The following is a 55,322-nucleotide window of genomic DNA, read 5'->3' as shown; positions in this document are numbered from 1 at the left end:
ATATACTACTGGCTCGGGTATTTTGTTCCTGATGTAGAGTTACATTCATATATACTACTGGCTCGGGTATTTTGTTCCTAATGTAGAGTTACATTCATATATACTACTGGCTCGGGTATTTTGTTCCTGATGTAGAGTTACATTCATATATACTACTGGCTCGGGTATTTTGTTCCTAATGTAGAGTTACATTCATATATACTACTGGCTCGGGTATTTTGTTCCTGATATACTTACATATATACTACTGGCTCGGGTATTTTGTTCCTAATGTAGAGTTACATTCATATATACTACTGGCTCGGGTATGTTGTTCCTGATGTAGAGTTACATTCATATATACTACTGGCTCGGGTATTTTGTTCCTAATGTACTTACATATATACTACTGGCTCGGGTATTTTGTTCCTGATGTAGAGTTACATTCATATATACTACTGGCTCGGGTATTTTGTTCCTAATGTAGAGTTACATTCATATATACTACTGGCTCGGGTATTTTGTTCCTGATGTAGAGTTACATTCATATATACTACTGGCTCGGGTATTTTGTTCCTAATGTAGAGTTACATTCATATATACTACTGGCGCGGGTATTTTGTTCCTAATGTAGAGTTACATTCATATATACTACTGGCGCGGGTATTTTGTTCCTGATGTAGAGTTACATTCATATATACTACTGGCTCGGGTATTTTGTTCCTAATGTACTTACATATATACTACTGGCTCGGGTATTTTGTTCCTGATGTATTACATATATATACTACTGGCTTATTTTGTTCATGTAGAGTTATATATATACTACTGGCTCGGGTATTTTACATTCCTATATGTAGAGTTACATTGTACATATATACTACTGGCTCGGGTATTTTGTTCCTGATGTAGAGTTACATTCATATATACTACTGGCTCGGGTATTTTGTTCCTAAAGTAGAGTTACATTCATATATACTACTGGCTCGGGTAGGGTATTTTGTTCCTTATGTACTTACATATATACTACTGGCTCGGGTATTTTGTTCCTGATGTAGAGTTACATTCATATATACTACTGGCTCGGGTATTTTGTTCCTAATGTAGAGTTACATTCATATATACTACTGGCTATGGTATGTTGTTCCTGATGTACTTACATATATACTACTGGCTCGGGTATTTTGTTCCTAATGTAGAGTTACATTCATATATACTACTGGCTCGGGTATTTTGTTCCTGATGTAGAGTTACATTCATATATACTACTGGCTCGGGTATTTTGTTCCTGTTGTTGAGTTACATTCATATATACTACTGGCTCGGGTATTTTGTTCCTGATGTAGAGTTACATTCATATATACTACTGGCTGGATTGGCTCGGGTATTTTATTCCTAATGTACTTACATATATACTACTGGCTCGGGTATTTTGTTCCTGATGTAGAGTTACATTCATATATACTACTGGCTCGGGTATTTTGTTCCTGATGTAGAGTTACATTCATATATACTACTGGCTCGGGTATTTTGTTCCTAATGTAGAGTTACATATATATACTATATATGTAGAGTTACATTCATATATACTACTGGCTCGGGTATTTTGTTCCTGATGTAGAGTTACATTCATATATACTACTGGCTCGGGTATTTTGTTCCTAATGTAGAGTTACATTCATATATACTACTGGCTCGGGTATTTTGTTCCTAATGTAGAGTTACATTCATATATACTACTGGCTCGGGTATTTTGTTCCTAATGTAGAGTAACATTCATATATTCTACTGGCTCTTGTATTTTATTCCTTAGTTACTTACATATATACTACTGGCTCGGGTATTTTGTTCCTGATGTTTCATATATACTACTGGCTCGGGTATTTTGTTCCTATATATATACTACTACTGGCTCGGGTATTTTGTTCCTGATGTAGAGTTACATACATATATACTACTGGCTCGGGTATTTTGTTCCTGATGTAGAGTTACATTCATATATACTACTGGCTCGGGTATTTTGTTCCTAATGTAGAGTTACATTCATATATACTACTGGCTCGGGTATTTTGTTCCTGATGTAGAGTTACATTCATATATACTACTGGCTCGGGTATTTTGTTCCTAATGTAGAGTTACATTCATATATACTACTGGCTCGGGTATTTTGTTCCTAAAGTAGAGTTACATTCATATATACTACTGGCTCGGGTATTTTGTTCCTGATGTAGAGTTACATTCATATATACTACTGGCTCGGGTATTTTGTTCCTAATGTAGAGTTACATTCATATATACTACTGGCTCGGGTATTTTGTTCCTAATGTAGAGTTACATTCATATATACTACTGGCTCGGGTATTTTGTTCCTGATGTAGAGTTACATTCATATATACTACTGGCTCGGGTATTTTGTTCCTAATGTAGAGTTACATTCATATATACTACTGGCTCGGGTATTTTGTTCCTAATGTATGTATTTTGTTCCTGATATACTACTGTTACATTCATATATACTACTGGCTCGGGTATTTTGTTCCTAATGTAGAATTACATTCATATATACTACTGGCGCGGGTATTTTGTTCCTAATGTAGAGTTACATTCATATATACTACTGGCGCGGGTATTTTGTTCCTAATGTAGAGTTACATTCATATATACTACTGGCTCGGGTATTTTGTTCCTAATGTAGAGTTACATTCATATATACTACTGGCTCGGGTATTTTGTTCCTAATGTAGAGTTACATTCATATATACTACTGGCTCGGGTATTTTGTTCGCGGGTATTTTGTTCCTAATGTAGAGTTACATTTATATATACTACTGGCTCGGGTATTTTGTTCCTAATGTAGAGTTACATTCATATATACTACTGGCTCGGGTATTTTGTTCCTGATGTACTTTCATATATACTACTGGCTCGGGTATTTTGTTCCTGATGTAGAGTTACATTCATATATACTACTGGCTCGGGTATTTTATTCCTAATGTACTTACATATATACTACTGGCTCGGGTATTTTGTTCCTGATGTACTTACATATATACTCCTGGCTCGGGTATTTTGTTCCTAATGTAGAGTTACATTCATATATACTACTGGCTCGGGTATTTTGTTCCTGATGTAGAGTTACATTCATATATACTACTGGCTCGGGTATTTTGTTCCTAATGTAGAGTTACATTCATATATACTACTGGCTCGGGTATTTTGTTCCTGATGTACTTACATATATACTACTGGCTCGGGTATTTTGTTCCTAATGTATACTTACAAATATACTACTCGCTCGGGTATTTTGTTCCTGATGTAGAGTTACATTCATATATACTACTGGCTCGGGTATTTTGTTCCTATATACTACTGATGTAGTAGTTACATTCATATATACTACTGGCTCGGGTATTTTGTTCCTAATGTAGAGTTACATTCATATATACTACTGGCTCGGGTATTTTGTTCCTAATGTAGAGTTACATTCATATATACTACTGGCTCGGGTATTTTATTCCTAATGTACTTACATATATACTACTGGCTCGGGTATTTTGTTCCTGATGTAGAGTTACATTTATATATACTACTGGCTCGGGTATTTTGTTCCTGATGTAGAGTTACATTCATATATACTACTGGCTCGGGTATGTTGTTTACATTCATATATACTACTGGCTCGGGTATGTTGTTCCTAATGTACTTACATATATACTACTGGCTCGCGTATTTTGTTCCTGATGTAGAGTTACATTCATATATACTACTGGCTCGGGTATTTTGTTCCTAATGTAGAGTTACATTTATATATACTACTGGCTCGGGTATTTTGTTCCTAATGTAGAGTTACATTCATATATACTACTGGCTCGGGTATTTTGTTCCTGATGTAGAGTTACATTCATATATACTACTGGCTCGGGTATTTTGTTCCTAATGTAGAGTTACATTCATATATACTACTAATGTAGTTACATATATATACTACTGGCTCGGGTATTTTGTTCCTGATGTAGAGTTACATTCATATATACTACTGGCTCGGGTATGTTGTTCCTGATGTACTTACATATATACTACTGGCTCGGGTATTTTGTTCCTAATGTAGAGTTACATTCATATATACTACTGGCTCGGGTATTTTGTTCCTGATGTAGAGTTACATTCATATATACTACTGGCTCGGGTATTTTGTTCCTGATGTAGAGTTACATTCATATATACTACTGGCTCGGGTATTTTGTTCCTGATGTAGAGTTACATTCATATATACTACTGGCTCGGGTATTTTGTTCCTAATGTAGAGTTACAAATATACTACTGGCTCGGGTATTTTGTTCCTGATGTAGAGTTACATTCATATATACTACTGGCTCGGGTATTTTGTTCCTAATGTAGAGTTACATTCATATATACTACTGGCTCGGGTATTTTGTTCCTGATGTAGAGTTACATTCATATATACTACTGGCTCGGGTATTTTGTTCCTAATGTAGAGTTACATTCATATATACTACTGGCTCGGGTATTTTATTCCTAATGTACTTACATATATAATCCTGGCTCGGGTATTTTGTTCCTAATGTAGAGTTACATATATATACTACTGGCTCGGGTATTTTGTTCCTAATGTAGAGTTACATTCATATATACTACTGGCTCGGGTATTTTGTTCCTGATGTAGAGTTACATTCATATATACTACTGGCTCGGGTATTTTGTTCCTAATGTAGAGTTCATATATACTACTGGCTCGGGTATTGTACTTACATATATACTGGCTCTATTTTGTTCCTGCTTACATTCATATATACTACTGGCTATGGTATGTTGTTCCTGATGTACTTACATATATTCTACTGGCTCGGGTATTTTGTTCCTGATGTAGAGTTACATTCATATATACTACTGGCTCGGGTATTTTGTTCCTAATGTAGAGTTACATTCATATATACTACTGGCTCGGGTATTTTGTTCCTGATGTAGAGTTACATTCATATATACTACTGGCTCGGGTATTTTATTCCTAATGTACTTACATATATACTCCTGGCTCGGGTATTTTGTTCCTAATGTAGAGTTACATTCATATATACTACTGGCTATGGTATGTATTATATACGGGTATTTTGTTCCTAATGTAGAGTTACATATATACATATATACTACTTACATATATATACTACTGGGTATTTTGTTCCTTCATATATACTACTGTATTTTGTTCCTAATGTAGAGTTACATTCATATATACTACTGGCTCGGGTATTTTGTTCCTAATGTACTTACATATAAACTAGAGGCTCGGGTATATTGTTCCTGATGTACAGTTACATTCATAAATACTACTGGCTAGGGTTTGTTGTTCCTAATGTACTTACATATATACTACTGGCTCGGGTATTTTGTTCCTAATGTAGAGTTCCATTTATATATACTACTGGCTCGGGTATTTTGTTCCTAATGTAGAGTTACATTCATATATACTACTGGCTCGGGTATTTTGTTCCTGATGTAGAGTTACATTCATATATACTATGTATACGACAACCTGTACAACAATGTATCTGTACAACAATATATATGTACGACAACCTGTACAACAATATATATGTACGACAACCTGTACAACAATATATATGTATGACAACCTGTACAGCAATATACATGTATGACAACCTGTACAACAATATATATATACGACAACCTGTACATCAATATATATGTATGACAATCTGTACAGCAATATATATGTACGACAACCTATACAACAATATATATGTACGACAACCTGTACAACAATATATATGTATGACAACCTGTACAGCAATATATATGTATGACAACCTGTACAGCAATATACATGTACGACAACCTGTACAACAATATATATATACGACAACCTGTACAACAATATATATGTATGACAACCTGTACAGCAATATACATGTATGACAACCTGTACAACAAGATATATATATACGACAACCTGTACAACAATGTATATGTATGACAACCTGTACAACAATATATATGTACGACAACCTGTACAACAATATATATGTACGACAACCTGTACAACAATATATATGTACGACAACCTGTACAACAATATATATGTACGACAACCTGTACAACAATATATATGTACGACAACCTGTACAACAATATATATGTACGTCAACCTGTACAGCAATATATATGTACGACAACCTGTACAACAATATATATGTACGACAACCTGTACAACAATATATATTTACGACAACCTGTACAGCAATATATATGTACGACAACCTGTACAACAATATATATGTACGACAACCTGTACAACAATATATATGTACGACAACCTGTACAACAATATATATGTACGACAACCTGTACAACAATATATATGTACGACAACCTGTACAACAATGTATATGTACGACAACCTGTACAACAATGTATATGTACAACACCAGATCATTGTTCGCATCATCCATTTCCTCGTGATTTTTATTTTACACGATGAGATCATAAGACAAACACATGTAAATATCTTTTGAATAGTGTCTCTATTTGCATTCTGCAAATACATGTACATACCTCGCTTTTCGCAAATAAATATATTTGTGTATGTGCACGGAATGTCATTCCATTGGCCGTCGTCGTACAAATGGCCGCAATCTTCATTTCCACCTACATCATTAGGTTCGCCTGCTTTCCAATTGGAATAAGATACGCGAGAGTTATCCGCAACCCATCTCCAATGGCCTTCATTAGTGCGGTCATTTGCTCCTATCCAACAATTGCCTTACAACATGCAAATAAATACGTCAGACGGTAGTTCATAAATGACATTAAAAAACAATTCTGATTTTGTTAGAAAACATTTTATTCATAACATACTACATCAGTAAATTGATAGCTTTAGATAAAAGACATAAAAATACAATCTGTAGTCATCTTTCTGAACTAAATTGATATGAGCAATATAGATATATGCCCTGCATAAATCTGTAAAAATATTTAGGACGTTCCTGCCGCTTTTGGTAAAGTTCAAAAATGCATTACCAATGTATTCTGATATAGAGCCGATCGATGTATTGAAATAAACGACAGTTTACCTATAACTAAATATAGTGTAGATATGACAGGTAATGGAGAAACCAGTATGAAATGTTATCACATTATACCTGATGTTTTGAATGACAGCCAATTGTTTTCGGCTGAAGAATCAATAGTTACGAGGTTGCCCTCTTGCTTCTGGCATTCATTCTAAAGGGAAAAATGTAATAATATACACTATTGTTAGAATTTTCTCACATTTAAAAATGATATTAAGATATTCTACAACAGGTTGTTCTTTCACTCGTCTATAAAAGAGTGACATGGGAGTTAAGACGAATGACTATTATATATGTAACTTAAGTGGACAAAACACAATATAAAATACTTATCACAATTTAAGGGCCATTCCGTGATAATTTGACAGGATTTGTTTTGTTAACTACATCAGTGCGTGAGTAGGGATATATCTTGTAGTGATACGTGATAAATGGTACAGCTGGTTATGTTACAGGTGTGGTATAACTATCATATTACCTGTGCAGATACCCAGTTGACGACCTCATTCCTGAACCGATAACAGTGATTTCCGTACAGTGTCCAAAGAACTGGACATGTGACACCTGAAACCATGGTTACACGAGCGGTCATGTATATCCAAAAGTATACAAAAATATATAAAACTTCTATTATATAGTTTCCCTAGTTTCCTGGAACGAAATAAAACAAATAAAACAAAAAACAAAACACAACAAAACAAAAATAAAAAGAATAACAGAAATATAAAAAAATTATGAATGAATAATGTATCGATTTTGTGTCAAACTGGGCATCACAGCATCAGGATTATGATCAACAGTAATCCGGGAAATGAAGACTTAGAAGATTGGATACAATAAGAATTTATAATAAGAGAAAGAAAGAATTGATATGTAAAAGATTCATGCCTAAAAAACAGGGATAAATAAAATTTCGATTGTGAATTATCTTTCTAACCTTTTCACATTATTACGGCACAGATCCACCATGATCTCTCTCTGTCTATTTGTAATTTCATGTAATATTTTTGTACTCACCATTTAAAGTCCTTGGCATATACAGTAGTATAAAGCCCACTACATGTAGAATGAACATTGTGAATTCAATATTCACCTGAAAAAGTACATTTTTGTTGTGAAATAGCATAAGGAATTCCCCATAGAAAAACAAACTCTGATATAGACGTATTCTATTTTATCATGTATCCTCGGTATTAAGATATATCTGGTCTACAAAGTCCACAGAACAACCAATGAACTATAATTCTATGGAAACTTAACTGGTGCCATAAAACAATACCGGCGTTGTTTCTTAATTCCACAGTCTCTGCGATTGCATACGAAGGAACACACGCATCCTAATAACATGACGATTGCTCTCGTATACCGTATGATATTCTACATTGGATCATAACCAATGTATGTTTTTATCTAGGTATGTGATATTCTACATTGGATCATAACCAATGTATGTTTTTATCTAGGTATGTGATATTCTACATTGGATCATAACGAATGTTTGTTTTTATCAAGGTATGTGATATTCTACATTGGATCATAACCAATGTATGTTTTTATCTAGGTATGTGATATTCTACATTGGATCATAACGAATGTTTGTTTTTATCAAGGTATGTGATATTCTACATTGGATCATAACCAATGTATGTTTTATCAAGGTATGTGATATTCTACATTGGATCATAACCAATGTATGTTTTTATCTAGGTATGTTTCATAACGAATGTATGTTTTTATCTAGGTATGTGATATTCTACAATGGATCATAACGAATGTATGTTTTTATCTAGGTATGAGATATTCTACATTGGATCATAACCAATGTATGTTTTTATCTAGGTATGTGATATTCTACATTGGATCATAACGAATGTATGTTTTTATCTAGGTATGAGAAAACAAAATAAAATAAAAAAGGCCACTTTATCTTGATGTTTCTTCTATGATTGCTTTGAATATTAAGATCGATGTCAACGGTTTAGAAATCACTCATTGGTCATGATCAACAAAGCTCATCATTGTGACATGAACGCTTCATATTAAACCGTGTTAGTTTAGTTTAAACATATTTTATTGCAGAAAAACAAAAAAAAAAAAAACAAAAACAAAACAAAAAAAAAAAAAAAAAAACAAACAAACAAGACAAATGGATTGGGCACAAGTTATATCAACATTAAACCGTGTTTCAAACAAGTGTCTCCTTGTGTAGATATTTTAGTTTGCTGTCGCACTTACCATACATATGTAGAAGGAGGAAATATTTCAATAGCCGGATTGTAACATCATACTGTTGATTTGTTTATAAAATCGTATATATATATTCAATATGTGACCTGTTTCTAGTTCAAATTACAAATTACAAATGTACTCCAGGGAGTATATGGTTACCAGTAAGTTTTCTAAATCAAACAGACATCATTCGCTGTGTCGTTCCGCACCCCGAGAAAATATTGACGTAAAGACATTGAGGTTGGCATCTCCCTTATCTGATCTCTTGTAATTACAACATTACTGCTTTTCTTTTGTGTTTCGGAACATTGATCTGTTTCATTTAAATGTTTTCATTTCGATATGTTCGGTATATGAAACCACAGGAAAAATACACATTCCTGTCAAGTGTCCCGACTAGTAATCGAACCCTGAACCTTGGACCGAGTTTACCAACTGAGACAAAGAAGCTCCATCAGCTAAGTAACAGAAACCGTATTGAACACTTTTGTACAGCCATCGCTCCTCTTACAGATATTTTGTCGACAATGAAGATCTAAGATTCATACTTAGCAACACAATGAAATATATCATGCTCTTTAAGATTCCAAGTAATGACTTCTGGCTCATAATATAGATGAACTTCCCAGTAGCGGAGACAACGTATAATTGATAATATGTATAGGTAGCAAGGAAACAGTTAATTTGCATTTTTCCTGAAATTATTGGTCTTGTTTGAGATATACAGGTATAGCAGATTGGTTATGAAAAAAAAAATCATTACATGTATATATATTTATAAACTACATAACAATTACATTAATAGTAGAGAGATGAAATTTGTGTAAATAAAAAAAAAATCCTCTGATTTCTGACATTTGATTGTCATGGTTACCTACTGAAAAAATGCTAAAAATGCAAAAATACTGCTAATTCCAACTTAACACTACAACTTTCTAGAAGAAATTTAATTCTAAACACCTGTCTCAAAATCAACAACACTGTCATGGTAACAAAGTACTTACATCTCAGCAAATTCCAACTCGGAAATCCTTCATAATATGACCACACGTAAACACTATGAAAATTTCACTTCCTGTAAAGCTAGTTTCTGGTGCGTAGATACAGGTTCGAGACTGCTCAAATAGTAATCTCCAACATAAAGCTAAAATATTATTCTGAAAAAAATGAAACCAAACATTGTCCACTTTAATATGACAAGACCAATTTTAGCAAGGAATTATTTTTTCAAATTTAATTAAAACCTTTATAATGGGGTAATCTAGGGGTAATGGGAGAAACTGTGTACTGCTACCTTATGTTTATTGTTTTCATAATTAAGATATGAACTAGAAACGACATCAGTAACAACTGTAAGAGTAAACTAATAATTCTGATAGACGTGATATCACCTTAGTATATTGCTAAGGAAAGATTCTCTGTTCACTTACCGTGTCTCACTACGGGTACTTATATCAAAACGTCGTCTGCTTGCTTTGTGAACGCCACTGTTTCTTCCTGTTCTGACACCCTGAATAGAATACCTCGTTTACAAACGGGATCTAAAGAACATGCGGTTATATGACTCTTTAGTGCAGTGCATTGCTTTGTTAAAGACATAGGGAATGCAGGGATTGTACGACAGTATGTATAATAGATCGCCTATTTTTAGGTTTAACAATTAGCTCTTTGTTACAATAAAATCAGTTCAGTCAGAAGTTTTAACTAAAACTTGTTAGAAAATGATTCCCTAGTCTATGGTATATATGTGCCGCAGTTGATTCGATATTTAAGGACCTGCTTCCATTATTACGATTTTCGTGCAAGAATTCGTCAACTGACGGAAAAAGTCATAACACAATTTTTCAAATGATGCAGGTTGATGAAAAAATTGTAGAAGTTTAATGGTCGCCATAATGATCTCATAGAGAAATATTGTACCTTGTTCTCATTTGAGAACATGACATTACTTACTTACATTGACATGGTGGGTGTCGCCAAGGAAGCAAAAGACGCTTACGTTTCAGGAACAATTGGTTTTATGTTATTTTTTCATGAGTTCCCATGTAGATCTTTTGTTCAAATTTTACCTAATTTAAGTTTTATTCTTATTATCTTGGTCAGTAACCAGGGTGACTGAAGATAGGTTCCTTGACCACTGAAGACAAGAGGAATGAGAGAATAACATATGAACCTCACTCCTCCTGCGTCCTGAGGTCAAGGCAACACTGTCAAGAAGATAACAGACTTCAATGTCGCAAGAGGCATAAGCTCGTATTCAAGAACTAAAGCTAGATTCCATTGCTGTCTATCCGTAGACCAGTCCAAACTCAAACCCATTACCGGCAACAGTTGTCGTTTATCTAGAGAAACAATTGGACACCAAGTCTCGTGTCCTTTGTGCCCTTGTAATGATCGTACACTGGGCGTTTGGGGCGCCTGTGGGGACTCTGTCGGTTTGGTGTGTGGAGCGCGCGCTTGAGTCACGTGAATAAAGAGAGTTTTGACGGTCAGCCATTGTTGCGTTTTTGTGGCAGCGGTGCTGCGCAGAAAGAGAACACCATATTTACACGAACTTTCACAGAAATCTTGTGTATTTACCTTGCAGCATATGACAGATACCGCATTCGTGCGATATCACAGCTGATGACGCTTCGCCTAGCCGATCAGGACAATTCGAGTAGAAATCCTCGGCTTTAGTGGAGTATCAACAGATCGGGTGAGACGGTTCCTTATTATTTCAGAAATAACACGGAAATTTGCATTTAGCATTTTACTTTCGTTTTACATAGAAGTTTCATTGTGAACTATAGTCTGTTTCACATCACTATTTGTTTCTTACTAGTCAGTACAAGGCGTGCTCACCGTTAACAAAATTAGTTATAGGCTGTTTCAGAAAAGTTTTTTACAAACAATTTCATACCCAATTGTATTTTACATGATGACACATAGTGACTTGTGTAAGACTATGTAAATATACCGGAAGTCGGGAACTTCGTTATGTAGTATAGTTGAATTGGAGATGTGTGGAACTCGGGTGATTTAGAGTATGGACCGAGTAATTCCGATGGGAAGTTGTTATTGTGTGAGGGGGAATCATTGGATAAGGTTGTTATTGCATTATTATTACTAACCAATAAAAATGCATTACGGCTGTAATGCGACATAGCAAGGAACCCGGGTTAGTTCGGGGCAGTCGCCAGTTAATACTGATAGAGGCAGGGTGGACACGATGAAGGGCTAGAGCGGGGTAGGGAGAGTCCCCGGGGGCGAGTGTTACAATGTTTTCGCAAATTATTAATATGCATATGTACATCATGGTATAGTAAGCTGTCAATGAGTATTTAGCCAGTATTAAGCCAAAGTTACATAAAGCGGTAGCTAGCCGTGATATCATGCCAGGTGTGTAATACAATTAGGCACGAGGTAATTTCGTGTTCATTTCATCTCGGCAATATGAAGCCAGTGTAAATATAATTGTTGTAGATATTTTGTAATACTAACCCGTAATAGGGTAGTCCAGAATAGTGAAACGTATTTTGTCAATTACAGTCCAGTATGGGGGTCGTGGGGATAGGCAGGCGTGCGGGCTGGGCATGACCCATGGATGTAAACAGAGTACACGTGGTGGCTGGCATAGTATTATGGTACAACGTAATTATTGGTACAACTGTATGATTGGTACAACGTTCTTATGGGTACAACCGTATTATTGGTACAACGTTATTATGGTACAACGTAATTATTGGTACAACTGTATGATTGGTACAACGTAATTATGGGTACAACTGTGTTATTGGTACAAAGTTATTGGTACTTGGTACAACGTTATTGGTACAACGACTAATTGTTACAGCTCAGCATGAGTACAAGTGCGTGATACACGGTTACTGGAACAATGCTAAACCACAACTATCAGTGATGATGGCTGCCGTACATCCCTATAGGCGTGTCGTGGCCTTATGATAAATCTCCTTTCCACCTCCGCGACATATTCTGTTCATGGTGAAAGAGACGATGGAATTCTGTGCGCAGCAAAGACCGCTTATTGTTATTTGCGGACAGACATGTCATACTACTGTGTAGTGAGGAACTGTATGTGCTTCATACTCATAATATACAATGGTGTTGTGCTACTGTTAAGTCTATGACTGTAAAGTGTTTCTATAGGGGAATTATTCCATTCAGGGAATTTATTAGCCACTGTAGGTCAGAGTTAGTCTTGGAGCTCCATAGGTGGGGGTTACTTAGAATCTTAACTGTATACTGTTGTTATTGTTGTTATTTTATTAAATGTTAGAAATTACCACCGTCTTTGAGTTGTGAAATTCTTCAAGGTAATTACTTGGCTGACTCGGTCTACGTGACACATGAGTTTAGCGAATTTAAAATCGTATTTGGATGAGAATCCATTGTGTACACCGCAAACTGAATCAGATCGTGTGGCTGGGTTAATAACTGACAGTAAGGGCAGATATTTGGAGAAATGTCGGTCTGATTTTAATATTCTATTGACTATTTTGTCTGGAGCACAAACTTCTGTTGTTGTTGACAATTTTTGAAGGAATATTCAAAATTGTGTAAAGAACACAAAAAACAAATTGTTGATTATGTATGGACGGCTACATGTGATATTACGAAAAAAACGCTCGGGTATTGTAAATTTACGGTACAAAACTGACGGGAAAGCTACAGAACGCATTATTGAACAGTTTGAAAAATTAGTGACAGCTGTGTGTTCTACTGGTGGAATTGCTAAATTTATTTGCTCGCCAGTATATTCCTGTTCCATTTACAACAAAACAAAAAGTCACAAAAACGCGAACGTTGGACATTTTGCAGAAACAGATCCTGTAGTTATTCAGGAGACGGAAAATTTGAACTCTCACATTAGATGTCTTAACGACAGGCTTGGACGTAATACACTACATTTTGATCTGGACATAGTGAAACAGCGTTCTAGGACCCGGAAATCCATCAACTTTCATTTACTGAAGGACGGCACAGTTCTAGCCAAAAAGTGGTTACGCCGACTGGAACTTGATGTCATCAAGGAGTGCTGGATTGTAGATAGGTTTGCCACCCATCCAAGGCCACAAGAGCAACGCTCCAATCCCAATACAATTCAACAAGTTGGACGGTCCACTAAGCAGGACATTCCTAGACAAAAGCTTCCATTATTTGATGGATCTGATGGTAATGCTTGGGATGGATTTATTCTGCAGTTTAATCGAGCAGCTAACCAAAACAACTGGGAGCCATGTCTCAGAGGAAGTGCTGTTAAATTCTTGTCTATGCTACCACAGGAAGAGCAGGACAATTTCGACACCCTAATAAAGCATATAGACAAGAGATTCAATACAAAACATCCGGCTGGAACAGCCCGATAGCAACTTGGGGATCACCGACAGATATCAGAGAAAAATGAGAAATTTGCGGTGGAAGCCAGGCGCCTAGCAGCTCTAGCTTATCCCAAAGTTGGTTTAGACTTACGAGAGAAACTCACAGCTGAAGCATTCCTTAGGGGATTGAAGGACTCTAGAGTAGCATACCAGGCCCTAAACCAAAAACTGAAGCACTAGATTTCGTTACCCAGATTGAACACAATTACAAGACCACAGTAGGGCGTGACTGTTTTTGTTTACCCGACGCGTAACTTGGGAATCCGAATATGAAGATCCCTGTGTTAACTCCTTGGCGAGAGTAAACATAATTCAAGAAGACATCAAAGCTTTGCGTCAAATAATGTAGACAGTGGTCAAACCGAAACTTGCAGCTTCTTCTGCCGGAAGAGAAGGCTGTTATAGATGTGGCGACAAATCACACTTTCCCGCTAAATGCCCCAGAAGGTCACCCAGTCCTCAAAGGCAAAGATCTGTATCTCCCTCGTCTTGCTACACTTGCGGGGATAGCTCTCATCTCTATAAAGATTGTTCTTTTGCCAAAAATACAGAAGGTCCTGTGAAGGGGAATGCCGCGTTGAACAACAATCCGGTATTCGGTATTGGAAAGCCAGGAAAGGGGAAAAGTATTGTCCCACTGAAGATGAATGGTTATCTAACCAAAGGGATCGTGGACACCGGAGCAGATGTCGCTGTGATATCTGATGACTTTGCGAAAAGGATCGGTTTGCAATATGACGCGGCTTGCGATATTCCAGTAAAAGTCGAATTTGGTAAAGCAGCGGTGAGCTGGTCAATATGTATTGCTCCAATCCGAGATGATGTTCTGCTGGAAATGGACCTGCTGGAAAACCTGGATGGTGTTGTGATGGCACGACAGGGTGATATTCTTGTCCGAGGGACACTGGTCCCTGGACAAATCAAACCAGATGCCCCATGTCACGTATCCAGGGTCTACATTGATGTAACCATCACCCTTCCACCAAGAAGTGAAACAGTAATTGCGGCAAGAGTTGATAAGCCCAGTGAAGACCTGATAGGTGTTCTTGATCCGGCATCACTTGATAATGGAGCACAGACAGGTTCGGTCCTGGTGGTTATGAACCATAAAATTCCAGTACGAATTCTTAATCCTACAGATCACGGCATCGCTGTGAAGGAGGAGACTCACCTTGGCAAGTTGGTCGAGGTGGATGAATCTGTTTGTTCTGAACCTGTGGCGGAAACAAGTTATAGTCAGGACACATTAACGTCTAACAACAAACCAGACGTTGCTTCGGAAAATCCGTCACATTTGCGAGGTATGCTTAGTGAGGCCACTGCAAATCTCAACACTGAACAGGCCGAAAAACTTCAATTTAGTGACTACCTTCCAGGATGTGTTTGCTCGCAACGATGATGAGTTGGGATGTTTTACACACATTAAGCATAGGATTCCGACCACCACGTCAAGGGTGATCAAAGAACCATTAAGAAGAACGCCACTTGCGTTCAAAGATGAAGAAAAGAACATCTAGAAAAATTGTTGTGGAGTGGAACAACCATCGAGTCAAAATCATATTATGCTTCACCTGTAGTTCTGGTTAGAAAGAAAGATGGCGGAGTCAGGTAAGGAAAATTAACGAAATCAAAGACTCCTTTCCTATATCAAATGTAGAGGATTTTCTGGATACTCTGGATGATGTGACGATATTGTCAACCCTAGATCTCCAGAGCGGGTACCATCAAACCTTCATAACCAGATTTGGGCTTTAATACCATTAATGCCATTCGGTCTGTCAGGAGCACCAGGAACATTTCAACGAGTCATGGAATTTGTCTTGAAAGGATTGCAGTGGGACATGGTTTTGATTTATCTTGATGACGTCATTATCGCCAGTCATGGATTTGAAGAGCATCTGAGCCATATCGAACAGGTCCTGTCCAGATTTCAGTCATCCAACCTGAAATAAAAATCACAAAAATGCCACCTTCTCCAAGACAGGGTTCTATTTCTGTGACATATTGTGAGCGAGAATGGAGTTGAACCGAATCCTGCCCTTACCTCGTCGATTCAAGAGTGGAAGACTCCTTCAAGCTGTAAGGATGTACAGACATTCTTGGGGTTAACAAACTACTATCGACGATTCATTTCTCGGTATGCCGACATCTCTTGTAAAGAAGGATGTTGCGTTTGTTTGGGACCAAACCCACCAGGAAGTTTTTAAAACACTAAAGAAGTGTCTTCTCCAGTCCTGGCATATCCTCTGGCAAATGAGACTTTCATATTGGATACGGATGCTTCCAACTTCGCTATAGGAGCGGTGCTGTCTCAGCTTCAAGGGGGAGAAGAACGCGTAATTGCGTATGGTAGCAAGCGGTTGGGTCCAATACAAATACGATACTGTGTAACCAGACATGAACTTCTGGCGATTGTCACGTTTTCCAAGAAATTTAATCCTTATCTCCTTGGCAATGAGTTTATACTGCGCACTGACCACGGTTGCTTAACCTGGCTGTTTCGGTTCAAATCTCCCCAAGGACAGCGTGGTTGGAACATCTCAGCCAGTTTAACATGGTACTTCAGCACCGTGCAGGATCCCTTCATGGTAACGCAGACGCCTTGTCCCGCCAGTCAGAATCGGAAACATGCGGCTGTTACAAAGCAAGAACAGATCTAAACAAGCTTCCATGTGGTGGCTGCAAATACTGCGCGATGGTACACGAACAGTGGGCAAGGTTTGAAGCAGATGTAGATGATGTGCTTCCGCTGGCTAAAGATAACAAAGGGAGTATTTGCGTTGTATCTGCTAAACCGCAGCATGACCAAGGAAACAGCTGGCTGGTTGGATATAGCAACCAAGAACTCTGTCAAATGCAAATGATCCGATCCTACGAGCGTTGCACCAATTGTCATCAACGAAACCTCTGGAAAATAGACAAGATGTTTTTCAAGAGGCCCCAGCTCTGCGACAGTACTGGCTATTATGGGAACAGGTGCACAGGGAAGATGGGTTGCTGCATTATGTATGGAAAGTGCCAGAGATTGGGAAGAACAAGAAACTCCTTCTTGTTGCAGATGAGCTTAGAAAGACTGTATTAGATTTGTGTCATGACTCTGTTCTCGCGGGACATCATGGAATGAAGCGGACCTTGGCCACAGCAAAAGAAAGCTTTTACTGGGTAAACATGAAGGATGATGTCGAGAAGTATGTTGCTTGTTGTACTAAATGTTCCACCAGCAAGAAAAGCGCTCGTCCAAAGAGAGCTGGAATGCAGATATACCACGCTGGGGCACCACTGGATAGAATCCAGTTGGATATACTAGGACCTTTTCCAAGATCCAACAGAGGAAACAAGTATATCCTGGTCCTCATCGATCAGTTCAGCAAGTGAACAGAAGCTTATCCTCTGGCAGATCAAACAGCGGAATCTGTAGCTGAAGCCGTAGTCTCGGAGTTTATTTCTCGTTTCGGCACCCCTCTGGAGTTGCACACTGACCAAGGTAGGAACTTTGAGAGTGGATTGATGCAAAGGCTAGGTCAGTTGCTCGGATGGGCCAAAACGCGTACAGCGCCATACCACCCGTCCTCGAACGGCCTCGTAGAACAATTTAACAGAACTCTACTACAAATGGTCCGGTATTTTGTGAAATCTAACCAGTCCAACTTGGATGAGCACCTACCTTTGTTGACAGGAGCATAAAGAGCGACTCCACATACCAGTACAGGACTGACGCCGAATCGGCTGATGTTTGGCCGAGAAATCCGGCTACCACAAGACATCATATTTGGCCAGACTAAAGAGGAACCACCAGAGCTTGAGGATTATGTGCAGAAGCTTGAGAACTCTTTGCAAACTTGCAATCAAACGGCACGTAGAGCTCTTAACGACGAGGCGCGAGTGCAAAAGAAAAATCACGATCTGCGGAAGAACGAAACAGCTTATTCCCCTGGAGATGTTGTTTATCTTCTCAATGATTTCCGAACCGTAGGAAAGAGTCCGAAATTGCAACCTCAATGGTTAGGCCCGTCTCTCATTGTCAAACGCCATGGGATTGTGCTATACGAGCTATACGAAAAGCTCCAACATTGTACACCATGACAGATTGAAGGCCTGCAAGTTGTCCTCAGTTCCACCTTGGATCTCCAAAAAACGCAGGACATTGCCAATACTAGACCAGGAAGAACTGAATCCTGTAACTGAAGACGACGAGCTGATGGGACAACGAGGACACAGAGTCCCGTTGACACAATCCCGTGGCTGACGATAGAAGCCCGGATACGCCGTCAGATGATCCCGTGGATGATGTTGTGGAACTGGCGAGGGCACAGCGCCCAGCCAGAGCCACATCACGCTTCGGAAGGCCTTTAAGGACACCAAAGCGATTTCAGAACTTCAAGTAAAAAGAAGGAGTAGTGAAATGATCGTGGACTGGGCGTTAGGGGCGCCTGTGGGGACTGTGTCGGTTTGGTGTGTGGAGCGCGCGCTTGCGTCACGTGAATAAAGAGAGTTTTGACGGTCAGCCATTGTTGCGTTTTGTCAACGTTACCGTGGTGCCAAAACGGCTCCACATCGTCTTGCCGACAAACTATTGTCAGCGTGAGGCATCACACCATTCCAGTTATCCTTTGTCAAGAGATACAACTGACTATCCGAGTGAATTATCTTTGAGACTGGGTGAATGTTCTTTCGGATTCTTGTCCTTCTCACCTTTCACTTTGTCACCACCTCTAAAGCGACGTTTGTTCTTGGAAGCAACTTTAGGCTTATTCCTCGGAGGAGCAGGACCCCAAGATGAACTGCTATGTTAGGACGAGATATTTTACAGAAGAAGCTACCGAATCTTCTGTGAAATCCTTGTGAAGAAGAGGGTGTATCCCCAGAAATGGTATTCCATCGTAAAAGGCGTTGTCAGCAGTCGAGAAAGGTAGGGAACTTCTACAAGACGTTGCTGCATTGTTCGTACGGGCTTCAATAATTGTGTTTCTCTCAAAAATATTTTTGCTTCCCATTCTTCCTTTCACTTTTCTGCTTTTTACCGATTTACTTGAGTTTTTCTTCCTCGTCATCTGAAATATTTTAACCACATGCCTTAATGATATCTTACTATACATTTACGTTTTCTTATTTGTAATATATTTTAAAAGTATTCATCGATCATCAGATTGTTTTTATACGAACGCGACCTGAGTAACAGGTAAATAGTTACGTTCTTGCGTAAGAATAATTTGTTATGATATCCAATCCTAGCTATGTCAATATCTAAATATACCGACGACATTGATAACTTACAGTTAATAGTTGTTGATGAGGTCGATACAAGGACTTACAAATAGATTTTCCCATGAAACAAAAATCAAAACTTCGAGAGAAGTTTCATAGAAAATTGTATTAAATGTAAACAAATTATAAAGTTGTATTCTGACAGATTTCAAAATTAAAATATCGAATACAAAGTCGAATAATATAGTCATTTTGTTGTGTAATTTTCAATTAATAATGTATTATCATCGTCAATATCATCACGCCACAACTGATGTCTGACTGGCGTAACCAATGAAAGATTTCCAGGGTATATTCACTGCATGAAAAATGACATTTAATTAATGAGTAAAACCCAATTTTCCCCCAAGTAAATGTGAGATATCTTAAGTATACCTAACTTTTAAACTCAAGTAAATGGAATTTAACTGAAATTTACTTTTTTTCTTAATTTCATAAATTTAATAAAATTTAATTTTAGAAGTAAATTCCAGTGAATGTCAAGTCTAAATAACCGAGTAAATCTTGTGTATATTTCAAATATTTATCAAATAAATTTTAGTATATTCTTTGTTAAATTCCAAATTTAATTTAGTTTACTTCTGATGTAAACTTGAAATATCAAAAATTAATTGATCAGTATATTTGAGTAAATGTCAAATTTAATTCAATCAGTAAATCTGAGTATATTTCAGGTAAAATAAAACCTTCAAGAATTAAATTTGAATAAATCTCAAATTTACTTCAAATAAATTTCAATAATATTTTGTTTATTTCCAGATTTATTTCAGTTTATATCCGAATACCTGTCCAATCTCGGATAAGAATCCAGATCCATAATGTTTCTGTCTGGACACAGAAATGAATCGTCGTTGCAATCGATCCTGTTCAGATACACAAAAGAAAAGTATGTCCATCTCACTCTCCGAGATCGCGGCCGGTAAAAATGTTGAAAAACCTGTGGCTGTAACACGTTCTATTTGCAATGTCCCAACCGAATGTCGCCATGTTGTACCGATGCCCTCAGAAAATACACAACGTAACCTCACTGTATCTAACCGTACAGTCGCGTACATCGAAAGTGTGACAACTGTAAGGCGGCATCAGTTCGTCGCAATGGCGTCCACCGGGGAAATTTCGGGAGAAAAAGGTAAGCTCTCTCTTATATCAAAGCTCAGTTTAGCATGTAAAGCTTAGAGTACATTCGTATATTTATACCAGTTAGTATGGCCAAGTGAAGAATTTTATTTCTGTTTCATGTTGTAATAACTTAACAAAAATATTGCCAAAACCATTGCTTTTACTAGAAAAATCGAGCTTACTTAAAATTCAAACGTTTCTTCCTATACATCTTAAACCAACATTAATCATTTGAACAACGTCCGATGTAGGATGAACATTCCTGCATTGGCAGACTGAAGCATTTTCTTCAGGAAGTTGTAAATATTTAGTTTGAGCACTTTTTCTCACGCATGTCAGACGTGAACGACTGTATCGTTCGTTGCTGAATCACTGTACCGTCATTGTTGATAAATGTAGAAACGACTGTACCGTTCGTGTGTAGTACGAGCAATTGGAATGTATACCATTTTATGTTGATAGGGCCTATTGAAAATATCGCAAACCACAATAAGTAACATCATGATAGGAAACGGTTATTGTATTGACGAATTCAAACTATTTGTTTTTTTTTTTTTTTCATTTCAGAAAAATTCAAGTGCACATACTGCGTCTTCTCCAGCTGTGGTTTTTCTGAAATTATAGATCACTATGTGATACGACACCCTTCAAACGAACTAAAAATCAAAAAGCTAACTTTTCTGAGGCAAACAAAGCAAGGGCGTGGCAATCCGAAAATTTCAAAGTAATACCGGAAGATATTCGACGCCAAGACTCATTCATCTATGTTGAAGACAACGATAGAGACACGATAAAAATTTCTAAGCTCAGCATACCAAGTCCGTTGTTCAGTCCCGTTCGTAAGAAGGTAAAGCTTGCAACATCGATACCACTGAAGAAATCTTTGTTCCAAAATGTTTGTAGTGACAATGAAGAACCCCAAAGTTTAGTTGTAAATATTGATGATGACTCTGGTAACAAAAAATCCCATATTGACCATGAAAAAGAACAGGCAGATGACATTGATATATCTATTGGAATGATTAATCCCTCTATCAGTGATACTGAAAAGGACAAAGAAGATACTGAAAAGGACAAAGAAGAAAATGAAGACGGAAATAACACAGAAGAACTCAAAGCACTTTGTAATCTCCTCCCGAAAGTATTAGAGAATCTTAAAAAAGAAGATCAAATGGAAACGTATATAAAATTTAACAGACTGGTTGCAGAGGATTCATTTCCACTTCAAAACATTGCCTACTCACTGTTTCTAGACGTAGTCAATTGGTTTTCAGTCGAAACTACATCACGGATGCGCTATTCCGACGACGTTAAGAAATTCTGGAGAGTAGGTTTGAAACTTATAAACAATATGAACTATTCCATTGCGATGGATTGTGCAAATCAGCAAATGACGATACAGACCATAAAAATATTTTTGCGACGAACGATACAGAATGTTGTTGTGTAGTGCATCTGTTTCATCCTTAATAACTTCGTTATAAGGTCAAACAAATCAGAGTTCTATATATACTAAACAAAAAAAGAAAGGTAACACTACTTTATTCTGTGATTAATTAATTAATCCCTTCATAAATCCTTACCAATCATGTACGAATAAAGTAATTGATAAATTCTGATAAAACTGCAGTCATGGTTCATTATAAAACTTTGCGTTCAGTTGATTTTATTCGACTGTAAAGGACGTTGGGGTCAATTTCAAAGGTAACACCATTAGTTACGGGTATTGCCACCGTTTGCGAAGTAAACAGCATTGCAGCGTCGTCGCATGGAACTCGAAAAACGGCGGATAATTCGAGGAGAGATGTTGTTCCATTCAGCGATCAAGGCTTGGGCCAGCTCCTGCAAGTTTGACGGCTGATTTTGACATTCTCTCACGCGTCGCCCAAGAAAGTCCCAGACATGCTCAATCGGTGACAAATCAGGTGATTTAGATGGCCAATCTAACACCTGTACGTTATTCTGCTGCAAGAAAGTTCTGCTGACGTGACTGGTGTGCGCTGGTGCGTTATCCTGTTGAAAAATGGCGCCAACGCCATGGCGTCTTAAGAATGGCAGAACCACTGGTCTTAAAATTTCGTCCCGATATCGAATGCCGGTTAAATTGCTATTTAACACAACAAGCCTGGTACGAGTCCCCCCACAAATACCACCCCAAACCATTACACTTCCGACGCCAAAGCGGTCCCGTTCTGCGACGCATCAGTTCGCAAAACGCTCCCCTCGTCGCCTCCACACTCTGCGCCTTCCGTCACCGTGTTGCAGACAAAACCTGGACTCATCTGAAAACAGAACATTGTTCCATTGTCGTAAGGCCCAACGACGGTGAACACGGGTCTAGTTTCGCCGATTATTACGGTGACGTCGCGTCGCAACAAATTGGGTCCAGTGTTGGGACGCCGCGCTTTCAATTAGTAGGCCCTCAACCTGTTGCGGACTGTTTGGGGCGACACACGACGCCCAAACAATGTCCTTGTAGTCTCTACTGCGGTAACGAATCGATTGCGCAAGTGTATCAATCGTATACGACTGTCATCCCTGGCGGTCGTTTTACGGGGTCGGCCGCTTCGGGGACAAACGGATGTTGACCCAGTTTGGTTTAAACGACTTACCAACTGGCAAACTGTCTTAACACTGCAACCAAAATGCCGTGCAACTCGACGGCGAGACTCCCCAGCCTGGATCATGCCTACAGCCCCTTCTCTCTGTACTTGTGACAGGCGGGGCATAATGATAAAGTTGATAGATAGCAAGATTCGGTGATTTCTAAATCCTAAGGATCTAAGGAACAGTTGTCAGTTTGAATGTTTAGGAAATTCAAGCGAAGATACAAGTTATTCGCAGAAAACCTCGTGCAGCTCTTCGGTAATACAGACTTTCACGCTTGAATGATTTTGGTAACTGTCGTGTCTTGACCCAAAACGGTTTTTCACAGAACATATCACACATCATGGCGGTACAAACTACTTTTTTAATGATTGCGCTGGGCGGGACTATTTTCAGGAGCCGGACAAGGAAATTCCGGATTCACATGCATGATATAGTAAAATACATCACATCTCTCCCTTACCAATTTTGAAGTGATTTAACCATGTCCATCAAAATCAGTTCTTGCAAAATAAACTAATTAAATTCACCGATATTTTTAGTTTAGATATATGCCAAATTATGGTACAGGTACTTTTGAATTGAAAACTGCGTTTTGTATGAACTTTAACATAATAACAAAACTAGTGTAACATATATAATTCACTAACAGTAGTAGCACCTTGAATACTTAAAAGTTGACTGACAAAGCATCTGCCTGATACTTAATTACAAATAAAACAACTAAGGAACCTAAGTGGTTCCTGTGATACACACGGAGATTATTGTGCCCCTTGCCACGGTGTGCTCACCATTATAACTCAAGATGTCTTAAAAGTCTGCTACTGAACACAGAACCTTAGATCCTAACAAAATCTTGAAGTCTCTTTGGAGGAACGATGTTGCGACGCGGATAACGACGCTCAGGTGATGACACCTTTCCTGACTCAGTGACTTTTGGAGATGATGCACAGACTTCAGTCGATGACTCTTGATGTATAGTCGACGGTACTGAAGACGCATGGCTGCCGACGACTCCTGACGCGTCACTTACAGGTTTTTCCATGACAATTATTGAAGGTTTCGGCTGAATGTCACCCTTCATTGGTAAGTTAACTTCCAATGTATTCTCGTCTACTTCGGTGGAACGAATCTGGTCCAAGTGTCTGCGCCAGAGAACACCAGGAGCAATTTCAACACGATAAGAAACGGGTCCAGTCTTTTCCGCGATTTCACCATACACCCATTTTTGTGTCTCTATAATCACGGACAGCTACCTTTTCTCCCATGGAGAATGACCTGCAGAGAACTCGTCGTTTCGACTCTTGTTTCCATTGTTGTTCATTAACGCGTCGTTGGACATCAGGTTTGATCAAATCCAGCCGTGACGGTAAGTTGCGTCCCATGAAGAGTTTTGCCGGGCTCTCATTTGTAGTCATATGTTTGCTGTTCCTATATGCCAATAGGAAGTTAGCCAAGCGTTTCTGGATCGACCCAGAGTCTTTCTTACTTGCTTTCATTGCGCTTTTGAAAGATTGGACAAAGCGCTCCGCCAGACCGTTCGTACTCGGATGGTACGGGGCGGATGTTGTGTGTTTAATCCCGTTAGACTTCATAAAATTGGCAAAATGTTCAGATTTGAACTGTGGGCCGTTATCACTCACAACCTGAGCTGGAACTCCATTCCTGCAGAATATTTCTCTCAGAACCTCTACAGTTCGCTCTGCTGTTGTCGAAGTCATAGCAACCACTTCCGGCCACTTTGAATGAGCATCTACAGCTACGAAAAACATCCTGTCGAGAAATGGTCCCGCAAAGTCGATGTGAATGCGTTGCCACGGAATGAATGGTCATTCCCAAGGATGGATAGGTGCGGCTGGCGGTGAATTCTTAATGTCTTGGCATCCTACACAAGACTTACAAACATGCTCGATGTCAGCATCGATGCCAGGCCACCAAACGTAGCTTCTGGCGAGGCTCTTCATCTTAACCACGCCCAAATGTCCTTCATGTAGTTCGTCTAACACTCTCCTTTTAGGCGACTCGGGGATAATAACATGTATTCCCCAGAACAAACAATGCTGATGAATGCTTATTTCAGTACGTTTATTGTAGAAAACACCGAGGCATTTGTCTTCACCCTCGGTCTACCCTTGTTGTACGGTGGTGTACACCCTTGATAAGGTTTGGTCCTTCAACGTTGCATGTGCGATTTCCTTACTGGTCACAGGGAGAGTGTTCATGTAAGACACCATAAAGGCATCAACAGTATCTTCTTCCAGTACTGGCCTTATGTCTAGGGGTAGACGCGATAATCCATCGGCGTTTGCATGTTTTGCTGTACTTTTGTACTTGATGTCGTATTGGAAGCCTGCTAAATACAGTGCGTAACGCTGGAGTCTTGCCGCGGTTATCACTGGAATACCTTTCTCTGTGTGAAAGATCGATGTCAGGGGCTGATGATCCTTCAGTAAAATAAATGGCGCCCATATAAATATTGGTAAAATTTCTTCACACCCCAGACAATTGCAAGGGCTTCCTTGTCAATCTGCGCATAGTTGCATTCAGATTTTGAGAGCGAGCGTGACGCGAAGCTATCGGCCTCTCGGATCCGTCTTCCATAACATGCGATAATACCGCGCCTATGCCGTATGGAGATGCGTCTGTTGCCAATTGCACTTTCTTGTCTGGATCAAAATGAGTCAGTACTTGTTCCGATGCCACAGCTTCCTTTACGCGCTGAAATGCAGTATCGCACTCTGCCGACCACTCCCACTTCCGGTTTGCCTCCAGAAGCTGGTTCAATGGGTTTACCATTGATGACAAGTTTTTAATGAACTTAGCATAGTAATTCACTAGTCCCAGAAATGATCTGAGTTGGTTGACGTTTTCTGGGCGCGGAGCATTAACAACAGCTTCCACCTTGCTTGGCATCTTGTGTAGTCCATCTTTGTAAATGGTGTGCCCACAAAATTCGATCGAGTCTTTGAAAATCTCACACTTTACCTTGTTAACGCGCAAGCCGAAACGGTCTAAACGCTCAAGTGCTGTTTCTAGATTTGCCAAATGATCTTTATCGGTCGTGCCCGTAACGATCATATCATCCAGGATACACTGCACGCGTGGAATGCCTTGAAGAACTTGGTCAATGGATCTCTGCCAAATAGCTGGCGCCGACGCAATTCCAAATACCAACCGATTGTACTGAAATAACCCACGATGTGTGTTGATTGTCAGGTAATGTCGGTCCTCTTCGCGTACAGCCGTTTGCAGATAAGCATTCCTGAGATCAATCTTCGTGAAATGTTGGCCTCCAGCAAGTGTCGCGAAAATGTCGTCAATCTTGGGCAGTGGGTACTGGTCTACATTCATTCGTTACAATTCTGGCGTTACCTATACATACTGATGTTTACATGTGTAGTTTTCTCTCTCAGAAAATCGATACGATTTTTTTCTCGTAACACTTCAAAAGCTCCTCGATGAAATTTAACGATTATTCTACAAACCACTGGATGCACCCAGTATAGGGGTTTAGTAGGAGGTTACATAATATATGGAGTGTCACGTGCACCTAGTTCGGAGTAGGAGGATACATGGAGTGACACCCAGTAGTTTAGTTTAAACATATCTTATTCAACAAAGTTGTAAATGGATTGGGCACAAGTTATTTCAACTTATAAAACACCTTCTCCAAAATACAAACAAATAAATACATTGTATATAATACGTATTTCAAATCAACAACAAATGACTATTTCTAGAAATAGGGTGGGGAAGTGAGGGAGAGGGAGAGAGAGAAGGAAAGGGATGGGGAAGTAAGGGAGAGGGAGAGAGAGAAGGAAAGGGATGGGGAAGTAAGGGAGAGGGAGAGAGAGAAGGAAAAGGATGGGGAAGTAAGGGAGAGGGAGAGAGAGAAGGAAAGGGATGGGGAAGAAAGGGAGAGAGAGAAGGAAAGGGAGGGGGAAGTAAGGGAGAGGGAGAAGGAAAGGGATGGGGAAAGGGAGAGGGAGAGAGAGAGAGAAGGAAAGGGATGGGGAAGTGAGGGAGAGAGAGAGAAGGAAAGGGATGGGGAAGTAAGGGAGAGGGAGAGAGAGGAAAGGGAAAGGGAGAGGAGAGAGAGAAAGGGATGGGGAAGTAAGGGAGAGGAGAGGGAGAGAGAGAGAGGAGAAGGGATGGGGAAGTAAGGGAGAGAGAGAGAGAGAGAAAGGGATGGGGAAGAGAGAGAGAGAGAGAGAGAAGAAGAGAGAAGAGAGAGAGAGAGAGAGAGAAGGAAAGGGATGGGAAGTAAGGGAGAGGAGAGAGAGAGAGAGAAAGGGATGGGGAAGTAAGGGAGAGGGAGAGAGAGAGAAGGAAAGGGATGGGGAAGTAGGGAGAGGGAGAGAGGGAGAGGAAGGAAAGGGAGAAGAGAGAGGGAGAGAGAGAGAAAGAAAGGGATGGGGAAGTAAGGGAGAGAGAGAAGGAAAGGGATGGGGAAGTAAGGGAGAGGAAGGGAGAGAAGGAAAGGGATGGGGAAGTAAGGGAGAGGGAGAGAGAGAGAAGGAAAGGGATGGGGAAGTAAGGGAGAGGGAGAGAGAGAGAAGGAAAGGGATGGGGAAGTAAGGGAGAGGGAGGGAGAGAGAAGGAAAGGGATGGGGAAGTAAGGGAGAGGAGAGAGAGAGAGAAAGGGATGGGGAAGGGAGAGAGAGAGAGAGAGAAGGGATGGGGAAGAGAGAGAGAGAGGGAAGAGAGGAGAGGGAGAGAGAGAGAGAAAGTGAGGAGAGAGAGAGGAAGAGGGAGAGAGAGAGAAGAAGGGAGAGGGAGAGAGAGAGAGAGGAAAGGGATGGGGAAGTAAGGAGAGAGAGAGAGAGAGAGAGAGAGAAAGGGATGGGGAAGTAAGGGAGAGAGAGAGAGAGAGAGAAGAGAGAAGGGATGGGGAGAGAGAGAGGGAGAAGTAAGGGAGAGAGAGAGAGAGAAGGAAAGGGATGGGGAAGTAAGGGAGAGGGAGAGAGAGAGAAGGAAAGGGATGGAGAAGTACGGGAGAGGGAGAGAGAGAGAAAGAAAGGGATGGGGAAGTAAGGGAAAGGGAGAAGGAAAGGGATGGGGAAGTAAGGGAGAGGGAGAGAGAAGGGAGAGAGAGAAGGGATGGAAGAGGAGAGAGAGGAAAGGGATGGGGAAGGGAGAGGAGAGAGAGAGAGAGAGAAGAGAGAAGGAAAGGGATGGGGAAGTATGAGAGAGGGAGAAGAAAGGGAGAGGGAAGTAAGGAGAAAGGGAGAGAGAGAAGGAAAGAGAGAAGATGGGGAAGTAAGGGAGAGAGAGAGAGGAGAGAGAGAGAAGGAAAGGAGAAGATGGGGAAGTAAGGGAGAGAGAGAGAGAGGAGGGAGAGAGAGAGAGAAGGAAAGGGATGGGGAAGTAAGGGAGAGGGAGAAGGAAAGGGATGGGGAAGTAAGGGAGAGGGAGAGAGAGAAGGAAAGGGATGGGGAAGTAAGGGAGAGGGAGAGAGAGAAGGAAAGGGATGGGGAAGTAAGGGAGAGGGAGAGAGAGAAGGAAAGGGATGGGGAAGTAAGGGAGAAGGAGAGAGAGAAAGAAAGGGATGGTGAAGTAAGGGAGAGGGGGGAAGTAAGGGAGAGGGAGAGAGAGAAGGAAAGGGATGGGGAAGTACGGGAGAGGGAGAGAGAGAAGGAAAGGGATGGGGAAGTAAGAGAGAGAGAGAAGGAAAGGGATGGGGAGAGGAAAGGGAAGGGAGAGGGAGAGAAGGAAAGGAGAGAGAAGGAGAGAGGGATGGGGAAGTAAGGGAGAGGGAGGAGAGAGGAAAAGGAAGGAAAGGAGAGAGAGGAAAGGGATGAAGTAAGAGGAGAGAGAAGAAAGGGAGAGAGAGAGGAAGAGAGGATGGGATGGGGAAGTAAGGGAGAGGGAGGGAGAGAGAAGGAAAGGGATGTGGAAGTAAGGGAGAGGGAGGGAGAGAAGGAAAGGGATGGGGAAGAAAGGGAGAGAGAGAGAGAAGAAAAGGGATAGGGAAGAAGAGAGAGAGCGGAAGAGAGAGATAAATCAGTTACATCGGATTTAAATATTGAAAATGACATGAAAAGTTATACTCAAAACCTGCAACTAGACTTTAAAAAATGCTGAACACATAAGAAAAGTTCACAATTTGTATCATGCGACAATTCTTGGTTACGAAATAAAAGCAAATCTAAATCACGAGGAACCTGCAAATCTAAGTCGTTCAGATTCTGAAAGAGAATATTTCTTTGATTACTAGGTTTAAGTGAACTTTTCAAAATACTTAAAGAAACCGATGATCTTACAGAGTTTTCAAGAGAATTTCAAGACAGGAGTAATAAGTGCATTTGCCATTTTGTTAATAAACACAGGGTTTTGAATTGAAGCTAAGAAGTTTTCTGTTACTGCGAGAAGGGCCGTATTTTCAAGTGAGTTTTCCATAAGCTTTTCAAAATGGGTCTCTGAGTCCATAGTAACCTAGTCTACGCCGACATGGCTGACTGGATATTCTTCATATTTTCGCATGATCTGACCACAACGGCGGCTCCTTACAAACTGACGCAAGTGACCAAACAAAGACAAACGACTAACCGTCAAACCCAAACGAGACAACATTGACCATTACCATATACATGTATGGCACATTACGAAACGACTGTACACCACATTTACATAATACACACGACGTAAGACGTACGTATACAGACAAACAAATGGACGTTTACATGTCCACGCGCAAAATAACACGTACCAATTGACGCAACAGTTCTTAAATAATTAACATATTTTATTAAAATCAATAATTAACTAACTTTATTAAAATGACTTATTTTACACATTGTTACATTCTCCCCTTGCTTGAAATATGACGTCCTCGTGTTCAGTATCAAATACATAACTACAATAATCCCTATACTATAATTGTGTATGACTTTATCGGTTTTTAGATCGTTACACTTCGCATTTTCATTGTGATATACACACTGGTAATATCTGTGTATGGGAATTGAAATCACAGCCTTGTCTGTTCCTGTTTGTACCGTTCTGGGTTGAGCTGTAATTATAGTACCTATTTTTCGAGTATCGACTTCCGGTATAAAGGAAATGATGTGGAATCTGGTAAGATGCGTTTATGATGAAAGATGTACATGACATTTTGTCTCTTTATTGTCGCTTGCATCAGCACGGATGATCATAATTTAAATCTTAAACAGTGTGTAATGTCAGCTATCCGGTTTGCTATGAAATGAGTTTTGCTTCCTGCTTAATTTCACTACTCGACCAATCAGCTGTCGGTGCTCGAACACAAAACATATATTTTTTCTGCTTTAATCGGAATACCGGTCATTTGTTTAGAAGGGGGCATGTTGTCACCGTACCAGGTCGTTTCAGTACTTTTTAAAATGTTTTAAAATTATGCATTTAATTCTGTTTTTAAAGTGCTTCGTCATCGATAAATATTGCTCATTTCGTTACTGAAAAAGTGCTCACTCAAAATGCCACCCTAGCTATGTAAACCATTTTACAAGTATCAAACCGACTTCTGTAGGTACCGAAAAATGTAGTAAAATTACACCCAGAGTCTGTTATCTTCTCGTATTAGTACCTTGGCGTATTAGTTTCGGACCCCTTAAGAATCACATGTCGGTAGCAATGCTACGACGATGAGTTGCAAACAAATATATAAATTATTGTAATGTGTTCGTACTATGAAATTTGTTCAATAAAGTGATTAGTGAAACACTAGTTTTTTCTACAATTATGACCTCAAATTCACTCGCCTGAAATGACAGATATGTGTATGGGAAATGTGTCAACATTTTCGGATATGTTTCTGTTAAAATCGCTGAATCACAGGGATGCTTGAGTTAGCCTGACAGTGACCCCAGAAGTGCACACATCTTACATAAAATGGTCATTTAAATTGGAAATGACAATACGACGAAAAAAAATGTCAAGAAAATGGTGAATGTGTGTGCCTATGTATGCACCATTTCTACATCGAAAATTTTATCAAATGAACTACATATCTTACTTAACTTTTTTGATCACACCGCAGACTTTTCAAATAACGTTATTTTCTCATGTGCTGGTCTGCAACACTTATCCATTCAAGTCGGAAAGCAGTCATCAAAAGTGATAATTCTAAAAGCATCATTTTTCCAATATAAGATGTGTATATTTGGACTTCTGTTGCTAAAAAATGGAAGGAGGGGTAGGTTTTTATTCCTGGACAGTTTTTATTTACTTGTTAGACAACAACAAAATGCTGGCATCTGAGGATGGACTGATGGCCTAGTTCATGGTATTTGGGAGGATGTTTGAATTGTGAAAATGAGTATTATGGAAAAGGTATCCAAATTTACCAATCAAACGAATGCTTGTAATGAACTGATTTAATCACAGTGTCTGTTTCTTTCGAAAAGTCACATGTTACAGTAACCAAATTCAATAGGGATATAGGTCATACAGGTTAATAGTTCACACAGCATATTCAAACAAAATGATAAGTGAAACATTACTGGTGTAATAATGGATAATGACAGAAGTTGGAACCAATGCTGGAAAATATTAAATATTTATATTTGCTGTTTGGTGTCCTTACATACAGCGATATTTGAACCTCTGCTACACAAAATTCAGAACAGACTAATATGTAGATCAATAATGTTGTAGAAATACACCAAATAAATGACTTCATTTTTTTTGCATAGTGGCCCCTACATTCAAAGCATGCCTTTCTGTGAGGGGAAATGTAGTCTCTTGGTTCGTATTATGTAAACTTTGTCAGGTCAGCTTTTGATAATATACTTGTTCCTTTCAGTTAAATATTTTATTATGATTGTTTCAGAACAAAGTTGAAGTGTGCAAATTTTTCATGAACTGACATTTATTTTGACAGTTGTTGTGAGCAGCATGGTTGGCTGTGTAGTCGTCTGTTTGACTTAAGATAAACACTGCCTTGTTTGAGATAATTAACATACATCATAAGTGAAAAAATGTGTTGTTTTGTGGGATTAAAACCAAAAATAAAATATATAATAACTGACCGAGCGCTGTTCAAGCATTGGTCAGCTTAGTCTATAGAATGTCCGATTTCTGATTTCTGTGTACATGTGTAGTCTTATATCAAGGTGTATAAAGTAGCTTAGATAGGTATTTATCACTAATTGTATCATACAAGATCAACCAGTGGCTGTGATTTAGAAGTAGGAAGATTTCTTAGGTTAGATAATGGACTTTTCCTATCCATAGAATTTAGGATTTAATTCTTAGGATTTAAATGAGATTTTCAGCAAAACATGGCAAAAATACCTAAATCTTGTCCAGAGTGATTCCTGCTTATTTAATGGACATGCTAAGTTTATGGATTATGTCAAATTGGTTAATATTTTATCTAAGAACTTGCATGTAGATATAGTCAGGTGCAGTGTAAAGGAGTTTTAAGTATTTGTTAGAAATTTTATACTTGTCTTTGTCACAGTCAATCGTCAGAATTCCTCCCTAAATAAAAAATCTAAACTTTAGCAACCTCTTTCTGAGCACATTTTTGAAATTACTGTCAATCTTATAGGTTTATAATAACAGATCTTGCAAGATTTTGTGCCCAAAACTGGTTATCAGAAAAAAAGGAGTTGACTTATGAATGACATATAGTCTTATATATGTGCTTCCTCTAACCACAACAAACCAGATTTATTAAACTCAAGATTCCTTCTCTATACATTCTTAATTAGTAAAGTCTATTTATGAAATAGAAATATTTCCTGACTTATCATTCTGTTTTCTTGTATGTTATTTTTAAGACTTTAAAAACTGAAGATAAAACACTTCTTTTTTGTTTGCATTCATGAGGCCTCCCTGGAAATTTTCAGAAGTTGCAACTTTGCTGGATGACAGACTGTACAATATAGAATGATATGATGTGATTTACAATGTATCTAAATGATCTTTTTTTCTTTTAATTTTAGGCTAGTAGCCAGAACATCATGAGACAAGTGAAATCACTCCTGTTGTGATACAGAGAAGTCAGCATAAGCCGTTACAATTATGCACAACTGTTTTCATTTTTTGAAGAAGTAAAACTAAAAATGAAAATGATGAAAAAATTCATACTTATTCCTCTAGTCTTCACTGTGGCAGTTGTGTGTCCACTACTGATATACTTCAAGGCTGACAGATCTCTCAAATCAGGTGAAAATGTGATCAAGCGTGATTCAATGCACGAGAACACAAACATCATTATAGAATCTAACCCAGGAACCATAGCAGAAGAAGATTCAGGAATTTTGTCAGTTGTAAAAATGGCAAAAAGTATGTACACGAAAACCAATGATACAGTATTAGTTACACTGATAAATGATGCTTATATGAGCTTCACTTACAGTTGGCTATGCAACACAAAACATATGGGTATTCACAAACAGGTATTGTTCATTACAACTGACAATGTGTCTCGAGACAAACTCAACAAGGACTGGCCAGAGGTCAGTGCAGTGGCTCTGTCTGGCCTCTCTCTGAGTGGAGACCAAGTGTACAGTCATGCAGGCTATGTTAGACTGATGGTACGCAGGTCAGAGGCCCTTTTAGCCATACTGAATAACAACATTGAAATATTCTTATTTGAAGTAGATTGTCTTTGGATTCGCAATCCAATGCCAAGGTTGAAAAAAACAGCTGAACAATTTGACATTCTTGTTACCCCAGTTTCTGAAAGACCAGGCATAATTGCAGGTGGATTTATTTTCATGCGTCCAACAAATGCAATGAAAGTGACTTGGCAAGCTCTTACTGATAAACTCTATAATCTTGATTCCCGCTTAAAGAAACTGCCACCGAACCAAGTGATTTCTGAAGGTGAAAATGACCAACAGTTCTTGTCTGCATTGATCATGTCAAAGTACAAAGGAATAAAGTACAAGATGCTGGCTCTTGAAGTCTATCCTGATGGAAAATGGTATTCTTATCCAGAATCTAAACGCAACAAGCTGGATCCAGATATCATCAATAATAACTGGGCACTCGGAAACAAGGCGAAGATTGACCGTGCCAAAAAGTGGCATCACTGGTTTGTCAAGGAAGACAACGTTTCTTGTGACATGGACAAAGTAAAAAATGTTGTGAAAAATTAGATGGTATCAAAAAATGAGGAACAATTTTTATAAAGGATATTGTCCTATGAGCAGTATTGTTATAGTGGTTTTAGATAAAATCGGGGACTGTAAAATGTTTACTCAAAAATATTCAGTTGACAGTTTACTAATTAGAATTTATCTGACTAAATTCAGTAAATCAGCCAACATTTTGATACCGTGTAATCACATGGGATCAGGAATGAAATGTACCCACCATTCCTATTCAAAACTGAAATAGACACTACTGTCGAAAGGAATTTAATCAAAATCTATTTATTGTTATTAATTGAGTTATACAAACATATTTCCTGTTAGAATAGATTGTCTCACAGAATAGTCTTCAAAACAAAATTTATTGTTTCAGTTTTTCTGAAGAAAAAATCTTTTTATTGCCAAATTCCAATGTAACCAAGGTATTTTGACTTTATAATTTAGATAGGCCTTTAAAAGGATCAGAATGTATAAAGACTTCGCTGGATGTTGGCTCTGTACATTGCTGCCCAAACGTATCTGAATTCTGTCTCGGATAAACAATGTGCATCCAACACTACATAACATGTTGAAATCACTTCATGAACATTTTCATTGGTTTTATGTCATTAGTTGAACACAAATTACTCTAACCTCCATTATAGAATTTGTTTATTTATTTTGCTGTTAAATTCAAAGCCATATAAAACTGCACATTGATGATGTACACATCACATTTAGTGAATTTGTAGCTTAGCTGTATATATGTGAGTTAGAAATTCATTTGCTTATCAAATTTTATAAAGATTACTATATATTTGACTTTAAAGAGTATAAATGTGAATCTTCAGAATCACTTTGTCAAAAATCGTTTATGATTAGAAGTCAATCACCTAGCTTTTTTAAAGATATTGTTAAAGTACAGCATTATTTAGATACTTGTACAGTACCTGCAGCATAATCATATTGGATCTGAGCTTTTAAGTAAAGAATCTATAGCAAAAGAATTGTATGTCGTTAGCTTATGTGCATTTATTTTTAATCAAGATCTTTTCACTTTTTGTTCTTTTTTTAATGATGTTTTTGATTTTTTATAAATGTTGCTTTTGAAGTTAAGTTTTAGGATGAAATTGAAATGAGAATAAGCATATAAACTTTTTTTCACTTTCATTGAAGCATTAAGACTAGTCAGTATTTTTATTCAGAAATGGCTTTCCAATTTCACCACAACTATTTGTTAGTCTTAAACTGTTTCATGTTTAACATTATGATGTAACCTTTATCTAAGGATATACACACAAAGTATACTCTATATAAGTTTAATAGATTTGTTTGTCATGATTGAATGTTGAAAAATAACGCATTGATTCAGGGTCATTTTCTTAAACTTTAGAAATACACATTTATAAATAGTTGGTCTGTGTACTGATAAGGCTGCTATTTTTCAGGGTTTTTCTTTTTTTGCATGTTCTTGAGGATGGAATGGAAACATAACAGAGAATGATTTAAATATAAGATTAGAAGCCTAAGAAAAATTTCATAAGAAATTTATTCGTTTAGTCTCAGTTTTTTTATACCGTCACAAAAATTTCTACGTATCTAAAATATATCCAATACACTTGTGGTTGTACAGCGATTTTATGCTTTTCCATTTGTTTTAGCTGTGATAACTAGATATTAAGTAAAAATCATTTAGAAACTGTTGCTTATGTAATTGATTACAATTGCCTAACACAATGCCTCTGCCAGACTCTGTACATACATTAAAACTGTAAAAAATATAAAGGCTACTAATATGCTCCCATTGGTCTTTATTTATTCCTTACTGATTGTGTTGAAAGAATTTTGACAACCTGTAAATGTAAATATACTTTTATTTGATATTAATTGATCCGTTTATAATGTTTTCCTTATTATGTACGTGTTAACTGATATTTTTAGCCAAAAAATCAAGCAATTATGTTTTATCTGTGTTTTGTTATCAAGAACAAAGAGCATGTAAGCTTGTGATATTGTGCCATGTATGTCGCCGTTTTGTTATCTTTTAAGATTGTGACATTATAAGTTCATTTTATGATGGAGAAGTTATTGATATTGAAGAACTTGTTAGGTTAAGAAAGCTAGGGACAACAGTATTTGACCAGAAAGTATACCTTACCTTGAAATATATACATGTAAATAGTTATTATGGTGAACAACAATTTAGATATCTGGTAATTGTTTATGATAAATATCAGCATTGAGTAGGGGGCAAGGTTGTCATCAGCACAATGCATAAGTTGGTGAGTATATATATGTATGGATTATGATTACTGAACATAATAAATTGTGTGGTCCATCACAAAAAGGTATACACATGTATATGCTGGCATTGATTAAGACGTGAATGGGAAAAATTGAGTATTTGATCTTCAAGGACATATTCCCTTCCATCAGATGATTGTATTTTAACTGAGGCATTTTTAAAAAAAATGATTTAAAGGAATGATGTTTCTCAGCACAGATAGGTCATGTAAAAAAATCGGAAACATTTTTAAAAAATTATTTCATGATTTCAAAGCACAAATGAAAATCCAGGACCTATCATCATATATATATACAAACACATTTATATTTACACACAACATTCTTTCATTCAACTAGTCAAGTTTGGCATTTAGGGCAACTCGGCTATCACTACACAAAATGTTTCTGTGTAAACTAGTACAGATAATCTTCTGGTCTGGATTTAGTTGTTGGATTATCAGTAGTGAATACTCTATGTGATACCTATGATATACATGCAGCTTGTTACCGTTTACTATTTATATAAAATAAATGTTAATCCCCACGTTCTTTATAGTATACATACATCTATTGAAGCCCGAGAGGGCGAAATTTAAGACCACACACTCCGAGGCTGTTGTGACTGATTTCATTTGATTTACACCCATTATATATCAGTTATCACTACACAGAATGAAATTTTTTTTATTGTATATGGAAACGATGATTGAAAGGTGATGGTGGTATATGATTCAAAACTAAGTCCTAAAACTTGATAGATCAGGCAGAATTTGTTTATAACCGGATAAAGTGCAGTTTATTCAATGACCATGTGGACTACTGCTGCTGAGCACTGTTCATGAAGCTGTGTTTTATTTTAATTATCCAAGCAAATCATAAGAATGACAAATGTCATGCCTGTCTTAAATCATATACATGTATATGTGTAGGCCCTTATCATGTATATCATCTGATGTATAAATCTTGCTTGTTTATATTTGACAACCTTGCATTCACTGTTATGCTTACAATGCTGGAATGTTCAGATGGATGATGTAGAATCTGTGATCTCTTCTGTGAAGTAGCTTTTGTGCAATGAGTCATTATGAAAATTTCATTCCACAATAAGGTTTGTATAAAGTTACACTACTACATGTTTCGTTTTAAATGTGCTTTATATCATGTACCTATTGCCGTATCAGACTGTCAGTTTCATGTCTGTGATAATTAAGTTGTTAATAAAGACATGTACACACACATAAAGGTGAATTTGTTTGGAAATGACGCCACACCAACTTGATATGTAGTTCTGAAGGGTCACTTATTTAACTGCTGAATTGTTAGATAAGGGGAAGCATTATAATGATGTGCACAAGCATTTAACAGTATCATACTCTTTATTTAAGCATTCCCCATGCATTTACAGTCAGTTAAAAAAACCTAGACAAACAGTACATCAGTTAAAATTATACAAATAATAGTTTGAGCACCTGTAAATGCTCAACTTCACAGCCACATGCTCCAAGATTTATCTGAACGAAAATAAAGAAAAATCCATCCTTTTAATTCTGGTCCCTCTCAAATTGAATTATTTGTATCTGTTTAACAATATATAACACATTCACTGTTACATAGCCGTTTTCATTTTCACTATGTATTTTACTGATTATGAACCAGTCCATACTTTATATTTGTGATTTTTTTACCAGTAATTACATGTACAATTGTATAAAGTATTTGTTCCTATGATATTACTAAATAAGTAACTTAAAGATAAAAAAAAAACATGTTTTATGTCACTTGATATTGAGCACAGAGTGTAAGTGCATGCATGCATAATTATGTACTGTTGGTGATAATTGTACAAAAAGTAATGTTTCAGTTTTATTGTTTATTTTGTTTACTAGCTGTCTCTGTTCAACAAGTGTGTTGTATTGGTATATGATATGTAGATGGAAAGACAAATCGATGTTAAGTGTTAAGAATCAACAAAAAGAATTTTTGTAAGATCTGTATTAATAAAAACATAATGGAACTTTGATCAAAAATATGACAAATATGTTTAATGATGATGCTTTATGAGCAAATCTATGGTGATCTTAAACAAAAGCATTTAATACATGTTTATGAAATGATGAAATCTTTTCAAAATGTCCAGGATAATCTGCAATATTAGTACAATTTGATTTCTATCCAAGACAACACGAGTGATTAATATAAGTTTGATGTGTTTCATAATTGTTGAAAAATGAAATAAAGTTCTGTGAAAAGATAATTGATAAAGTAATAATAATTTTGCATATTCATGTACATGTGTATACATACCAGGTAATTGTCACAAGGCAAAAAGCTTTTGAACACCTCATAAATGTTCTGAACTTATTTGCCTGGTTGTAAAATGTATATAGAAGTATATCACTTAAAGTTTTGAACACTGACTTTGTTTAGTAAATAATGAAAGTAAACAATCTTTTTCAACTGATAGAACACCCTCACCTGCTATACAATATAATTCAGTGTTTAAAGTATCCAATACACCTAGAAACATTTATAAATGTGAATATAATTCATATTTAACTGCATTCTTGTTACAGTATCTTAAAGTGTTCAAGTTCATAGCAGCCATCTTTGATTAAAATCATATTTTCAAAAAGTCTTAAGGTGATTAGATTCTTATGATGCAGTTCACAACTAATCATGGAAAAACTGTAGATTGTATAATTTCATTTTCATTTTTAGAGGAAAAAGATAAACATTCTGACAAGGAATTTTGCATTTGCAAGTTATATAGTATACATAGTGCTTTGAATGACAGTTTGTATGTCAACACCAGGGGTATATATTTCCATATTTAAGCCTGTATGTGGAACAGTTAAAACTGGTGGTCAGTGAAGGTGCTTGAAACTGAGCTCTCAAATATATGCGATCATTTCTATCTTAAAAAGAGAGCATCCATTACGGTCGAAAACTGTAATAAATATATCAATATAATGAAACATATTTGAGAGTTCACCTTCAAGATGCCGCACCTGTCACTAACTTTGAAAAGGTCACCAAATTTTTCCATGTACAGACTAAATACACAACCTGGGGCTTTCACTCTTTGAAATTAATTAACACATTGTGCTTACTTTAGTATTGCTTATTGAACCTTTTGTAAAACAAGGAAGCCACGAACTACATTGTATGTGAGTTCATTTTAACATTCCATAGGTTTGATATTGGTTATTAAATAACAAATAGATGTACATGTTGTAGTGGGTTTTGAGCATGCATATTTGTATTTTTATCGAATTTAGGACTCTGGTGCTTGATGCTTGGTTCAAGTTCACCACTGATGAGTGGAATGTTACAAATATGAACTATTTAGCTGTGTGTTTGATGCTTGGTTCAAGTTCACCACTGATGAGTGGAATGTTACAAATATGAACTATTTAGCTGTGTGTTTGATGCTTGGTTCAAGTTCACCACTGATGAGTGGAATGTTACAAATATGAACTATTTAGCTGTGTGTTTGATGCTTGGTTCAAGTTCACCACTGGATAGTGGAATGTTTCAAATATGAACCATTAAGCTGTTTGTTTGATACTTGGTTCAAGTTCACTGATGAGTGGAATTATACAAATATGAACTGTTTAGCTGTGTGTTTGTTGAGACATGTCAGATTGATGTTTTTAGAACAAAATATTGCTTTGAAAGTCCTTATAAATGGAAACAATCTATTTATATTTTAGCTGACCTAACCCACCCACCAATAAAATGTTATAAATACTCTACCCTTTTAAAATAAATCAATTTCAGCAAACTAAACCAGGTGAGCTATATCACGGGGATTTGCCACAAATTCCTAACCCACAGTCCATACACATGTATTGTAGTCACTATATTAGATATGTATTGACCATGGGTCAAGAATTTGTGCCAAATCCCTGTGAGTGATACATGCCCTATAGGCCTCTTGTTTTCAGTAACGACTGGTTAACTATATATATAATCAAGCTTCAAGCGACTGCGACCAGAAGGTACACGTGAGTAGATTGAATCAGCTATGGAAATTTCTCCTATTGAACCGATTTACGGACAATCGGTAAGACTTATCATCGAGTATCAATCCATGTGTAGTCAGAATACTATGTATGGTATATCAACACTATTGATTGTTTATGTAGTATTAAAAAAAAATTAAAGAGCAATTCCTGATTTTTACAAACCAACTTAACAATACGTTATGTATTATATGTATATCAAAGCATTTCGATCGGGTCACAAAAGAGCTCATGCTAATTTTCTCAAGTGAAACATCTATACAAAAGAGAAGCGATTAAAATCAGGTTTGCTACACCCTTGTATTAACAGGTTTTTTTGTAAATTTAGTATCATCGCACATGTTTGCATGTATTGGAAATCCGTCCTGGATATTTTGTGATATTATTCAATAATTTTTAGGAACAGTTTTACTTGATTTGTGTTGGCACTATCTTGTCACTTCGGAATTTGTTTTCAACATTTTATGAATGGAGCAAATTAATCATAGCAATGCATACTTTCTGGTAATAATCACGAATGTTTCAGTCGCATATTAAAATATCAATGTAAACATACGTTGTTTGTTGTTTCTGTTACGGCTGTTCTAAAAATAATTTTATATCACTTACTGGACAGTACCTTTAAATAAAAAAATCGTGAGTTCAACCTTTTTAACTGAAGACTGGCTTGATTAAGGAATGCACAGATGTAGAAAGTGACATTTCCAAACATTTACAGTTTACAGTTCACATTTATGACTGTGACAGAAATATATAAATCCTGTTATGGAAAAGCTAAAATTTTTATCAACTAGAGAGTATATATATATATATACATTGTATGTTTTTGAAAACAATAAAATCAACATGACAAATGTATTCCGCTAACGTTTTCAGGCCAAACGGCCATCTTCAGGTGTTACATTTATTATAGATAATAATGGCATAGAATGGTCCGACCTATATCCTGGTTCAATACTAGTCTTTTCTACATTTCTTCAGGTGTTACATTTATTATAGATATTATTTAATAAAGATAATATGTACCATATTCCCAGGTATTTGAAATGCCGCCTGTATCACAATGGAAAAGGCAAGAATTAAATACAAAAATAACACCTTACTTACCCCCTGTCAAATCAAAATGCCAGGGTTGTTTTATATCTTGAATGTAATAAATTAAAATCACAAAAGCTTTTAAATATGTAGCAAATCTCACTCGGAAGTGTGTCAGAGTGACTCAATAGAACCTTGAAATTACATTCACTAAGTGGTCCAACATTCGGTATATTGTGTTCTATAACGACAAAAATGGATAGAAGTCTAGTATGGTATGTGTGTCTTGTAGTAAAGTATGCCAAAATGTCTAATATACAAACGCATCGACACATTTACATATATCTTATTTATTGCTGGAAATAATAAATATGATTTCATGCAAGATTCCCCACTTTCCGTATTGTTTTGCAAGATCGCTGAGAGCAGCCGACCATTGCTCCTAGTACTGAAAGAGTTATCTCCCTTCACTGCTTCAAGTACTTGAGGAGTTACTTTGATTCCCATCAATGAGCTTTTATGGACGGGATTAATTATATCGGCTTAGTTTTATTGAAATTCTCTTTAAGGTGATAACTAAATAATACATTTTGATGAACTTCTTATCAAAATACAATAACTAATATATTTTTTCTCAAAGATATGCAGATCTTTTTTGGTATTCCCATCAAGCACATACGTAAAACAAAATGTCAGATCTCTTTAAAGTGGATGTACCTTTGAGATTGAATACATTCAGACCACATATTGCTATCAGCAATTATATACATCATCAATCTGCTGAATGTTAAACATAATAATGATTGACTCGCAACTCTTGGCGTTCCCTTACTATACACAATATTTGTGATGGAATTAGGCAGACCAAAGAGTAGTATCACATGAACGTTTGACTTTGTAGTACAAATGCATTAGTGATACTAAGTTTAAATTTCACAGAGACACCAATGTCTATATTTCCATTGAAACTTTTTTCGGTGCAACAAACAGGAGGTATATGTAAAGGGTTCGATGGCTTGAGAGATCATTGTATCCAATATGTGAACATGCCAATATTTTGAAGTCTCTTCTTCTCAAGAGTAATATAAACACCGCGCGATGCCTTTCGTAAACATGAGAAAGGCTGCGACCCAATCGGGAAGCTCCAAGAGTTTCTCGGTTCGGGTAACTACTATGGATGCTGAACTGGAATTTTCAAATATTGAGGTAACTCTCATCATAGTCATAGCACCTGATCAAATGGTTTCATAAAAACTGGATGGCACACTTTTATGATACTTTGTCAGGCTATTAGAATGGTGGTGGTCATATGTGTCGGTAAGAATATATAGATATCAGATAACGATTCATATAAAATAAGCGACGACGTCATTACCGTTATAGAAAGGATCCAGAATCGGTCAGTGAGGTCTGTACATGGTATATGTAGTTTTAAATAATCTCTCTCTCTCTCTCGCTCAGCTGACGGAGCTTGCTGAATTATCACACCAGAGGCCAGGGTTCGATTCTCAGCAGAAATGTGTTTTGCTCTTTGTCTTTATACATCATACTAGAAATGAAATGTTTGAATGCTGTATCCATATCAATTAAAATTGTCTATATATATTTTATTTCAATCACTATGTCATGATTTACATTTTATACATGTAATTAATTAGTTTGAAGGGCTCCAACCAATAATCTTTGATTTTATTGCTGTCTTAGATGCGGACAGTAGTCAGAATTCCTCCCTATATATTTTAAATTTATTTTCCATCATGTTTACAATGGCCTCCATCATGTGGAATTTCTCTTAGAATTGTGTCTGTAAACTTACCAGAAAGTAGACTCGGTAAATTGACTTAAATACTAGGTTGATTACAAACACAAGCCTGGAGAAATTCTGAATAGTGATGGCCATTGTAAATATGGAACAACGCAAAATAGTATCTTTTTTCCTAATTTAGACCTCAAGTTTTCCCAATTCTAAGGAAAACGTTGCTTTTTTCCCCAATTCTAAGGGCCCTGAGCCCCAGTCCCAAAATGGGGTGCGAGAGCCCTGTGGAAAGTGAAGTTGTTGGGGAAATGAGAGGAAATATTTGGAACAGTAATTATTGTATTACACTTTATATGCGTGGTAGGGTTATCATCTGTGGCAAATTAGAGTGATGTATTTTAATTAACTGAATGAAGTCTAAAGTCACCTTTAACATGAGGTTGTAGTAAACTTGTCGGACTGTTTGTCAGAAGGTAACTTTTTAATCTTTTCATTTTCTTAGCACAAAGCGACGGGGAAAGATTTGTTTGAGCTGGTATGTCGTACCATAGGATTGAGAGAGACTTGGTATTTTGGATTGCAGTTTATTGATTCAAAGGGATACATTTCCTGGCTTAAATTTGATAAAAAGGTAAGCCCTTCCGCATATCGTTGTAACATTAGCTCTGTCTGTTATATATCTTTGTAGTGGTATATGTACCTCTATGTTGCAGGACTTTCAGTTGTTAATCATTTTTTCATGTTTTGGTTACCTATTGATATTTTGATTTGATAGATAATAAAAGACAGGTATTATGATTTCTGTTGAGTGTATTTTGTATTCATGAACTAATTTACATATTTACATATTACATATTTTACCATATTATCTGATGCATAAATATCAAGAGACGAAAAGAGTTATTAAGCTGTTGTTAAAGAAATTTACAAATATTGAAAAAAGATATGTATACCAGATTTAGAAATAGCTATATATTATGGAAACCCCTCACTCCACAAAAAAAAAAAAAAAAATCATATGAAATACAGGGTTTTCCATAATTTTGTTAGTAGTAGGCTGTGTAGTGAAAGTAGGAGGCTAGCCTGCCATGTACGTGTAGTCGTGTACGGAAGATTATTATGGAACTGGATTGGTGTAGGCGGCCAAATGATCAAAGTAGCCGGTCAAATTGGCTGGTGACCGGCTCTTATGGAAAACCCTGAAATAGATCTGTTGCTCATTTGTAAATTATAAGCTTTCATTGCTGAACAATAGAATTATGATTTAAGTGCTCTAGCCTCTAAAAACAATAGGTGACTTTGCATGAAAATCTCTCTCTCTCTTTTTTAATTTTTTTTGTTAACCTATGTAATACATTGTATGTTGTAGGTTTTGGATCAAGATGTCCCTAAGGAAACACCTGTGCCTTTCTTGTTCCTGGCCAAATTTTTCCCAGAGGATGTGTCTGAGGAGTTGATCCAAGAGATAACACAGCATCTTTTCTTTCTGCAAGTGAAGCAGTCGATCATTAATATGGATATATACTGCCCACCAGAAGCCTCTGTTCTTTTAGCGTCTTACGCCGTTCAGGCAAAGGTTTGTGCAAGGGAGACAACTTTACTGATATCAGTGGCATGTTATTGGTACATTTTAGCTGTACATGTATAGAATTTTTTTTTTCAAAACACACAAATGATTTTAAGTTGTGTCAACTGAGATTTTGACTATTTATGGAAGGAATAAAACATGCCTTCATATATTTACTTCTAGCTTCAAAGTGTAACTCTATGTTCTCTATTTTCTTTAATATATCAGAAGTAGAGCCAACTTTTCTGTTTCTATATAGGCAGTGAATCAATGAGTTCTACACCTTTCACTTGGATACCTGAGGGTATACAGTTGATTAATTAGGAGGAGTGAGAGGTAGGATTAATTTCAACAGGCTAGAGGTGGGTTCTTCAATCTTTTATTAGGTAGTATGTCTATTGGTTTTGCCCTTTTTGTCGGGCTTCTTCAGGACCTCTGACCTCGTACTGAAGAAGTCCAACATAAAGGGCGAAACCAAAAGTATTGAAGAACCCGCCTCTAGCCTGTTGAGATTGATCCTTCCTGATTTATTTTCTGTTTATTGTGATGGAACTGTTACCAGTGATTAATGTCTTAATAGAGGAAAACAACTCGTGTGACACCTTCTGGTGCTCTTTGTTCTTGTGAATCCTACAACAAACAAAAGGCAGTATTTACACATCAAACACACCTGGTTGTTCAAGGGCTCTAATTCCTTATAAAATACATGACAATACAACGAAGATACTTTTACCTGATCCTAAAAAAATGCAGATACAAAAATAGGGACCCATCACATTAAAGCCACATACATTTTGAATGACAATGTTACAATATACAGATTAACTCAAAGTTTTATTTAGCTTAAAGTGATGAAAAACTGCATGATATTTTAATTCTAACAATGGTTACTGTAAATCTATTTTGTTATCAATGTGAACTGGTGTATACTTATATTTTGCTTTTAATATTCAATTAAGGTTTGTTTTTCACAACAGGACTTGGAATCTGTTGGTCAGTGATATTCACTGGAACCATATTTGTTAGCTTATTGGACTTGTGTGTATTCACCTTCAATGCATAACATGTTGATATCACTGCTATAAGTAATAAGGTGCTATTTTCAGACAAACTGATTTCATTTTGAATTTTGGGTTTTGTTAGATTTCTGTTTATTTAAATAAAAGTTCAGACATACCACCTATATGTTAAACATTCAATCTACTGGTTATTTTACAACTTAGTTTCTACTCATAATCAGGGTTTGTCATTTTAAAGTATGGGAGTCAAGATATAATATCTTATTAAATCACGGTATTGGGATCAATGTATAACATCTTGTTATATCACACACTTTGGGAGAGAGGTGGGGGAGATCAAAGTTCATCATCTTGTTATATCACAGTATGGGGTCAAGGTTCATAATCTGGGTACATTTAAGTATGGTGTCAAGGTTCAGTGCTTTGAAATATCACAGTATTGGAGTAAATTCTCATCAATTTATTTTACAGTATGGGGATTATGATACATCAACTTACAAAATCGGGACACTGGCCAGTGAGGATTTGCTGCCCCAGCGTGTTATTGACCAGTACCAGATGACCCCTCAGATGTGGGAAGAGAGAATTAAGGAGTGGTATGCTGACCACAGAGGGATGTCTAGGTGAGATAGATGTCATTAAGAATGATAAATCACTCATTTTTTCTGATACTGGATATTAAAAAGTTCAAATTTTTTATGTGAAAATTTGTTGTTTTAAATTTTAGATGTTGGAGTAGCCCTTTTTTTTCTAGAACTGAAGTTTTTATTTCATTTTAGAGATGAAGCTGAAATGGAATACCTGAAAATTGCTCAAGATCTTGAAATGTATGGTGTAAATTATTTTCAAATTGAGGTGAGAATCTAAGTATAAAATTGCTCAAAAACTTGAATAACCATACATGACTTGATTTATTCTTCAAAATTCTAGGTATCAAATGATACCTAAAGGACGAGTATCTGTATGAAAAAGTTACATTTCAATTACAAATTATGAAGTTACCAGTACATCATTTTGAAATGTCTGAACACTATTGGTGACCAATTTGACATATGACCTTTGATTCATACACGGTAGGTGATAATTTGAAAGTTAGTGAAAGATCATATCAATTCAGTTTAATTTTACAAAATATTATTTATCACAAGACCCTGAGAAAACTTTTTAAAACTTTTTTGGACCATGTGTCACCATGAAATTGGTAAGATAATCTTACTAAATACATTGTATATTGTTAGACAAAGTCATTATATGTGAAATACATTGTATATTGTTAGACAAAGTCATTATATGTGAAATACATTGTATATTGTTAGACAAAGTCATTATATGTGAAATACATTGTATATTGTTAGACAAAGTCATTATATGTGAAATACATTGTATATTGTTAGACAAAGGCATTATATGTGAAATACATTGTATATTGTTAGACAAAGTCATTATCTGTGAAATACATTGTATATTGTTAGACAAAGTCATATTGTTAGACAAAGTCATTATATGTGAAATACATTGTATATTGTTAGTCATTATATGTAATAATATGTATCATTTTATTTTAGAACAAGAAGAATACAGATCTGTGGTTAGGAGTAGATGCCCTAGGTCTGAATGTGTACGAGTCCAACAATAAACTGTCTCCAAAGATCACGTTTCCCTGGAACGAGATCAAGAATATTTCTTTTAAAGACAAAAGAGTAAGAAGACTGAGTATCATTTACTCATGCATGAAATGTTTTTTTTACAATTTTCCATTCTTTGATTTAATTTAATGGCACACAGTGGCAGTGAGTTTGTTGCTCAGTATTTTGTCATTTGTGAATTTTTCATGGAAGATTTCTTATCACAAGATTGATAGTAAAGGGAGAATTTGTCACATTAGTTTGATGGTGACAGGAGAATTTGTCACATTAGTTTGATGGTGACTGGAGAATTTGTCACATTAGTTTGATGGTGACAGGAGAATTTGTCACATTAGTTTGATGGTGACTGGAGAATTTGTCACATTGGTTTGATGGTGACAGGAGAATGTGTCACATTAGTTTGATGGTGACAGGAGAATTTGTCACATTAGTTTGATGGTGACTGGAGAATTTGTCACATTAGTTTGATGGTGACTGGAGAATTTGTCACATTGGTTTAATGGTGACAGGAGAATTTGTCACATAAGTTTGATGGTGACAGGAGAATTTGTCATTAGTTTGATGGTGACTGGATTTTATACTCACACCTTATGCACTAACATCTTTTATCAAAGAATTTTGTATTGAAGACATTTTTTATTTCTGTTATAGTTTGTGATAAAGCCTGTTGAGAAGAAATCCCCAGATTTTGTGTTCAAACCACCTAAACTACGAATTAATAAGTTGGTAAGGATGTGTTCGACATGAGATATTACCCCGTTATACGAGTATACCAAATTAATTATATGAACAACATGCAATTTAGAATGTAAACAACTGAAGTTATCAGTGATTTGTTTATCATTATATAATTCTGATGTCTTAAATTGATTGCTGGTAAGGGGTTCAGACCAGTTTCTTTGAACTATTTAGTCTAAATTTCATATCATACCAGGTATCTCTGACTATGTCTTCACATAAGACATATCTGTGACTATATGTCTTTACATAATACGTATCTGTGACTATATGTCTTTACATAATACGTATCTGTGACTATATGACTTTACATAATACATATCTGTGACTATATGTCTTTACATAATACATATCTGTGACTATATGTCTTTACATAATACATATCTGTGACTATATGTCTTTACATAATACGTATCTGCGACTATATGTCTTTACATAATACGTATCTGCGACTATATGTCTTAACATAATACATATCTGCGACTATATGTCTTTACATAATACATATCTGTGACTATATGTCTTTATATAATACATATCTGTGACTATATGTCTTTACATAATACGTATCTGTGACTATATGTCTTTACATAATACATATCTGTGACTATATGTCTTTACATAATACATATCTGTGACTATATGTCTTTACATAATACGTATCTGTGACTATATGTCTTTACATAATACGTATCTGTGACTATATGTCTTTACATAATACATGTCTGTGACTATATGTCTTTACATAATACATATCTGTGACTATATGTCTTTACATAATGCATATCTGTGACTCTATGTCTTCACATAATGCATATCTGTGACTATATGTCTTTACATAATACATATCTGTGACTTTATGTCTTTACATAATACATATCTATGACTATATGTCTTTACATATATCTTAGAGCAGCTATTGGTGTATTATGATTTTCAGTGTTTTATGTTTGTGATAGAAGAAAACTAGCTATTTTTGCTACTGAGCAAGAATAAAAAACTTATACCTGATAAACTTGAATAGATATACTTTGTAGTATACAATGTAGCATCAGTAGATCTTTTAACTTGGTATTAAAGTCTAGACTGTTACTTAGAAGTTGAGTTAAAGTTTTCACTTAACATAAGACTAGTCTTAACTAGGTCATATACTGTAACACTTAAACAGCTGGATGCTTGATTTCCTTCAATAGATATTAGAGCTCTGTATAGGAAACCATGAATTATTTACAAGACGACGAAAACCTGATTCCATGGAAATTCAACAGATGAAAACTAATGCTAGGGAGGAAAAAATACGCAAACAGGTAATTATATAAGTAATGACAAGTCTGAACATAAAACATCTTATTGGCTGTTTGTCTCCCAGGAAACATCTTATTGGCTGTTTGTCTCCCAGGAAACATCTTATTGGCTGTTTGTCTCTCAGGAATTTTTTCTTAAATTCAATACAAAGTATTTTATTGATGATATAGTTTACATACTTATAATTTGAAATAAACAATGCATTACAAATAAAAACAGCATGTTGACAGATAAGACCACAGACAATGTCTATATCAGTTTTTTTGGATATGTTTTTGTTTCTGTAGATGTATTACCTATCAAATAAACACTGTGTTATTTACTTGATATTCTTGTGCTAATGATCAGGGGTTATGTGAAACATCTGGTATATGTTTAACTGAGAGTGATATGTCATCTGTGTGTTCCACATACATATGTATGTTTATCTATTTATAATCATGCTTAGGTAGTCACTAACGTAACAGTTAGAAATCACAGCCAGATAAGGTTAGACCTGCTGTTGTCAATGATGAGATATACAAATGTCATCTAAAATTGTCCTATACACGTAAATGTAATAAACGTTGTTAGAAGTCAGAGAGAATATTTCTGTAATCTAGCTGGATAGGGCCAGATTAGCAAAGGAAAAACAGCTCAAGGAGGAGGCCCTCAAGGAGAAAGAGGAACTTGAGAAACGACTTCAAATGTTACAAGAGGAAGTCCGAGCTGCACAGGAATCATTGGTATGTTTCATCTGTTTGGCTGATTATGTCCAATGCTACTGAAATATGTGTTCTGATTGGCTGATTACATCCCATGCTGCTGAAACATGTGTTCTGATTGGCTGATTACATCCCATGCTGCTGAAACATGTGTTCTGATTGGCTGATTATATATCCCATGCTGCAGAAACATCTGTTCTGATTAGCTGATAAAAATTGTTGTTGCTAAATCAAATGTTCTGATTGCCGGACAAGAAATAGGAATTTTGAATTTATTATTTAGTAAAATATGATTGTCTCAAAAAGTATTTGATCAAAGGTATGATTGTTTTTCATAGTTGTAATGTGTTGGCATTTGTATGTGGAATCTGTTGAAAACAAAGAAGATAACTGGTTGTTCATATTAACATTATTTATACATGATTGTAGCGACGGTCAGAGGAAACAACAGAGTTGTTAGCGGAGAAGGCTCAGATAGCTGAAGAGGAGGCGGTTCTGCTGGCCCAGAAAGCCTCGGAGACAGAAGGCGAGATTCATAGGATGAAACTCAAGGAGATGAAAGTATGGGTCATCAATCAGAAATTTGGTATTTCTGGAATTGTTTGGGGGTTTCCAGGATTGTCGTTTCTAGAACCGTTAAAAGTTTCTACAACTGTTATAGGTGTTTGAGGAACTGCTTGGGGAATTTCTAGAATTGTTGTGAGGGTTTCTAGATCTGTTGTGGGGTTTCAAGAAGTGTAGTGTGATTTCTAGAACTGTTGTGAGATTTCTGGATCTGTTTTGAGGTTTCTAGAACTGTTTATAAGAGTTTCAAGAACAGTTGGGGGTTTCTAGAACAGCTGTTTTCGAGGTTCCTAGAACTACAGTGTATTGATGAACAAAAAGCAATTCTTGAATATCTCTGTTGCTCTTGAAGACTTTTTACATTCTCATATCTGATTTATATAATTTTGGCAATCTTTATCTTAATTTCAATTTTTAATAGACCTTTAAGTAATACATACATTTTAAAAAGGTAACTGTTAAGGATAACTTGTTTTGTGAAAACCAGAATGAAGAGGAACGTATGATAATGGAGTACCGTGCTCGAGAGGCAGAGATGATCGCCACGAAGATTCTGGAAGACTCAGAAAGGAGGTGAATTAATTACACACCATCACTACTCCTTGTCAGTTTCTGAATAAAGTAAAGAATTAAAACATCTTTGTGTGTCTCTGTTACTGTCATTTCTTGATTTTATTTCTTATGTTTCGTTATAGAGCTCTTGAAGCAGAACAGCTGAAGATTGACCTAGTTCAGGCCAAGATGAATGAGCAATCAGCCAAGGAAAAGTTGATGGAAGTAGCCAGGGTATCTCCATATACGGTAGGTAGATTAAAATGGTAACTTTGTACACTTCAGGTTAATAAAGCAAGAGAAATTTCAAATGATTCTGTTTGAATAAATTTTTTAAAGCCCCTAGTTACTAGAATTAAGCTAGAAGTATGCAAAACACTTGTGTTTGTATAGATTTGGACAGTTGTTTATGTTTAATTTCAGCATGGGTTGGCAAATCCCTGGCGACTTCAGGATGGGGCACCAAAATGGGAAATTAGACAATGTTTTGCTTTAAAATGCTACTCTTTCTTACTACCGATGAAGGGAAGGTGTGAACGTTTCAAGTACTGTAGTACTGAACAAAGTATTGATAGTATTGTATTGAAGTACTTCACCAATCGAATTCCTTAAATTTATGCAACAAGCTCTCTGATTGGCAGAGCCAAGTCTAGATCGATTGTGGGTGGAGCCAGGTGAAAAAATACTGTGCAGACATCGGCATTTTACAAACACTCGACTGTCGCGAGAGGTTAATTGGAAGAGTCCAAGTCACAGGTGGCTTCATATTCAGAAATTGGGTTGTCCCATTTGTTTCGTTCTACACCCAATGATACTTTGCTTTTCCATCGATGGTACAATGATATCAAACATGAAAGTTACTCAGTACTAAACTAATTTACGTACAAAATATATATCAACAGGTTAAAACAAATAGCCTGAACTTCTCAGAATTTCATAACATCTTAACAGTGAATGTAGTCACATAGTCATTCTGTACTAGATTTGTTATTATTTTTCAGTCTGATCAAAACTTCAACATGGTAACCATGGTAGTCAATTTGTCAAGTGATGTTGCAACAGAACCTACCATTTATGAGTTTCTGATACTTACAAGGAATGTTCAGAATTTGAATTCACCTGATTTGTCAGGCCACCATCAGCATATTCTGTGATTTGTCCATCCTTTTGTCGATTGTCAGATGATGGTTAAGGGACATGGCTGTCCTGTTTGTTTATGTTTAGTGTTCACAAAACATGTTTGTGTATATATTAATATGTTTTGTGTCCTAGTGACTTTTTTTATATGTAATGAATTGTTTTTGTTTCCAGCAACAGGCTATGTATGGACTGCACAGTTTACCATCAGATCTAGCAGAACTACAGCTAGAAGAGCCAACCATGGACGATTTACAGGAGACAGTCCCGGAGGCGAGCTGTGACCTGTTGGGAGCAGGGGACATGGACCAGTTGTCTATAGAGATCGAGAAGGAAAGGTAGGAATTTAGCTCAGTGGATATACTGAAAGAAGGTGAAAGTTCACCAAAGTAGATCTAGAAAGAAAGGTAAGAAGTTAGCTCAGTGGATATACTGAAAGAAGGTGAGAATTTACCAAAGTAGATCTAGAAAGAAAGGTGAGAATTTACAACAGAGGAGAAAGAGAAAGGAAGGTGAGAATTTAGCTCAGTGGATATACTGAAAGAAGGTAAGAATTTAGCTCAGTGGATATACTGAAAAAAGGTGAGAATTTACCAAAGTAGATCTAGAAAGAAAGGTGAGAATTTACAACAAAGGAGAAAGAAAGTAGAGAAATTTACATCAGTAGAGATATAGAAAGGAAGGTGAGAAATTACATCAGTAGAGATAGAGAAAGGAAGGTGAGAATTTACATCAGTAGAGATAGAGAAAGGAAGGTGAGAATTCACATCAGTAGAGATAGAGAAATGAAGGTGAGAATTCACATCAGTAGAGATAGAGAAAGGAAGGTGAGAAATTACATCAGTAGATAGAGAAAGGAAGGTGAGAATTTACATCAGTAGAGATAGAGTAATGAAGGTGAGAAATTACATCAGTAGAGATAGAGAAAGGAAGGTGAGAATTTACATCAGTAGAGGTAGAGAAAGGAAGGTGAGAATTTACATCAGTAGAGATAGAGAAAGGAAGGTGAGAATTTACATCAGTAGATAGAGAAAGGAAGGTGAGAATTTACATCAGTACATGTTGAAGATCCCTAAATCTTAGTCTGCCTGTCAAATAATCGATTATATCTTGTGCTTGTTTCTTGAGTGACATGTTGGCCTTCAGCTTGCTGGACAACACGAGACTGAGTTTGTTTGTATTTATAGGGAGGAATACATGGAGAAATCCAAACACCTCCAGGAACAACTGAAGGAATTAAAAACGGAGATAGAAGTACTAAAAGTGGAGGAGAATGAGACGGAATTGGACAGACAGCATGATGAGAAGATTCGTCGTGGGGATACAAAGTACTCCACCCTAAGAATGGTAAGGAATATGGTTACTTTTTTAGGTACATATTATAGACATAATAGTGGAACTAATATATATTTATACACTCCTGTTCACTTACTAGTCTAAAAAGAAGTTACAAGTTGAATGAGGATACAAAACACTGCTACCTGCACAACCTTTAAAATCAATAATTCAACTGAAGAAAAAAACCAAAACTTTTCTTTATAAATATTCTCATCAAGAAAGTGTGTTATGAGTACTAATAGAGTAAGGGAGAGTGAGATGACAAAACCAAAAGTGATAAGGGCAGCTCTCCAGGTGTAAAGGAATAGATACTAATGTTGAATACAAAACTATACAAAAAGTGTTTCTATTTAATTTTTGCTTGTTTTTGTTTTAGGCTAAAGCCACGACCACACAGGCTAGAGTCCAGTTCTTTGAGGATTTGTGAGAGACATATTGAAGCATTTCTGTGATAGAGACTTCGGTGAACAATGCACATATTAGGAAAAATTCTGAAGATGAACAAAAAAACAACAAGAGAAACAGGACAGCTCCGTGTTATTGTTCTAGAGCTGGTTTTTGTCTCTCTGTGTTTTTACTGGATGCGTTTTGTGAATGATTTTCAATCCTTTGTGAAAAAAGTGATAATACACATGACTTTTAAATGTACTGATTTAATCTTGAACAGATTTGAAAAAGGTTTTATCATGGTAATGTTTTAATCCTCCATCCTGTTAGGACAGGAAAAATGAATCAAGTTTGGAGACATAAGAATCTTTTTCTGATGGTTCAGGTCTAACATCTTGTTGAGGGAATAATACCTTTTCTCTTACACTGCTGCTCATTTCCTAATTACAATGTTGACACTGTGCTGGTGCTTTGTAGCTGTAACATTTAAGCTTAATAAATTGGGACG

The 55,322-nt window shown here is 36.7% G+C and overlaps 3 protein-coding genes across 3 annotated transcripts; all 3 read left to right on the top strand.

Annotated features, from left to right (window-relative positions):
* Positions 1-27,621: 27,621 nt before the first annotated feature.
* LOC132560477 (uncharacterized) lies at positions 27,622-29,776 on the top strand (the record flags this gene model as incomplete). The annotated part of the gene is made up of 2 exons (XM_060225140.1): positions 27,622-27,672; positions 29,663-29,776. Coding segments are annotated over 2 exons (165 nt in total), but the record flags the coding sequence as incomplete, so codon positions are not given.
* A 976-nt stretch (positions 29,777-30,752) lies between these two features.
* LOC132560473 (uncharacterized) lies at positions 30,753-35,890 on the top strand. The gene is made up of 2 exons (XM_060225137.1): positions 30,753-30,769; positions 33,622-35,890. The coding sequence occupies exon 2, from the start codon at positions 33,742-33,744 to the stop codon at positions 34,780-34,782; it is 1,041 nt and encodes a 346-aa protein (XP_060081120.1). The 5' UTR covers positions 30,753-30,769; positions 33,622-33,741; the 3' UTR covers positions 34,783-35,890.
* Positions 35,891-43,193: 7,303 nt separating this feature from the next.
* LOC132560480 (merlin-like) lies at positions 43,194-55,070 on the top strand. The gene is made up of 15 exons (XM_060225142.1): positions 43,194-43,307; positions 44,360-44,488; positions 45,227-45,433; positions 46,915-47,066; positions 47,223-47,298; positions 48,009-48,143; positions 48,741-48,815; positions 50,021-50,134; positions 50,735-50,857; positions 51,266-51,397; positions 51,888-51,973; positions 52,096-52,201; positions 53,264-53,427; positions 54,277-54,436; positions 54,804-55,070. The coding sequence occupies exons 1-15, from the start codon at positions 43,200-43,202 to the stop codon at positions 54,852-54,854; spliced, it is 1,818 nt and encodes a 605-aa protein (XP_060081125.1). The 5' UTR covers positions 43,194-43,199; the 3' UTR covers positions 54,855-55,070.
* Positions 55,071-55,322: the final 252 nt, after the last annotated feature.

The sequence above is a fragment of the Ylistrum balloti genome, unplaced genomic scaffold (assembly GCF_031769215.1).
Source record: "Ylistrum balloti isolate Yb309-2 unplaced genomic scaffold, AGI_CSIRO_Ybal_v1 Utg371066, whole genome shotgun sequence".
Lineage (NCBI taxonomy): Eukaryota > Metazoa > Mollusca > Bivalvia > Pectinida > Pectinidae > Ylistrum > Ylistrum balloti.
The sequence above is the reverse complement of the archived record's forward strand: the minus strand, read 5'-3'. Positions and strand labels throughout refer to the sequence as shown.

Coding starts and splice junctions, on each gene's coding strand:
- LOC132560473 (XM_060225137.1), top strand. CDS start 33,742: ATGAAAATGATGAAAAAATTCATACTTATTCCTCTAGTCTTCACTGTG.
- LOC132560480 (XM_060225142.1), top strand. CDS start 43,200: ATGCCTTTCGTAAACATGAGAAAGGCTGCGACCCAATCGGGAAGCTCC. Junction 50,858..51,265: donor GAGCTGCACAGGAATCATTG/GTATGTTTCATC, acceptor ACATGATTGTAG/CGACGGTCAGAGGAAACAAC. Junction 54,437..54,803: donor AGTACTCCACCCTAAGAATG/GTAAGGAATATG, acceptor TTTTTGTTTTAG/GCTAAAGCCACGACCACACA.